General features: G+C 36.0%; 1 protein-coding gene across 3 annotated transcripts; it reads left to right on the top strand.

Annotated features, from left to right (window-relative positions):
* Positions 1 to 44,243: 44,243 nt before the first annotated feature.
* LOC149534829 (uncharacterized) lies at positions 44,244 to 71,844 on the top strand. Of its 3 annotated transcripts, none has more exons than XM_089805036.1 (2): positions 44,244 to 44,527; positions 71,165 to 71,844. In XM_089805036.1, the coding sequence occupies exon 2, from the start codon at positions 71,165 to 71,167 to the stop codon at positions 71,396 to 71,398; it is 234 nt and encodes a 77-aa protein (XP_089661162.1). In that variant the 5' UTR covers positions 44,244 to 44,527; the 3' UTR covers positions 71,399 to 71,844. The 3 variants fall into 3 exon arrangements, with proteins under 3 accessions (XP_089661162.1, XP_089661161.1, XP_089661163.1); XM_089805035.1 differs by having other exon boundaries at positions 44,262 to 44,527; positions 71,162 to 71,844; XM_089805037.1 differs by lacking the exon at positions 44,244 to 44,527 and adding an exon at positions 44,571 to 44,722 and having other exon boundaries at positions 71,162 to 71,844.
* The last annotated feature ends 245 nt before the right edge of the window (positions 71,845 to 72,089 follow it).

Below are 72,089 nucleotides of genomic sequence, written 5' to 3'. Positions count from 1 at the left end.
AAAATTCAACAATAAAAATTATTTGAAAATCAAATTAATAAAAAGTGTGAACTTTAATGAAATCCAACCAAAAGAAATATTAGACACATATAAAACAAAACACTATATAAAATAAATAATTTAAATTTGACTCTTTCTTTACATTTTTCAAAGAAAAATTTTATGGCATAAAGAACTATAATAAAAAATTACATCATGGAAATAAATGATTTTATTCATCAAAATATTGGATACATTATGTTAAAGGTAATGTAGTTTAGGAGATAATCACTCTCAATTTCCAATACAAGAGAGTAAAACCCAAAGATATTTGGATCTCCAAAAATATAGGGGATGATGAAAATTGGAATATATAGATAGAATGGGAAAGAGTGAGAAAAAAATGAGATGGAGATGAGTAACATAAAAATGTAGAGCAGGAAATATAGAGGGAGGTAGAAATATGAAAGAGACATATATGGAGATCTACGAAGATATAAGATATATAGGGATATGGGAAAGAGAGTGGAGAAGGGTAGAGAGATATAGATAATGAGATAAAGTTATAGAAATATATTGATAGAGAGGTATAGGTACAAGGAGGTACATGTATCCATGGGAGACTGAAAAAGAGAGAGAGAGATATAAAGCGAGGCAAAGATAGAGAAGTAGATCAAATATAGGGAAAGAGATAGGTAGGGGTAGATATGTAGATAAAGAGGTACAAGTAGGTAATAATGGAAAATAAATAAGTATAAAGAGAGGAAAGAAGAAGTGAAGACATATATAGAAAAAAAATATAAAGGTATATTAATATGAGAGAAGAACCAGAGAGATATAAAAATTAGACAACAAGATTGAATTAAACACAATATGAGAACTCAAGTTGAATTCTCGTACACGTGTGAAAATTCTAAATTTAGTAAACCAATTAATAGTTTTTTGAAATATCAATCACTCATCCTAATTTTACTCATAAAAGAACTCCCTATAATAAAGCTAGGACTATAAGTCATCACTTTTACATGATGTAAAGAGGAAGTTCAACTTAAATGAACTAACTTCAATTAACTTTTTATTTGAAAACCTATCTACCTATATTTGAGGGAGTATAAAGGGTATAAAATTTCCTACTAGAGAAGAAGCCTATAAAAGGGCTAGTCATGTCTAGTCAAGATCAATACATAATATTAAGAGCAATTGGATAAATATATAAACTCAACAATAAAATTCATGCTCGGGTCTATTTTAAGAGGGCACTAATTAGGCTTTTACAAAAGAAAAATTTCTACCTTCTAATTTTGCCTATGAATGAGTTATTAAAAAAAAATTAACTCTAGGAAATTTAGTATTAAAAACTTTAAAATAAGTTGCCTTTTATATATATACGAGAGAGGGGACCAAGCTGACATATGGGCCCCACCCTCTATCGAACCTTTGTCTCCATGTGCGTGAGCACTTTGGTGGCAGAACCACCTCACTCCTTACGGAATGGGTGGTACCACCACACTTCATTCAAAGTGGGTGGGTACCACCCCACTCCCTACATAGTGTGGTGGTACCAAGGATGTAATATATATATATATAATTTATTTATTTTATTTCAATATTTTTTTATAATATAATATATATTAGATAGTATTAAATAATTATTAATATATAATCAATTCAATAAATATGAGATTTTTATTTATTTAGTTAATAAATAAAATTATAAATTATATATATATAATTGGACAAATAGATTAATTACGAGGTTTATAAAATATATTATTTTCTTATACTATATATATATATATATATATATATAATTTATTATAATTGGACAAATAGATTAATTACGAGGTGTATAAAATATATTATTTTCTTATACTATATATATATATATATATACATATATATATACATATATATATATATATGTATGTATGTATGTATATATATATATATATATATATATATATATGTATGTATATGTATATATATATATGTATGTATATGTATATATATATGTGCAATGATTCATTTGAGATAGGTTCCAACCCTCTAGTAGTTAAGATAAAATTCTAGGAAATTTTAGGGCTTCAAGATTTTAGACGTAGTCAAATTTTAGGGTTTCAGACTTATCCAAATTTTAGACTTAGTCAAATTTTAGGGTTTCAAACTTATCCAGATTTTAGACTTAGTCAAATTTTTAAGGTCCAACATTTGTCTTTTAGTAGGGTGTCTAGTAAATGAATGGTTTCAACCCCAAGATGGTAAACTTTGTTATTAACTGATAACAAATTAGAAACAAGATTTGTATGATTTCTCAACATAGTGTATATCTACTACATAGAAAACTTTGAATTTCTTTGTCAACCTAGTAGTTCCATAGAAAAATTTATATGTGAACATTGAACAATAATGGTAAACACTTCATAAGTAAAATTCCAATCAAGGTTATCATAAACTTAAATGTGACCCCCTAATGTATAACTTGTACTTACATCTTATTGATGCAAGAGCATCCCTGGTTGGCTTGCAATCCTGTAGGATGGTGTGGTTTGGCTTTGGAGTTTGGGGCACTCGACAAATACTGGGAGTTGAATTTGCATTGGGAGCTCATCAATGTTGTTGCCCGAGTCAACTTGGTCATTGAATGGAGCTGGGAAGATACTTGGATCTTTGCATAGTCTATGGTGCTCAACATGCACTTGGAGCTTAACATACTCTATGGTGTCTAGCATGCACTTGGAGCTCTACTTACTCTATGGTGCTTAACATGCACTAGGAGCTCGACAATGCTTGGAAATTTACTGATGCTCGGCTTGGTCTTTCTAACACTCAACTTGGTCTTGGTTCCTATTGGTGCTGAGTTGTCTAAGAGCTTAATTTTGGCATTTAATTTGTGTATGGGTATCTAATTTGTGTTGTAGCTAAATTATGGTGCAACATATACTTAATGTAAGGGAATTAATCTAGTTTTAATGAATTGGGCTAACTTGTGGCTTAGTTGGATATAAGTAGAGGGTTTTGTGGAGTCTTTAGGATGATGTGATCTGTCTTGTAGAAGTGGATGCAAACTTTGAAGATCTAGTAGTTGCAACTTGAAAACTAGGAGATTGCTTGGTAGGCTTGTGAGCACAAGTTAAGATTTCCTTGGTGGTTTTCTTCTTGGGTGTAGATCTAGGTTAGTTGAGAGTAGTGTTTGGGTTGGATCTTGTGGGATCTTGCAGAACTAATGTTGTCTAACCTGGAGGGCCTTACAATCAAGCATATTACATGTAAATAGTTATATTCTACGAGTAAAGAGTGGTGATTTGGTATTAGATCTTGCATTTGTGTAGCATTTTTATTGTGTTTCCATTATGGGATTATTTTTTGGGGGCTAGGACATCTCCATTAGGGATTCTCCTTCCTTATACTGCATCACTTATACATTAATTTTTTTACAACTCCAATCTCAACATAGTATATTTAATTTAATAAGAGTAGTTAATCTTAGCATTGTAAACTATCAATTAACCCTATATATTTCAACTTATGAAAAATATTAACCTTTGTATAGGATGACAGATGTTACTCAAGTTAGTCAAACTATACGGGGTGGTCGAGGTGGTCAATGAGGTAGGGCTCCTAAAGCTTCCCATTTGGCCAATGTTGGGATAAAGTAGGAGGTTGAGGTTTCTGGAAGGGATCATTTAACTCCACATAACCCCATTTAAACCCCAATCAAGATATTCTAAATGCACTTCACAACTTGATTGGAGTTGTTCCACAATGCTTACCAGCAATAAAGCAAAGGATTTCAGGTAGCCATAAAACAATTATCAAGGAAAGGACTATGAGTCCTCCACTTGGTAGTCATGTTGAGAGTCATGATGATCACGAGGTTGAGTTAGTTTGGTCGATATTGCTATGTCCTAACTCAATGACATGCATAATGGAGAGAGCTCCTAGAGATATAGGAGATGATATTAGGGAGTTGATTCGACTCTAGCTACTCATATTCAAGGGAAATATAGATGGTGCTAGTATCGAGGCATGGTTAGAGATTTTATAGTAATGCTTTGGATAGCATCCTAATGGAAAAAAATTCATGGCCCAAATTGTAGTACATCTCCTTCAAGACTTGGCCTCTTCCTAGTGGTAGGAGGAGGAGGCTTTAGGTGAGGTTCATGTTGACACACTCACATGGGACTCTTTTCTAAGAAAATTTAGGGGCAGATGCCTTTTAGAGCATTTTTGGTAGAGATGGCTAGAGGCTTTTCATGATCTTTAGCAAAGAGTTCTTACAGTAGCATAGTATGAACGTAAGTTTCTTGAGCTCCTTCCCTATGTTGGGTACATAAAGGATGAGAACTACATATTCATGATTTTATCAAGGGCCTTAATGTACCACTTTAGGATTCAGTTCGACTAGCCTTTCCTACTACCTTCAAAGAGGCATTTGAGACAACTTTACCAGTTGAGGATATCCATAAGAGAGGACATAATTAGCATCAAAACCAAAATTCTTTAGGATAGTCTTCAAGATGTTAGAGGTCCCCTTGGAAAGGGGATAGGAACCAGTCAAGAGGATCCTTTAAGGTTCCACTGCCATAGTAGGATTATAGATAGGGATCATCATAGGGTTATAAGGGCTCTAAGCCTAAGAAACATTGGCAATATTAGGGTCTTAGATGGGATCAAAATACACAGACCCCTTACACACAGCCACATAGGACTCAACAATCCAATAGGGGTGGTTTCAATGGATCCAGTAGGATTGGAGGTACTCAATAGACTAGGTCGTAGGGTGTTCATATTTAGGCTAGAGGACCATCCTACACTTGTGGTAGCATGGATCACATTGCTAGAGATTGTGCACAGGGTTCAAAATTAGATTATCAGAGAGGGGCTACTTCTGAGCCCACAATAGGTGACATGGGTAGATCTCATAGAGTATTTGCAGCAATTGATAATGACCAGGCAGAGCACCAAGCTACGGTCTTTGAGGCCATAGATATGACACAAGGTAATAGAGTGTCTATTTTGTTTGATTCTAGAGCTATTAACTCTTTTATATCTCCTTTTTTGGTGGATTTTTGAAAGCTAGTGACAGTTAGACATGATATTGGTTGTGGAGGTAGAGTTAGCCTTGGGAGCTAGAGTGTCAGTTAGTTCCTTGGTCCGTGGTTGTGAGATTCAGATTGGAGACATGACTACCATGGTTGATCTTCACATTACCTCTTTAGGTACATATGATGTAGTTCTTGGCATGGATTGGCTATATGTCCAGAGCACCAAGGTGGATTGTCGACATCTCATAGAGTATTTGCAGCAATTGATAATGACCAGGCAGAGCACCAAGCTACGGTCTTTGAGGCCATAGATATGACACAAGGTAATAGAGTGTCTATTTTGTTTGATTCTAGAGCTATTAACTCTTTTATATCTCCTTTTTTGGTGGATTTTTGAAAGCTAGTGACAGTTAGACATGATATTGGTTGTGGAGGTAGAGTTAGCCTTGGGAGCTAGAGTGTCAGTTAGTTCCTTGGTCCGTGGTTGTGAGATTCAGATTGGAGACATGACTACCATGGTTGATCTTCACATTACCTCTTTAGGTACATATGATGTAGTTCTTGGCATGGATTGGCTATATGTCCAGAGCACCAAGGTGGATTGTCGACAGAAGAGGGTAGAATGTGTATATAGTCAAGGCACTTCCATAGTGATATTCAGAGTACATAGATCTGTATTCCTTAATATGATATTTGCTATGCAGCTTAAGTGGTGCATGTGAAAGGGATGTCATCTTTTTGCCATTACTATTAGTGACAGAGATGAGGAGTCCAAGAAGGAGACTTCTCTTGATGATTTTCCTGTCTTACAAGAGTTTTTGGATGTGTTTTTTTCGGAGCTACCTAATATGTCTCCACCTAGAGTAGTTGATTTTTACATTGATCTTATGCCAAGAGCTAAGCCTAATCTAGAGAACCGTACATGATGATTGTACATGAACTCAATAAGCTCAAGATTTAGTTAGAAGAGCTCTTGGAGAAGGCACATATTCATCCTAGTGTGTCACCTTAGGGTACACAAGTCATTTTGTGAAGAAGGATGGATCACTCAGATTATGTATTGATTATTGACAAATAAAAAAAGTAACCATTAGAAACTTATATCCAATTCCTAAGATTGATGATCATTTTGATCAGCTTAAGGGTGCTCGTACTTTCTCAAATATAGATCTTAAGTTAGGTTATCACCGGTTGAGGATTATGAAAAGTGATATCTACAAGACTGCTTTTTGCATAAGGTATGGGTACTGTGAGTTCACTATGGTGCCATTTGGCCGTACAAATTCTCTAGATGTAGTCATGAGTCTTAGGAATGGGGTATTATGTAATTTCCTAGATAAGTTTATGGTGGTGTTCCTTGATGATATTTTGGTTTATTCTTGTGATGAGAAGGATTATGAGGAGAACTTGAGATAGGTATTACAATTATTGAGAGAGAATCAGTTTTATGGTAGTGTGAAGAAGTGTGACTTCTACAAATATGAAATTCATTATTTAGGTCATTTTATCATAGGTGATAGAATCTTAGTATACCCACCCAAGATTAGAGACATTATGAATTTTCCAGCACCTACTAGTGTCATAGAGGTGAGGATTTTTTTGTGATTAGAAGGTTACTACAAATGCTTTATGGTAGGATTTTCTAGATTGACACATCTCTTCAAAGGAAGGGAAAGAAGTTCGAGTGGATAGAGAAGTGTGAGAGAGATTTTTAGGAGCTCAAGAGGTCACTTACTAATGCACCCATTATTTTAGTTATTGATCCATTTGAGGATTTTTTAGTTTGCATAGATGCATCATTGGATGGTATAGGAGCATTTCTTATGTAAAATGGTCTAGTTATAGCACGAGTCTAGGAAGCTAAAGAATCATGAGCTTAACTATCCTACTAAGGATCTAGAACTCATAGCAGTGGTTCATGCTTTGGTGAGATGATAAAATTTCCTCTTAGATCACCATTTTGAGCTTTATTCATACCATCAAAGTTTACAATATATCTTTTCATAGGCAAACCTCAATGCTAGGAAAACGTGTTGGATGGAGTTCTTATGCAAGTATAATTTTGATGTTCAATACATCAAGGAAGGAGAATGTGGTTACAAATGCTTTGAGTAGGAGATGACATGTAATATAATTCATGGTTACTAGCATAGGTCTGAGATCGTGTCTTGTGTCATTTGCCTGAGGATAAGTTATATGCAAAGATTTGTCAATTTGTACATTCTCAAAGACCCCCAGAGGGGAAGTATGCAGATTACTCCTCAGAACCTGATGGGCTTTTACATCATAGAGGACATATTTATGTACCTTCAACTAGTGATCTAAATTAGTTAATTGTATTAGAAGCTCATCAAGAACCATAGGCAGTGCATCCTAGTGTTAAGAAGCTACATTCAAATTTGAGATAGATGTATTTGTGGCTAGGTGTGAGAGTACAAATTGCTAGTATTTTAGCTAGGTGTCTTGAGTGCCAGAGAGTGAAGGTAGAGCACGGTCATCCAGGAGGTCTCTTATAGCCACATGAGATACATGTGTCAAAGTGGGATGTGATATCTATGGACTTTATTATTGGTCTTCCTATTTCTTCTCACCGCCATGATGATATCTTGGTGACACTCGATACACTAACCAAGGTTTTCCACTTTTATCCTATTTGTACTACCTTTACAACACTAGTAGTAGCACAAGTGTTCTTGGGAGATGTTTTCATACTTCATGGCACTCCTTGTAAGATCATTTTAGATAGAGACACCCTATTCACATTGTCATTTTGGAGTGAGCTTCGGATAGCTTTAGTCACTAGTCTTAATTTGAGTGCAACATATCACCCTCAGATATATGGATAGACTGAGAGAGTCGATCCATTTTTGGAGGATATGTTGTGAATGTATGTTATGGATCATTAGGTCAAATGGGAAGAGTGCCTTCATGTTGTGTATTTTTCCTATAATAATGGTCATCACTCATCCATTGGTATGCCACCTTATCATGCACTATATCGAAGACCTTGCAGGACTCCATAGAGTTGGGATAGGATTGAGGACAGAGTGTCTATTGGACCATAGTTGGTTAAGGGTATGGAGCAGCAAGAAAATTTGATTAGACAATGTCTCAAAGAGACTTAAGATAGATAGAAGAAGTATCTGGATGCGAAGAGGGCAGAGAAAGAGTACATGGTCGGAGACAAAGTCTTCTTGAGGGTGCATATGCATAAGATTCTGATATGTTTCGAAAAGGGTTCTTAGTTGGTACCTTGATTTTCTAGACCATTTGAAATATTGGAGAGGATAGGATCAATTTCCTACCATTTAGCCTTGCCACCTAGCCTATCACGCATCCACGATGTGTTTGATGTTTCAGTATTGAGGAAGTCTGTGATGCAAAGTTAGCACAAAAAAAGGTTAATGAGACCACAACCTTCAATACCCTAAGGTAACTCCACCTTATGTTCTTGAGCCCAAAAGACTCCTTCTAACAACCTTTAATACAATCACAAACTTCTCCACAATATTTCAACCTTCCAAACAATGTTCTCTCTAGTGACTCTATAGATCAACAATGGAGAAATGAACACTAACTAGGAAATGGGCTTTGACCTATTCTTTGAACCAAACCAACACTAGGAACATTCCAAGGGACACTTAAGGATTATAATTTTACTAAAATTTGGTGTCCCCAACTCTGGCTATGCAAAGTTGCTCTTAAGAGGCTTTATTCTCCTTGTAGCCTTTTTACTAGTTTTAGGACAGTAACTTGCTATTTCTCCACATAAATTGGAAAACAAATTATAATTTTAGACACCCTTTTGTAAGTTCTATTAATCCCCCAAATACCAAATTTCCAACCTACTCCAACACCCCTGAACCTACACAAGCGTCACAAGCCTAATTGGTCAAATCAAGCATGGAAAACTTGAAAATGCACAAGGATGGGTACCTATGTCTATTTTATTGGTTAAGAAGGTCTTACCTAAAATATTTCATGAATAAATAACCACTCATCAAATTCTATGGCTTCATCTCAAGCACTGTCCACAAAATTAGCACTTTCTTGGTTGAATACATAGCAATATTCAGCCTAGGGCACATTCATTGGGCCCTTAGATCCTCTAAGAAAAATACACTACTTTGGAATATTAAACTACATGCCATAACCTTGCAAATTCCAAAAGGTTGTTGAAAACCAACTATGGAATTGCAGGTTAGGGCCATATCTTCTTGAAAACCCTCAATTTTAAGGTTTGCTAAACTAGTTGTAGCAAAAATACTATAACTTGCTTCAAACTAAACCAATCATGATGAAATAAAATGAAATGGATCCAAGACTTAGAGACCTAATAATTCATGCAACTATATTTGATCTCCCAATCTATACAGTTTTGTACAACTAAGAAATGCTCAGAAAAGATGTGTATTCTTTATATAAAACTACTTGAAAGTACACCACATCACACACCTAACTTCCTTGAGTGTGTTAGGATCAAAACACATCATTTCCAACTAATACTTGTGTGGTTAAAATAGTTAAAATACAAGTCACATCTTGTTGCAAAAGTTGTCAAAAATTGTCAAAAAGTTGTCAGTAATTTTCTTGCGAAAAGCAATTTTTCAACTATTGCCTCCTAGAACTTAACCACTTGGACACTTACAACTCTTAGGGTCCTAATAGGATGTAATGACTCATAAAATACACCTAGAGTCATTTTTTTATCTAAAACAACCAAAAATAAAGATCCTGAAGACTAAGTGAACCTAGGCTTATATACGTACCTTAAGTTCCTTGACCTACCAAAAGGTTCAACTTTATTACAAATAAGCATAAACCAACATATTAATGAGGTGGTTCATCACCCTTTTTCTTCCATCATGAGTCTCCTTCAAGTTGATCAAATAACCTATCAAGTCACCTAGGTTCCCTACACTAGTATGTTTATGATGAGTCTTACATTATAGATTGGAATGCCTTGTAGGTGGAGTTAGATGGGAAGCTAGCACTAGAGTCCATTCACATTTTGGGTTAATGGACCCTAGCACTTCGATGCATAGAACTAGACCAAGTTAGATTCTAGTGGGACTATTATGATGAGGTCATAACTTCATGGGAGGATGCAACACAAATGAGATGATAGTACCCATACCTCTTTGATGAACTCTACAAGGATGTTCATGCCTAGTGGGGGAGGATGTGAGGCCTTACCCCAACCCATCATAGCATAAATTAACCAAGTTAGTTGCATTTGATATACTTTATATTTTTGAGAGCTTGTTATACTTTATACTTATTTGGGATATTTATTCAGACTATTGGATACCATGTGGTTATTACTATATGATGCTTGTTTATGATGATTAGGACTTATTATGATGTTTGATGATTAAATTATATCCATGCTTCTAATTTCTTATCTATTGATGGATATGTAATCATGTATTACTATGAATGTTAGATGAAATATATCATGTTTAGTTGAAGATGCACATTGGCTTAGAAATGGAAAATGTTATTGAAATTGATTGGAAAAGATTATGTGTTAATTCAATTATGGATGTAGAATTGATTTATAATGTATATATTTATGTGATTTATCTATCTTGGACTATTGATATGCATTTTAAGTGTGTAGGAAATAACCATGGCAAAATGGGGAACCAAGACTATAACTTTGTATTAACTAAGAATGCCAATGTTAGATCTAATGAAGAGATCTTAATCTTGTTGATAAGTATTTTACTTTGTGAACATAATGCAAATAAGTGTTTTAGATTAGATGCATTTTGTGAAAAATTATTTACCACTCATAATGTAAAGTATATATTTTATAGTTTCACTTGACACTTGTGATGCTATGTATATAAGTGGCAAGTCAAATTGAGATATTGGCAAAAGAAACCCAACCTTAATTTTAACCAATTAGAAATGTTTAAGTTATATCATGTTGCATAATGTTGTCATATTAAGGCTTTAATTAGGTTAAATTAGGACTTCAAGTTAAGGGTTACTTTAGAGGGATTTATAAGAGTCATGGGGTGTTCTTTTAGTGAAATTAAATTACCTACATCTTAGTACTATAAGTTAGGGCTCTAATTTTGACCTTATTAATGTAAAATTCACTTTTATGATCCTTTTAAAATTACATTTACCAAGTTTTGTGAGAATTGGAGTTATCTCAACCAAATTTCCACCTCCTCTACTCTTAGTTGGAGTTTCATTATAATAAGGAGTCATAGGTGGAGTAAAAGTAGGAGTTTCGATTCCTATTTGAGTGGAATTTGAAATCAAAGTGGTTGTTCACCCTCTCTCTAGTTTTAGAGATTTGGTCGAATTGGGAGTTTTCAAGCAAGGAAAAGGGATAGCTCTTCTCAAGTCGTTCATTTTCCATAGCTTTGGATCAAGTTTGGTGAATCTTTCCAATGGAAGAAATATCATGTGTATGGTTATTTGTATTCTATGATTGGAGTAATAAATCTATGTGAATGCATATGTGTATTGTAAACTCTGTTCTTGTTCTATGGTATTGGGTATGCTTGTTTTTCTTTGCTTCTTTTCTATTTTTATTTTTCATGCATGATATTCATGGGTGTGGAAAGACATCACTCACCCTCGGAAGGGAAGAAGTGGCCTTCGGGTGAAGGGGTTAGTTGGGCCTTTCCCTGAGTATAGAGTCTCTTTCTTAGAAGGAAGAGGGACGAGAATTAAAGTATGGGTTTCATGTTCGAATACATTGTTTTGCATTTTGGGGGAGATAAGGGGAGAATTTCTATGAGATATGGTATTTTTTTGTATGTCTTGTGAAGGTAAATTTGATTTTTGTATTAGGCTTCTCCTCACGTTAGGAACGCCTTCACCCATTCTATTGGTTTCTATGGTAAACTGTTATGTAAGCTCAAAATGGGGGTTAAATGATGTATCTTGTAATTGTTGTATTGTGTGCTTGATTGTTACTTAGTTGGTCTTGCTTCTCCCTTGGTGGGTGGTCTCTTAGAGACCTAGGTTGGGAGGTAAGCTCCTCCATGGTTCCATTCATTGTTTCTACAAGTTTTAGGATAGAAAAAGCTTGGGAGATTCTATGTTATGTTAATGTTTTCTACATGAAATATAATGAGTCCTTGTAAAGCTATTGTATTGTAAAATATTGTATGTTGATCCTCATTGTTGTAAATTGTGATTTGATGAGATGGTTTCAAAAGAAATTGTAATATTAGAAGTAAAATTCAATCTTGCATATACATTTTTTGTCTAAATGGTTTCTTTAAAATTAGCTTAAAAGTTATTAAAATTTTATTTCCTTGTATTCAAATAATAATTTAAAATGCTTCAAAAAAATGGGTTTGAGATTATAGAAAATCTTTGAGAATAAATTGAATGTATACGAATTCTTTAAATGTTTAAGAAAATTTAGTTTATATTGTGTGTGTCTTGTTCAAATATTAGGCATGATATTTCATGAAATTAGGTCATTATCATATATGCTACCTCTCTCATTAACTTTCATTTTCTTATCCAAAATATGCTTTGTATTGATATTTTCGTTTTCCCTGTCTTGGTTGATCTTAAGAAGACATTCTTTTAGAATCACCTTCACATATTGCTCCATGCATCCTTACTTATTCATCTAAATCCACCATCTTGCTAATACATCATGCCTTGCACCTTGCTAGACATTGGGTCAAAAAAATGTGATCTTTCTTAAGAACGCATAATATATATATCATTTTAAAATTTTAAAACATTGATATTTGATCTTGAAAAAATCCAAAAAAATGATATATGATCTGAAAAAATACAAAAAAAAATAATCTTAAAAAGTCTTCAAAAAAAAATCCTTCCAATTGGTGAAAACCTGGAAACAGGTTCTACTTGAGGCATATGCACTTATATCTATCAACTTGTTACTTTGCACTTTGAGCCCTGTCACCTTCTATTTATTGACTTTGTCTCCTTGGTCTGGGTTTGATCTTTGTCTAGGTCTAGGGGGCATGGACTACTTTGATCTCTTGTGTGCATTAGTATTTCTTAGTGACTCACCCCAAACAAGATTTCTCAATAGTCCCCTTGAAATCGAATGTTTCTTAACACTTATTGTATATCTTACCTTGAGTCAATAGTTTTCCTATGGTCTAGGATTGTGTGATGTTTCTCATCTACAAGCATGAGTCCTTGTGAGTCGGTGATTATCTTTATTTTTCTTTTACACATTGCACTTAAACTACAATGATTGAGACATCTCTTAATGATTTTTTTTGTGTGCTACTTATTATTGATTTTTGTTGTTGTTCCCTCCTTAGGTACTCTAGGATGTCACTTGACTAGAGGTTTGGGGGTATGGGGCATATATTCTTTGTTTGCTTATTGTGGCTATAGTTTTGATGACCCTATGCGTCTCTTGCTTTGACCCCTTGGTCACTAAGGTGATTTTGGAGATATGTCCTTGATTGTTTCATAATGTTTTCTTTGCAAAATTGTTCTTATGTCCATCTTGACATCTATTTCTTGGTACAAGCATAATCTTACTACATTAACTTGGAATATAACAATGAGTAATCTTGACCTCTATGTCTTTGATGCTTATATTGGGTTCCTACATCATATCTAACATAGATCATATTCATATCTTCATAGTCTTTCAGTAGTGATGGTTGTATGATCTTGCGATGTCCCTTAATAAGCCTCAATGATTAAAAACAAGGACCTACTTAATTGACCCTTGAAAATTAAACTTTTCATTTCATGATAGTTTTCATATTAATGTTTCATTCTAGCTTGTGTTCTTAGGTTTTGCATTTTGAGTGAGGAGAGAGTCTTCATCAATCAACTGTGTGTATCATTGCATCTCTTCTTCTCTTCTTGATTATTTCTTTATCATCCTTTGATATTTTTTTCTCATCACTTCTCTCTTCTTCTATCCTACAATTAAAAGGGGTTAATCATATAATTTTATCTAATTTTTCATTTTGGACCCCTTGTATAACATTTAGACCTAATTTTTAAAAGTCTTCAATTTTCACAAAAAACACACTAGTTGGTCAGCTTAATACCTTAGAAATAAGGGATTGGACATCCTTGCACAATGACTCCATGATTAGATAGAATCACGTGTTTTCCTAAATAATATACTGACTTCATCTTATCTTGTCAACTCGGGAGCATAAGCTTGAGAGGGTGGTTACAAAGTATATGCTATGATTCCTCCTTAAGTCATTACAACTAAAACAAAAGGAAATGCTAAAGGAGACTTAAGCTAGGAACTGAAATGACATCTTATCTTAAGCTTAAAGCAATGTTTCAAACAATAAATCTACCTATGCACCTATGCTGCAAGATTAGTTCATTGATTCTATTATCAATGGCTACAGGAACAACATAATTCTACCTTATGAAGAAATAAACAAGGAAATGAAATCTATTCTAAGAAAGCAGTACACTCACCAAGTGGGCCCCTTTAGATGAGTGAACAAAAAAGACAATCAAGACAGGAGATGGAAACTTGAACTTTGTATTCTATTCATTCATGGTAAGAGATTACATTTGATTAAAAACAAGATCACACATTACTATTATGAAAATCAATCTATTCTATCTTTTTCTCCCCCAAAAAATATCTTACAAAGCTACAACAAACTTTATTTAAAGGAAAACTATAACAACTTCCTACTTCTATGATCACTCCATCAATAAGGATCAATTACATATTGATAAATTCTACAATAGAAATGTCATTAACCATAATTAACTCCTCCAAGAACATAGGAGGTTGTGGGAGTTATATTCATAAGCTGTCATAACAAAAATCACACAATAATATGCTTGTTGCGATGATTAAACAATCTGGTGGGCTTTGTCATAGTGTTGAAGTGTTGACTTTGAACACGTGTGACAAGTACCTACAAAACATTGAATGCATACAACTTCCACATACATATATTGATTTCATCATCAATGTTAGAAAAGGTATAATGTTCAAACTATCACTCTTCAAAAATATTATGGCTACAGAAAGGAATCTACCCAAAACATAGCATGGATGAGGAAACATTTATCAACATGTAACATTCCTTCTTTATACCATAGAAGTCCATAAGTTCAAGCACATATGGCATACCTAAACTACCTATTCTTCAACGTTATGTCTTAACATACAAATAACATATTCATAAAAACATAAGTTCATTTGCTTAAAACCATAGAGTCATAAAAGTTTCTACAAGGTAATTGTCTAAAAAAAAGATAAAAAGGATCTCAAAATAATGGCCTTTTAGAGGCTTATCAATCCCCCCAACTAATCTATTTTTGGTCCCCAACAATCATGAAGTTTCTAATTCAGGCCCTAACTCACCAATCACTAGGGTCCTTTTCCTTGGCTCATTCTTCACATAGTCGAAGTAACCATAATCTTTCTTGAGCCTTTTCCAACACCTTACTTCAGCTATCATATCATGATCCTCTGCATTATCATTTACTGCTAGGAGTGGCTGCAAGAGAATGGGGGGTTGATACCTTAATGGCAGCCAATGTTTGCACTGATTTCTCCCCAAGTCAATATACCATGGGATTCTAATTGTAGCAAAAGTCAAGTTTTGAGGAGAGTGGGGTTCTCTTGTTTTTAGATTGTGTGGCACCCTAATCCATCACTACCTTGAGGCAATAATTGATGTCTCAACATTTTGAGATGAGTTTTGTTCCCAATTTGTAAAATCTCGTTCCCTAATTGAACACACCTTACCAAATGCTATAGGATTGCCCAAAATAGAAATCCAATCCAGATATGTCTGTCTAGAATGTTGAACTTTTGGTCTCATGAACAATGGTGTTGTCATTTCACTCTCCCTATAAGGTGTAGCTTGACATTCTCTACTTATTTCATTCTATATCCATGGCATCATTGCTCTCAATTGCACATCTCCTATATACAAGACTGGTTTCCTTTGTGTTATTAGGTACTGCCAGATTATGAAGATACAATTCACATAGTAAATTTTTCAAAGCCATGGGAATAGATTGGAATGCATTATAAAACTCATGTGGGGTAGAAATAGAGGGATTAAGACCTTCCACAATTCTAGTCAATTTAAAAAATTTAAATTTCTCTTTAAGAAACAAGTTATACGCTAGTGATGATGGCCTACATTCCATTAATTCAAGAATCAATCCCATGAATCTGCTCAATTCTTCTTTTCAAGACTTCATTTTGATCTAAACTCTACTTCAACGGGTAGCTCTACTCATTAATAACATGTTTTAGTTTTTCTTTCTCTAGCTTCAATTGAACTCTCTCCCATAACAACTATTAAAACAAATTAATTCCTGTAGACAAAAGTGTGGATAGATTAGGTGGTGGCAATGGTTCTTGATTTAAGAGGTCTATCCATTCAGATGCCAAATGGGGAGTTTTGTTGACACTCTGTGGTGTGGAGCATTCTCCTTTGCTTTTGATAATTTTTGTCACCGCATTCTCTTCCTTGTTGGATTTAGTAGTTGTTGTAGCTAATGTGTCTAACCCATCTTGATCCGATTTTTCTATTACTTTCTTAACAATTTCAGGTTTATATTTTGGGTAGTTGTTTGAAGGAAACTTTGCAAAATTTTCACCAATATCTTGCATTTCAAGGCTTTCCTCAAACTCCTCAAATACTTCAAGCTCACTATACTCCTTATCATTATCAATATGCACATAGTCAACACTACAGTTTATTTTCAGTTGTGGATTCTAGGATTGGTACTCATTCTCATGGGCTATGTTTTGTTTCAATTTTTCCTTTGGAGAGGACTCCTTTTCACATTTAGAAAACTCAGGGATAACTATGGGAATAGAGGCTTTAGAAAATCTACCCTCGAAAAGATTTGCACTTCACCTCATAGGTGGTGTTGACAAGCATGGAGGATTCTTTTGTTTCCTCTTGCTTATAGATGTAATCACCTAAAAATGGTCATCTAGACTATTAGCCCCCTTTTCAACATTTTGGCTAAATTAATTTAATCATTTACCTAGACCAAATTGCTAATAATCAATTTATTTGATTATAACCTATAGTTTGACTATGCTATCCTAAGTTCATTATTTGATTAAAAGAACATGTCCCCATTTAATTAAATAAAAGACCCCATTCTTCTAACCCACTTAAAGTGCACACATAAAGTCCTTTTTCTATTTTGCAATTAAAAGAAAAGGCTTTGTGACTTTTTTCTTATATGATAAGTCAACTTATATTCTATTGGTTGACTTGTGTGTGCACATGGATCACTCCTCTTTTCAAATTCCACCGTTGATCATCCACCATCTTCATCTTGATCTCTACCGTCCATATGACTTTAAAAGGGAGAGACCTTTCCCCTTCAAAGGATCCAATCCTCATTTTGAATATTGTTATGCTATAGTTTTTCTAACAAGTTTCTTTGGAGCTTTGTGGAGAACTTCTATTTCTTGTCTACATTCTCTCATACCATAGCATTTTAGCTTAGATTCATGTTGCATGTTAGTTTAGCTTCTATTTTGCAATAATCTATCTCACATAGCTTAATATTTGGATTGTAACACTCTCATCCATGCTTAGAATAGTTTCACTTTTCATATTCATGCTAGCTTAATCTTTAGTTGCATTGCATCCTTGAGGAACTCCTTGGGACATTTGCATTCTTGCATCTTGTCTTTGGAACCTCCCATTGCATGGTTTACTAGAAAGAAGCGTATCTCTAAGGCTTGAATGAGAGCCTTCAAACTTGAAACATAACTTGTTGCACTTCGTGGATAGGGAGCTCTAAGCCGGCATTCAAACATTTCAAACTCATGGAATCGTTTGGATAGAAGGGTTTAAAGTGTGACACTTTTGAGTGTACATTATTGGCGCCCACCGTGGGGCTTGAATCAAGTTTCTAGCTCCATTTGCTTTCATTTCTTATCTGTGGTTTTTTACAGCAGCATATTGGATTTAATCAAGTGCTTTTGTAGAATTATCACTTTGGTTTTAAGGCCAACCCATAAGTAGATTGGTTTGAAGGCCAAAAACTTAGTTGGTTTAAAGATTTGATCATATATTTTAAACCACTTAGATTTTGGTTCTAAAATTTTTTTTACAAGTTGGGTATGTGTTCAAAATGTCTCAGTCCAATTTTTAGAGCATTTTGATGTGATTTTTGGGAGTTATGATTTTTTCTTTATTTTTCATAAAAAGTCATTTCTGATCGCAAATTAGCGCATTTTTTAGAAAAACTTACATTTTAAGAAAAATTTTTGAATTCTAAGAGGGGTACTCTCTTTGTGTTTTGACTTTTGAGGTCGTATTAGGGATCAAAAACCCGATTTGATAAATTTGGCCTATTTTGACAAAATTAGTCTCTAGGGAGTAAATGAAGAGATTTTTTTGAATTTCTTGCATTTTTGGAAAGCTCTCTGATTTTTAGTAGGGGTCTTTTCTTTTCATTTGTATTTTTGGATCTGAAATAATAGCAAAAAAGTCTAATCTTGTTGACTAGATCAAAAGCAAAGAGTAAAAATGAGAGCATTTGTGATTAGTTTGCCCTTTCTTTGCATACATTTGATTGGAAGATAACTTGGATATTTGAGGCAACTAACCACTTTTTAGTTTTTTTTTTATGTTATTTCATACTAACTTGTGGTGCTAACAAGTTGTGATTGCAAGTTGCCATCCTTGTGAAAAAAATTGAAACATTGCATAAAAAGAATGCATGTCAAAGCTTCAAATGCACAAGGGCTACTAACGATTGTTTGCAAGGCTGCCCAACGCATAAAAACCCAATTTTGCTTGTTCTTTACTTTTACATGTGTAGCATATACTAGTTGTTTATTTTTAGGCACATTAAAACTTACAATTGGGATCTTTTGGTGATAGGAGAGTATGCTCTTCACCCTTGTGGTGGATCAGAAATCTTGACTTACCATTTGGTTTCAAAAGTAAGAGGCAACTGAATCTTCTTAGCGTGTTTGGGAGAAAATGATTGGAATAGGAGAGTATTCTCTTCACCCTTGTGGTGAATCAGAAATTTTGACTTCCAAAAGTTGATCCACTCTTTGTGTAGTTTAGAATCCTTTAGAGGGCCTGCTCTCAAACAACCTGAGAGGAACAACCCAAGTGGGGACAAGCAAATTACCCGGCTCTTCCAACCCACTATAAACTCAAGGCTATCAAGGACACAAAACCTTGGTAGACGTAGTGTTTATCTTCGCCTAGTGTGATCGCTTATGGGATTTCGACCATAGGGAGATCACTAGGCAAGAATGCTTAAGGTACTCTTGTGATCGCGAGATCGATTACTCATCGCAAGGTGAGGTGTCACATAATTGGGAGCAAGAGGAACACTATGAATGGAAGCCCTATCTAAACACCCTAAGTTAGTAACTAACCTTTTTTTAGCCGCTCAACTTCTTGGTGCAAGGATCGATCCTAGTGGACTACCCGGATCACCCCAAGATTTTACACTCAACATATGTGTTCCCTTGGTTGTGCTTATGGCACTTCCATGACAAAGCTAATATCTCTTATGGGAAACCACTTGGTGTGAGGTGAAGGAGCATCAAGTGTGGGCCAAGTTGTTGAGTAATGAACCGTGACTTTAAGGTAGATTGCTTGGCTATTGTTTTCGATGTTTTGACCAGTGTTAACGTTCTTGCAACATAAACATTCTGATAAAAGTTGTTAGGAAGGCTATTTTGATATCCCAAATGCATATTGACAAGGTTGTTTTTACCCTTGATCAATTATTTTGACACATGTTAAAACACTTATTGTTTGCAAACCTTGTTGTTTATTGATACGAACTAAAACGAAACACTGTCTGATTGAAACAATGTCTGATTGAAACAATTGTCTAAGAAAATATCGCCTAGAGTTACTTTGCGTCAAAAACAGAGTTTATAGTTGGATTTCTTTGGTCTAAGGAGCGTCACGTTGGTCACCCTTGCTCCTGGCTACGTATCAGTGTGTGAAGAATTTGTCCTAGGTTGAAAAGATGGGTTTAGTCCATCGAATGTAAGTCTTGAAACATCTTGATGAATCACTTGTCAAAATTCAACTATTATTTTATTCTAGCTATCCGCTATTGAGCTTCTCGCTCATCTGCTCGGCTCGAGTCACCCGTGCTATAAGATCTTGAGCACTATTTGACAAGCCATCTATCACATTTTGATAAGTGACTAGTCCTGATCATAAAAGCTTCAAATTTGGCTTGCTTTTCTTGTCCTACTAAACAAAGACAACTCTTTACATGTCGGTCACAACCAGATATCAAGTTGGTAATGGTAGCCACATGCCTTTTATTTTCAAGCAATTGGAGACACCACCTAAGAATCCTCGTAAACAACTTTGTGTGGAAGATCCCGAGTCTACTCAAACACAAACAGCTAACATTAGGCATAATCTGCTCTATAGTTTTGAAAATCCATTTGGTACACCCTCTGAGACACCCAAGGATACAAGTGGTATAGTCACTATGGTGCATCCTGATGAAATTAAGTGTCGTCTAAAAGAACAAGCACGTGAAACCCAAAAGACTTTGGAGGCAATATACACTATGGAAAGAGAAACCAACAAGTTGACATTGACAATCAGGCACGCTATGAAGGATATAAAGGAACTTGTCCTCGAAATCCTTTTGAGAAAAATGATGGTAATCACATGCCTCCAAGGACTCCTAGAGCTACCGCTGGCACATGTCCTTCACCACCTAAACCATCTCATCATGATAGTGATGAAGAAGTAACTAGCGAAGACGTGATCAAATTTCAACAAGATGGCTTCGCCCAAAAACTAATGCTTAGAGCTTTAGAGGAAAATGGAGACCAATACTTCTGATACATGGCGGCTAGGGGATGGAAACTCCCTCAAGGTTTTAATGTTGAGCATATTATTCCAAAACGAGAGCCCACTAAGGCTGAAATCTTAAGGGAAGAAATACAGGAACTAAGGAAATAATTTGCACAACTACAAACTTCAAAAGAGCCACCTAAAACATCATTCGTTGAATCAATTTGCGCTCTTCCATTTGATAGGAGTCTATACATGCTGCCATTTCCTAAAGATATAGAGGTTCCTAAGTATGAAAAATACAATGGAAATGGTGACCCTCATGACCATGAGAGACATTTCTATGCTATTAGCATGGACTTTATGCATGAAGACACCTTTCTTATGCATCTGTTCCCTAGAAGTTTGAGAGGACAAGCCATGGAATGGTTTACCAAATTGAGTCCCCCTCTCAAAACATTTGATGAACTCGCACAACGCTTTATCCAGCAATATTCATACAACATTCAACACCCTATGACTGTGCTAGACTTATGCAACATCAAACAAAAACCAGGAGAATCTTTTGCAATATACCTACAACGATGGAGATCTTTATACTCTCGGTATCCTCGACAAGTGCCTGAGGCTGAAAAAATTGACATTTTTGTCAATACGCTTGTACCCAAATTATACTTTGATCTAAGAAAATAGTTATTCACATCCTTCAACGCCATGGTGGAAAGTGCATATTGCATTGAGGGTGTTGCTACCAAAAGAGGTGACATTGCCATAAACAAGGATAAAGTTAACAATGGAAACGGTAAAGACAAAGGCAAACCTTGGAACAAAAACAAGTATGTTGTCAATGATGGAGTAGTGGACACTCCTAAGACTAAGGAGCCTGCATTTAACCTTTTCAATACCATCTATGCAACAAAACAACAAGAAGGTTCAAAGCCACAACCCTTTGACAAAGGCTCTAAATTTGCGAGGAAGCGATGTGCTTACACACCTATGGTCGAACCTTATGAAGTGGTTTTAAAAACCTTAATTGAAAAAAAATTGGTTACCTTACCAGACAACTCACGTCCTTATGATCCACCTATTAGACCTCCATGGTGGAGAGAAGATCATACTTGCAACTATCACCAAAGTAAAGGACATAACACAAAAAATTGCTTCAAACTCAAAGATGTAATTCAAGACCTCATTGAAGCTGGCAAAGTTGTCACAGATGGCCTTGTTAAAAATGTTGATCATAAGGCTTTCCAAAAACCATTACCCGAATACGAAAAGGGTGAGACCTCAAGGGTAGCTGCCAAAAAGAATCATGACGCCAAAATTTGTTATGCTTACGCTGACACTGATAATGTTATAGGCATGCTTGAGCCCGTTGAATACATATGTATGGCAAGCTCCAACAATGACAACTGGCCAAATTATGACGCTAAAGATGAACGACCAAGAGTGGTCTTAAGGACACGATCCACTCCTCAAGATCATACTAATACTAGACCCAAGGTGGTACTCTGAGTGGCTAAGTCTTCATCTTCTCAGGGTGAACCACTTAACGCTGTCACTAGGGGGAAATCTAAGGTTGTCCTAAAAGTTGCTAATGATCCTAAAAATGCTTCATCATCTAAACAACCAATTACTTCCAAGATCTCCAACTATGATCTTGTTAGCCAACTACAACGCACACAAGCACAAATCTCCATTTTTGAATTGCTAGAGTTATCTCCTTTGCATAGGGATATCCTTGAGAAAGCTTTACGTTCTGCCAACGTTCCCACAGATATTGATGCGGAACAATTCCAAGCTATGGTGAACCACATCTCCTCGCCTCACTATCTCACCTTTTCTAAAGAAGAAGACTGAGCTCTCAGTCATCCCCATAACCCTGCTCTTCACGTAGAAGTTCAAATCTTTCGTACTTGCATTCGCCGAGTCCTGATAGACAATGGTGTAGGGTTAAATATCATTTCATTCAATGTAATCCAACAATTGGGCATGTCTAAATTTTCCATCGATCCTAAGCACAAGATCACTATAAAGGCCTATGATGAGGTTGAAAGGCCTTCTAAAGGTCTAATTGTACTTCCAATCAGAGTTAGTCCAGTTGAGAAGAATGTCATTTTCCAAGTCTTAGACATACCACTTGCATACAACTTGTTGTTGGGACGGCCATGGATTCACGATATGCAAGTAGTACCCTCTACGTACCATCAATGCATTAAGTTCCCTTTTAATGGTACTAAAGTAGTTGTCCCCAATGACAACTCCATGTCTATCAACACATTATCTATTGTTGAAATGCTAGTCCCGCACAATCACTCTTCTCATGAGCTAGCACCATCTTTCATAGAATGTGAACAAAAACTGAAAATGATGAGCCTTGGTATGGGCAAGTACACTTTGGACTCTATTGCTACCTTACCAATTTCCCCTCGGTCCTATGGGAAACCAACTATTGCAAAGAAGTCTTCTGCTTTTGCTATGACACTTTTTGGCACTTTTGTGCAATCTTCCATACCTCTAGAAGCAGAAAAGGAAGAACAGGCCATTAGGTACTGGATCTACAGAGAAGAGGAAGACGAGGAGGTTATAGTGACTACTCCTATTTCTCCCAAAAGATATGGAAAAGGCTATAAATTTCTGACAAAAATGGGCTACCAAGGCCACGGGTCCTTAACTGGTTGTAAGAATGCTCTAGTTGAACCTTTAAGTCACACTCAAGGTTGTGATACTCGAGACACTGTTGGTCTAGGCTTTGGGTTAAACAATGATATACAAACTTGTGATCGAAGATTGCTCATGTCTAGTGAATCAGAGGATGATAACTCTCTCATAATTGCTACCATTGCACAAGGCGAAGACTTTGTTCCTCTTACTTCCCTCCTTTGGGGAGAAGAAATAGTGACTGCTAATAATGAAGAAGCTTCTACCCCCCAGAACATGAACAAGAAGGGTCTACTTCTGAGGACATAAATAGAGGACGAATTAGGCAGAATATTACTCGCCTCATAGCTAGGGATCAGAGTACATATTCTCATGAGTATGAGTGGGAAAGTCTCTCTGATGTATCTTGCGAGCTAGGGGTGGATGTCATTCATGCATATACAACCCAACCCAATGTAGTCGAACGATCTAGTATAGGGTCCGATGAGTTTGACTCATAACATGTCTCAATGGATCACGCTAGTCCCTACAGGACTATTCCTGAGCTAGACTCCTTTGCGACATTTTCTATAGGATTAACTTCACAGGTCACCAAAGGTGACTCCTTCCATGTCAATCACATTGAAACTTCCACCTCACTCTCGCTAATTCACCCAGATCTCATAGATTGGTCTATCCAAAATCAAAGACCTAAAATACGATCTTTCCAAAATGACTATGAGATCGCTTGTTATCTGAACGCAATTGAACCTGTCACTTCTTCCACCAGAAAACTCGTGGTTAACATGATGGAATTAGATATCAACTACCTCAGTCAAAAAATTAAAAGGAAAAATAAGCGATTAGATGGCAAAAACCACAGTGTGACAGTGTCTGATCCTCAAAAAAGTAAAAATAAAGGCGTATCTAATGGTGATAACCTCTCTGAGGCACCTATGGATGAGGTACTTGGTAGTCTGCCAAGCTATTTCTAGGATAGATCTTCGGTTCTCATTGAACCTACATAGCCTATCAACTTGGGTACAAAAGAATGTCCTCAGATTATCCATGTAGCTCAATCTTTGTCAGATGAAGAAAAGACATAGTTTGCTCAATTCTTTCAAGAAAAGAAGGTCAACTTCGCATGGACATACTCTGATATGCCAGGGCTTGATACAGATCTCATCATGCATCACTTATCAATCTTACCAAATGTCAAGCCTGTGTCAAATAGAAGTTGAGAAAAATGCATCCACATGTGGCCCTACTGGTCAAGACAGAGTTAGAAAAACTATTGAATGCAAACTTCATTAGGGCCATTGATTATGCAAAGTGGATTTCCAATATTGTACCTGTCTCCAAGCATGAAAAATCCATACGAGTTTGTACTGATTTTAGAGATCTCAATAAAGTTTTCCCCAAGGATGACTTTCCACTACCAAACATCGATATGATAGTGGACATGACTACAAGTTATGAGATGTACTCACTCATGGATGGATTTTCTGGGTATAACCAAATCAAGATAGCTCCAGCAAACCAAGAAAAGAAAGCTTTTACATGTGCATGGGGTACCTTTTGCTGGAATGTCATGCCTTTTGGGCTTAAAAATGCTGGTGCTACATATCAAAGGGCAATGACAACCATATTTCATGATATGATGCATAAAAACATGGAAGACTACGTTGATGACACATTGGCAAAATCAAGAAAATGACACACACATCTCAAAGACCTTAGTTTGATATTGGGCCGTATGGAACAATTCCAACTTAGGCTGAATCCAAAAAAATGTGCCTTTGGTGTTACTTCTGGAAAATTGCTAGGTTATATCATTTTAGCAAAAAACATTGAGGTTGACCCTGAAAAGGTCCAAGCTATCATGGATATGCCTCCACCAAAGACTATCAGTCAGCTTAGAGGTCTACAAGGACGGCTACAATCCATAAGAAGATTTATCTCTCAATTAGCTGATAAGGCTCAACCTTTCAATAAAAATCTGCATAAAGGATCTACCCATAATTGGAACAGTGACTGTCAACAAAGTTTAGATCAAATCAAAGGCTACTTGGCAAAACCTCCAGTTTTGATGCCACCCATTCTGGGAAAACCTTTGATCCTGTACATTTCAGCTATGGATTCTTCTCTAGGAGCACTCTTAGCCCAAAGTGATGAGACAGGTAAAGAAAGAGACATATACTATATCAGTCAAACTTTGGTGGCCTATGAACTAAATTATACAAGTATAGAGAAGGCATGCCTTGCTGTAGTTTTTGCCTCCCAAAAACTCCGACATTATATGCTGGTTCATATAGTTCACTTGATTGCCAAGATAGACCCTTTGAAATATTTATTAAGTAAAGCTGCACTTACTGGTCATCTTGCTAAATGGATGATGATTCTTTTCGAATTTGACATTCAATATGTTGAACGTAAGGCAATCAAAGGATAGGCCATAGCTGACCAGTTGGGTGACTTCCCACTTGAAGATGTAGCACCTATGCAAATTGAGTTTCCAGATGCCTCAATCATGTACATCACTGAGAGAACATGGAAGATGTTTTTTGATGGATCCCATACACAAAATGGAGCTGGAGCTGGGGTTTTGTTTGTTTCCCCTCATGGTTATACGATCCCAAATTCCTACAAACTATTGTTCCCATGTATAAACAATATTGTAGAGTATGAAGCATTAACAAATGGGATTAAAATGGCCCTTGAATGGCAAATAACTGAGCTACACATCTATGGGGATTCTCAACTGGTTGTGAACCAAATGAATAATGAATATCAAACAAAGGATGACAAGTTGATCCCTTATAAAAAGTTGATAGATGCTCTAAGAAATTATTTTACCTTTGTGACATTCCAACAGATTCCTAGAGTAGACAACAAGGTTGCTGATGCTATGGCCACCTTAGCATCTATTCCCCAACTGCAAGAACATGAATTGCGATTTGTGTTCCTGGTGGAAGAACTGCGTCATCCAGCCTATGATTCCTTGGATAACCAGGTGATCTACACTATTGTGGGTCACGATTCCTCCCGCTATGCGGCTATTTTCTCCTACCTACATGATCAGGTTATTCTCGAAACCCTCACGCGCAACCAAAAATGCCAACTCCTTCATAACGCCTCACGCTACACTTTGGTCTCTAGTGACTTGTATAGGAAGGGTCTAGACAGAACGTTGCTTAGGTGTTTAGAGCTAGAAGAGTCTAAGAAGGCACTTGTCAAAGTCCACGATGGCATTTGTGGGGCACATTCTAATGGCCTTGCACTTGCCCAAAAACTGCTTAGGACGGTTTATTACTGGCCCACCATGCAAGCTGATGCTGTGCGCTATGCAAAGTCCTGTCAAAAATGTCAGCTCCATGGCAACTTGATACATGCTCCCAGGCAAGAGTTAATACCTTCTATGACAAATTGGCCATTTCAACAATGGGCCTTTGACTTGGTAGGAAAGATTCATCCAAGCTCATCCAGTGGTCATAAATTCATCATCACAGCAACAGAGTATTTCACTAAATGGGTTGAAGTTGTACCATTATCTGCTACTACAAGCAAACATGTTGCCTTGTTTATACTCAATCACATCATTTGCTGATATGGTATCCCATCCTCTATTGTTACGGATAATGGAGGGCAATTCAAGAATAAGGACTTAAAACAGTTGTGCAAAAAGTTTCGAATTCAGCAATATTGGTCCTCTATTTACTATCCCCAAGGGAATGGCCAAGCTGAGGCCTCTAATAAAACACTGCTGAAAATACTACACCGCACAATTCACAAGTCTAGGAAAGATTGGCACTTGCAAATAAATCTGGCACTTTGGGCCTATAGAACCTCTATTCGTACTCCTACAGGGGCTACACCCTTTTCTCTAGTCTATGGCTCTGAGGTTGTTCTCTCGTTAGAAGTCGAGATACCTTCCTTGTGCGTCTCCTTACATGGGTTAATAATCGATGAAGACCATAGAGCTATGTGAGTACAAGAATTAGAGACTCTTGATGAACGTTGTAAGGCTGCTTTTGATCACATGAGGGCTTATCAGAAGTGCATGTCTACACAATATAACAAGAAGGTTCACCCCCATGAGTTCCAAGTTGGTGAACTCGTGCTTAGAGAGAATCCAAAAAATCAGCAACATCGAGAGCAGAAAGGGAAATTTGAACCTAACTGGTTGGGTCCTTACATTATCATAGTAGCATTCGGGTCTGGTGCTTATTAGTTGTCTACTTCAGAGGGTAAGAGCTTGCAGAACCTATCAACATCCTACACTTGAAGAAGTTCTATTCTTAGAGGCTTGTTGCTCAGCTATCTTGTATATATTTATGATCTTGAAAAAATCCTAAAAATCAAAAAATGTCCTGAAAAAATGATCACCTTAGTGAAAACCTAGCAATAGGTACTTTGATGTATCACGAAAAAAATCAAAAAATTAAAAAATACAAAAAAATTGAAAAAAGTCCTGAAAAAATCTATGAAGTGGTGAAAACCTGGAAACAGGTGCTACTTGAAACCCTTGCACCTATGTCTATCTGTCTCAATCATCCACTTCGCTAAACATTTCCTAGCTTGGAATTGTTTCTTGTCCTCATCTTAGGGGCATAGCTACTTAGCCTATTGAGGTATTCTTGTGCATTAGGGTTTCTTTAACAACTTACAAAATAGTGTTTCTCAACACTTCCCCCACCTTGACATCTAGTGTTTTTCAACACTTTTTAGATAAGTTACCTACGGTCTCCGATGTCACGATATTTCTCACTATCAGAATCAAGTCTTGAAGAAATGGCCAAGTGACTTACACACACACACTTTAACACTTAAACGACTGAGCTATGCTGATCATTATCTACTTTGTGTGATGTCTATGATGATTTCTTTGCTATATGTTCCATCCCTAATAGTCTTTCAAGGATGTCATTGACTAGAAGATTGGGGGCATGGGGCATGTTTTCTTGATTTTTGCTTGTGGGTATACTTTGTTTGTCTATAGTGTTGTAAGCATTTATGCTTGTCCTATTCAACATTTTGACTTACAAATGTATCATCCTTGACTATTTTGCAAGACCACACTCAAGGTTTATCTTGGCACTTATGCCTTGATATAGGTGTAATCTTGCTAAATTAAACTTAGGGAATCTAATCGCGTAGTTATCTTGACTTACATGTCTCCGATGCTTAGATTGGATTTCCACATACCTATCTGATCTCGATCATATTCATATCCTCATAGTTATACTAATGATGGTTGCATGATCTCATGATGTCCTTAATAAATGCTCGATAATGAAATTAAGAGTCTAAATGCTATACACTTCTTGTTGGTAAACCACTTTTCATATTAGCTTGCATTTTAGGTTCATTTTCTAGCTTAGTCTTGCATTCTTGCATATGGGGAGAGCTCTCTCTTCATCTTTTTGTGGACATATCAGCTAACTCCTTTCATATATTTCTTTACTTTATTCTTGTTCATGTCTTTTCACCTTCTTAATCTTTCACTTCATCTCTTTTCTATCTTATCATCACATTATATAAATTTTTGACCTCTTAAATAATTTCAATGTCCTAGATTCATTTTCAGGATTGAAATCCAAATTCGAGTTCATCTTGATGGTCAAAATTGTCTTTTAAAATTCTACTTTCTTCTGAGCAGTTAGCTGACCTTTTGAGGTCTAATCTCTGAATCATCACTGGGGCATCTTCATTTCTTCATGTCTTCATCATTTCCATACTTCATATCTACTTCAATTCACTGTTTCATGTCTAAAATAACCTTTCTACTCGTTTCGACCTAATTTTTATGCTATATCCTTCAAGGTCAACTCTAGTCAAACTGGGGCATTTTATCATTTTTTTATAGTCATTCTTGGGTTCTAATCATCTATCTATCATCTTGGACATTGCTATATTCTAATTTTCTCATGTCTAGCCTGTTTTTGCATCCCCTTACCTCATTTCAATTTCGATCTTAAGGGGGCAAAAATACTCTATCACTGATTGCTACAACTATCTATTTCTTAGGAGCATTTGTTTGATCTTCTCACTTGTTCTCGATCTATCTACTTTGCTAAGTGTTAGCATTCTTCTTGAATTCTGACATCATCTTTTCCTAGTGTTCAGTACTACCACTATTAGGCTGTACATTTAGGACTTGCTATCTTTTTCTACATTTTGTTCTTCAAAATTAGATATCTATATCTATCACCGCCTACTTGGCTTTCTATTTTCTTTGACATAATGTGTTCCCAGATCGATCACGCATTAGTCAAAGAGGGGCAAATGTAATCACCTAAAAATGGTCATCTAGACTATTAGCCCCCTTTTCAACATTTTGGCTAAATTAATTCAATCATTTACCTAGACCAAATTGCTAAAAATCAATTTATTTGATTATAACCTATAGTTTGACTATGCTATCCTAAGTTCATTATTTGATTAAAAGAGCATGTCCCCTTTTAATTAAATAAAATACCCCATTCTTCTAACCCACTCAAAGTGCACACATAAAGTCCTTTTTCTATTTTGCAATTAAAAGAAAAGGCTTTGTGACTTTTTGTCTTAAATGACAAGTCAACTTATATTCTATTGGTTGACTTGTGTGTGCACATGGATCACTCCTCTTTTTAAATTCCATCGTTGATCATCCACCATCTTAATCTTGATCTCTACCATCTGTACGACTTTAAAAGGGAGAGAGCTTTCCCCCTCAAAGGATCCACCCTCATTTGAATATTGTTATGCTGCAGGTTTTCTAACAGGTTTCTTTGGAGCTTTGTGGAGAACTTCTCTTTCTTGTCTACATTCTCTCATCCATGACATTCTAGCTTAGCTTAGCTTTCATTTTTACATTTAGCTTAAATCATATAGTCTAATAGTTGGATTGTAACACTCTCATACATGTTTTAGCATAATTTCATTTTGCATTCTCATCTTAGCTTAGTTTCCATACTTGCATTGCATTCTTGAGGAACTCCTTGAGACATTTGCATTCTTACATCTTGTCTTTGGAACCTCTCATTGCATGGTTTACTAGCAAGAAGAGTATTCCTAAGGCTCAGTTGAGAGCCCTTGAACTTAAAATACACTCTCTTGCACTCCATGGATAGGGAGCTCTAAGTTGGCATTCAAGCATTTCAAACTTATGGAATCGTTTGGATAGAAGGGTTTAGAGTGTGACACTTTTGAGTGTACATTTTTAACACTCAAAAGTGTCACACTCTAAACCCTTCTATCCAAATGATTCCATGAGTTTGAAATGTTTGAATGTTGGCTTAGAGCTCCCTATCCACGAAGTGCAAGAAGGTATGTTTCAAGTTTGAAGGCTCTCATTCGAGCCTTACAGATATGCTTCTTGCTAGTAAACCATGCAATGGGAGGTTCCAAAGACAAGATGCAAGAATGCAAATGTCCCAAGGAGTTTCTCAAGGATGCAATGCAACTAAAGATTAAGCTAGCATGAATATGAAAAGTGAAACTATTCTAAGCATGGATGAGAGTGTTACAATCCAAATATTAAGCTATGTGAGATAGATTATTGCAAAATAGAAGCTAAACTAACATGCAACATGAATCTAAGCTAAAATGCAAATAGAAGTTCTCCACAAAGCTCCAAAGAAACTTGTTAGAAAACTTGTAGCATAACAATATTCAAAATGAGGATTGGATCCTTTGAGGGAGAAAGCTCTCTCCCTTTTAAAGTCGTAGGGACGGTAGAGATCAAGATGAAGATGGTGGATGATCAACGGTGGAATTTGAAAAGAGAAGTGATCCATGTGCACACACAAGTCAACCAATAGAATATAAATTGACTTGTCATATAAGACAAAAGTTACAAAGCCTTTTCTTTTAATTGCAAAATAGAAAAAGGACTTAATGTGTGCACTTTAAGTGGGTTAGAAGAATGGGGTCTTTTATTTAATTAAAAGGGGACATGTTCTTTTAATCAAATAATGAACTTAGGATAGCATAGTCAAACTATAGGTTATAATCAAATAAATTGAGTTTTAGCAATTTGGTCTAGGTAAATGATTAAATTAATTTAGCCAAAATGTTGAAAAGGGGGCTAATAGTCTAGATGACCATTTTTAGGTGATTATATTTGCCCCTCTTTGACTAATGCGTGATCGATTTGGGAACACATTATGTCAAAGAAAATAGAAAGCCAAGTAGGTGGTGATAGATATAGATATCTAATTTTGAAGAACGAAATATAGAAAAAGATAGCAAGTCCTAAATGTACAGCCTGATAGTGGTAGTACTGAACACTAGGAAAAGATGATGTCAAAATTCAAGAAGAATGCTAACACTTAGCAAAGTAGATAGATCGAGAACAAGTGAGAAGGTCAAACAAATGCTCCTAAGAAATAGATAGTTGTAGCAATCAGTGATAGAGTATTTCTGCCCCTTTGGGATCGAAATTGAAATGAGGTAAGGGGATGCAAAAACTGGCTAGACATGAGAAAATTAGAATATAGCAATGTCCAAGATGATAGATAGATGATTAGAACCCAAGAATGACTATAAAAAAATTGATAAAATGCCCTAGTTTGACTAGAGTTGACCTTGAAGGATATAGCATAAAAATTAGGTCGAAACGAGTAGAAAGGTTATTTTAGACATGAAACAGTGAATTGAAGTAGATATGAAGTATGGAAATGATGAAGACATGAAGAAATGAAGATGCCCCAGTGATGATTTAGAGATTAGACCTCAAAAGGTCAGCTAACTACTCAGAAGAAAGTAGAATTTTAGAAGACAAATTTGACCATCAAGATGAACTCGAATTTGGATTTGGATTCCAAAAATGAATCTAGGACGTTGAAATTATTTAAGAGGTCAAAAATTTATATAATGTGATGATAAGATAGAAAAGAGATGAAGTGAAAGATTAAGAAGGTGAAAAGACATGAACAAGAAGAAAGTAAAGAAATATATGAAAGGAGTTAGCTAATATGTCCACAAAAAGATGAAGAGAGAGCTCTCCCCATATGCAAGAATGTAAGACTAAGCTAGAAAATGAACCTAAAATGCAAGCTAATATGAAAAGTGGTTTACCAACAAGAAGTGTATAGCATTTAGACTCTTAATTTCATCATTGAGCATTTATTAGGGACATCATGAGATCATACAACCATCATTAGTATAACTATGAGGATATGAATATGATCGAGATCAGATAGGTATGTGGAAATCCAATCTAAGCATCAGAGACATGTAAGTCAAGACAACTACATGATTAGATTCCCTAAGTTTAATTTAGCAAGATTACACCTGTATCAAGGCATAAGTGCCAAGATAAACCCTGAGTGCGGTCTTGCAAAACAGTCAAGGATGATACATTTGTAAGTCAAAATGTTGAATAGGACAAGCATAAATGCTTACAACACTATAGACAAACAAAGTATACCCACAAGCAGAAATCAAGAAAATATGTCCCATGCCCCCAGTCTTCTAGTCAATGACATCCTTGAAAGACTATTAGGGAGTGAACACATGGCAAAGAAATCATCATAGACATCACAAAAAGTAGATAAAGGTCAACATAACTTAGTCATTTAAGTGTTTAAAGTGCGTGTGTGTAAGTCACTTGGCCATTTCTTCAAGACTTGATTCTGATAGTGAGAAATATCACGACATTGGAGACCGTAGGTAAACTATCTGAAAAGTGTTGAAAAACACTAGATGTCAAGGTGGGGGAAGTGTTGAGAAACACTATTTTGTGAGTTGTCAAAGAAACCCTAATGCACAAGAATACCTCAATAGGCTAAGTAGCTATGCCCCCGAGATGAGGACAAGAAACAATTCCAAGCTAGGAAATGTGTAGCGAAGTGGATGATTGAGACAGATAGACATAGGTGCAAGGGTTTCAAGTAGCGCCTGTTTCCAGGTTTTCACCACTTGATAGATTTTTTCAGGACTTTTTTCAATTTTTTTTGTATTTTTTAATTTTTTAATTTTTTTCGTGATACATCAAAGTGCCTATTGCGAGGTTTTCACTAAGATGATCTTTTTTTTTTAGGACATTTTCTGATTTTTAGGGTTTTTTCAGGATCATAGATATATACAAGATAGCTGAGCAGCAAGCCTCTAAGCATAGAACTTCTTCAAGTGTAGAACATTTTTAGGTGATTACAATAGGTATTTCCACTGCAGGTGCTTTAGGAAGTTTATCTAAATCTTTCTCCTCTTGCAGGTGCAAGGTTTCATTAATGTTACTCTCCTCATCTAGTTTTTGTTCTAACCTTTCTACCTTAGGTTCGATAATTTTATCTTTACCTTTGTTAATGGTAGACTAATTCTTAGTAGATGATGGGGTCTCATAGGTACTAGCAACTTCTAAATTTTTGCTTCTTTTTTTGCTAGCAATGGAGGGTTCAACTCTGTAAATCCTCTTCTTAGTCGGTTTAGAACTAGAGAGAGAGGCTTAATGAGCATTTTTAGCTCTGGGAACAACTTTAAAGAAACAAGTAGATGTTCTTTTCCTATGTCCAACACCTTGGCCTCTAGGGTCAACCAACCTAGGCTCTAGCTTACATGACTACAAAAACTCTTCCCATGTCCCAATTGTTTGCTTATTTAACTCCCTTTCTACAATTAATTTTATTAAGTAATGGTGAGAGACAGACTAATCCTTTCTTGATTGCACTAAAGAAGCTTGCTTCTTAACAATGTTAAACAAAAAATTTAGAAGGTTTACTTATATGTAATCATGCCATAAGTGAGCCAAAATCTTTAAATGTAGGGCATGTAGGTATTTGTAACGTCCTTCACACGTGAAGTACTAGATAATAAACAATGATGGCTGAATAAATTCCATCGGCAAGGATAATCTAGAGGTACCCTGCATCTTTTCAATGCCCAATGGAGGGTCTTGGTGTACACTGAATTGTGCCCTAGCTATCAGTAGGTCAAATTCTTTTTCCCAATTTCCCCCTTCCTAGGGTAACCCAGTGACCTTGGCTACTACCTCTTTTGTGAACTCAATTCTTAGGCCCTTAACTATTGCAATGTCATCCTTTAAGGTGCTCATGAATTGAAGAGAAAAATCTTCATCAAATCCTTTTAAAATAAGACAATAATCCAACCATCCCCTTCTTCTAAACATCTCACAACTAGTTGGATCGCCTAGAAGAACCGGATGATAGACTAGATCATTCCTCTGGAGACCTCCACCTATTTAAGTAGAATTTGGCAAAATCATAATGTTTTAGAGCTTGGTGAATCAAGTTTGCAATATTACGGCACTAGTTATCTCAAAAGATGGTGTGTACCTAGAGATTTTAATGCACAATATCTCATAATATCCTTCTTGCATCAAGTTTCATAATTTTTGCTTGTGTACAGGTCCATCACCTAAACACATTACAAATTATCATTAAAAGTTAAGTGACTGCTTCTAATGTCCTTAATTTCACAATAACACAATCATAGAAGGACAAGTCATCAACTTGTGACATTAAACATTCAATTACTTCCAGTCATCTCAATTAACTTTAAAAGTTACATGTGCTTTGAAATTAATTTCAAAAGAAATATTTAAATATTTCCCTCCCCCCAACTATGAAAAGGCACAAGTCCCACCAAGCCAAGATATGGAAGAGTGAGTAATTATAAAAAATACCAAATCCTAATAAAACATGAATAAAATAAAATAAAATGTATGCAAAGTTATGTGTTGTGTACCTGGTAACTGTTGCAAGAAAGGTGTTCTAGAAAAAATCATCGAAATGGACAAAGTGATGGGATGGAACGGTAAGATGGGAAAGAGAGAATATTAAGTGGAGTGGATGGTGAAGAAAGTACTTTCAAGAAGAAGGTGTTTATTATGAATTCCTTGAATGAAGTCAAGAAGTATCAAGAGTCAGGGTAGGAGACCCAAACTCTTTGGCTACAGGAACAAGAATATCCTCACTATGCTGGAATTGTTGTAGGAACTCTTAATGGCTAATTGGTTTATTGTAAATCTTGAGGCGATGCCCATTGACAAGTAACTTGAAGTGGATAGGATCAATGGTAGATAACTGAACTGCACCATTTGGAAATATAATAACAATCTCATACGATCCTAACTAGCATGTTTGAAACTTTCTTGGATTATGCTAGTATTTGCAGTCATAAAGGAGTGTCCAATCTCCTACTGCAAACATTTTGTCTTTGATAAACCTATCATGCCATTATTTCCTCTAGAGTTGAATGAGTTTAGTGTTTTTCAATGCATATTTCCTCCATTTATCAAGACTGTTTAAACTCAAGATTCTGTCTTGTTGTGCAATAATGAGTTCCATACTAAGATCCAAGGTAGTTCTCAGTGTTTTATATTCAAATTCCACAAGCATTACTGCAAACTTACCATATATGAGCTCAAAGGGAGTAAAACCAATTGTGGATTTCTAGGTGGTGCAATAAGCCCAGAAAGCTTTAAGAAGGCGTGTGGCCCAATCCTTCCTATGGAGTGTGATTGTCTTAGTGAGGATGGATTCATCTCCCTATTAGTAACTTCTACTTGTCCATTAGCCTATGGATGATAAGGTGATGATTAACCATGCCTGATAGTATACTCCTTCATAAGAGCTGTTATTAAATTTGATGTAAACTGAGCCCCTTGATCAGATGTCGACTCCCTAGGGACTCCAAACTGTGTAAAGATGCATTCATACAAGAACTTGGCCATGTTGATATCCTTTGGTGTTTCATGGGTTAGCCTCTGCCCATTTGGTTACAAAGTCAATGCAAACAAGAATGTAGGATTTGCCTTGTGAAGAAGGTTCGATGGGTTTGACAAAGTCAATCCCCCATTTGTCAAAGGGTGTAACAACTACTTGAGGTTACAGGGGCATTTCATCTGATTTAGTTGGTTTTTCCATATGTTGGCACTGTTCATATTTCTTTGTATATCTAGCTACATCCTTGTGCAAACTTGGCCAATAATACCTAGTTGTCAAGATTTTGAAAGTTGTTCTTTTGGCTGTAAAGTGACCTCCACATGGTTCATCATGAAATGCCTTTAAGACATCATATCATCCTCTCTTAGACACTGCTACATGACTTGATCAAGTCCAATATAGAACATAAATCCAGCAATCCATGTATAGTAAAAGCTCTTCTCTACTAATAGTTTTCTTGCTTTGGCTGAGAAGTGAACTGGGATTTTACTTGTGGTGAGGTAGTTAGCAATATTTTCTTACCATGGATTTTATACTAACAAAAAAAAAAGGTGTTCATCTAGGAAACTATCATCAATGGCTGCAAGATCATTAGGGACATGCAATCAAGAGAAAAAGTCAACTACCACATTAGGTTTGCCAGGTTTATCAACTATGGTGATATCTAATTCTCGCATGAGTAACAACCAACGAGCCAATCTTCCTAATATTGTAGGCTTGTTCACCAATTTTTTTTATAGCAAAACGGTCAGTATGGACAAATATTGCATAGCTAGTAATATAGTACTTGAATTTATTGAGGGCGTCGATAACTACAAGTAATTCCTTTTCAGTGATTGTGTTGTTAAACTCTGCACCTTGCAAATTCTTATTGATGAAACAAATGGCATGTTCAATTGAGTCTACTTTTTGTCCTAGCACGACACCTATAGCATAGTTTGAGGCATCTATATGAATGTGAAAAAGTAGTCCCCAATTTGGTCCTCTAAAAACAAGACTTGTGGTAAGAACTTCCTTAAGCTACAAGAAAGATGTAGCACAATTAGAGTCCAAGAAAATTCAGAATCCTTTTTGAGCAAGTTGTAGAGAGGTGTTGCAAGTTGACTGAAGTTTTTAATGAATCTTCTATAATATCCAACATATCCCAAAAAACTACGCACATCCTTCAACTTCTCTGGTGTAGGCAAGGTACTAATGACTTCAATCTTTGTTGGATCTACTTGGATGCCCTTAGATGAAATGAAATGGCCTAGCGCTACTCCCTCCCCTATCATCATAAAAAAAAATTCACTATTTTTGGAAAGGTTATAATCTTGACATCTTTTGAGTATTGTTTCTAAATTTACTTTTGCTTCCTCAAAAGTAGTGCAATAAATAGTAAAATCATCCATGTAGATCTTCATACACTCACCATATATATCTGAAAAGATATTGATGATAGCTCATTGAAATGTGGGTTGGGGCATGCACAAACCAAAAGGCAAAATTGAATAGGCCAACATTCCCTATGGATAGGTGAAAGTTTCTTTTTCTTGATCCTCTGGAGCTATTTGTATCTAATTATAACCACTAAAACCAACTAGAAAAGCAAAATACTTTTTTCCAGCTAGGTTGTCAAGGACTTGGTCTATAAATGGCAAGGGAAAATGGTCTTTCTTAGTGGCTGAATTGAGCTCCCTATAATCTACACAAACTCACCATTTTCCTCCCTTCTTAGGCATTATAACCAAGGGAGATGGGGTAACCAACACTTTGTAGTTTTTGCAATACATTCTTAACTATATTTTTTAAAACAGGGTTAACTCTCCTCTAAGGTTGTCTAATAGGCTTAAAGTTAGGGCTGATGTAAATCTTGTGAGTGCAGAGCATAGGATCTAATCCTTTCATGTCCATGTAATCCCAGGCAAATGCTCTTTGATTCTCCTGCAATAACTACAACATAATCTTCTGTTGGGAGGTCAATAAGGCATTGTTTACATTTAATTGTTTGTGTAGATCAACTTCCATCTTAATAACCTTATTTGCCATGAATAATTGGGCAATAAGAGAATAATCCATCTCATGAAGTAATAATGAGTGGAGAAATGAAGCTTCAAAATGATGTGGTGAAGTCAAGGATGGTGATATAGTCTTTAAGATACATTCGACTTGAGGACACATTTGAGATTTTATTCCATATTCATTCATAATAATAGATGAAATTATTCCATCTTCTTCTTGAGTAGCTATAAATGATTCTCTACCTATCATCATCAACTGATGGATGTAATTAACTTCTAGATCGTCATCACCCACGTCTGGCTAGATTACTTGGTCAACTAGTAATAATGGTTGAGCAAGGGAGTATAAAGTCAGGTTCTTGGTATGAATATCATTTAATATTGTCATCTTTCCAGATCAGCAAGCTATATAGGCATCTATAGTGGCCAACCATGGTCTTCCTAAAATTAAAGGATATCCTTCCATATTAGCCTTTGGGGAGAGAACAACAAAATCAACTGGTCACTACCAAGAATTTAAGGTGTTTGTGACATATTCTATCATCCCATCTAGCTTAATGGTAGAGCAATCAACAAGCTGAAGTAAGGTGGGGGTCTCCTTGAGGCCAATGATATGTAGTCGAGACAATACCTCCTTTATGACATTTATAGATTCTCCTAAGTCAATTAAAACATTTTGAACTTGGATCCCATGGATAATGACTATAATTACATGACTCTCAGGGTCAGAGTATTTAGGTACAATTAATTTCTCCAACATTAAATCAGACAACTATCCTAGGACATGAATGGTTTTTGGATCCTTCTTCTTCCTTCCTGGTTGTTTAATGCATGCTTCTTTAATAGATTTAGTATAGGTACGGACTTCCTCAATATTATCCAGCGATGGTATTTTTACTGTCATATGCTTAGCTAATTAAGAAAATCAATTACTGCATGGTTCTCTATAGGCTACCTTTGTTCCATCAACCTATGGGGAAATGGAGGTTCTATGGCTATAGGTAAGGTTTTCTTATTTGACTCATATGTTTGCTTAGTCAGAGGATCTTCAACTTTAGTTATTATAGGCTTTTGGGGTGCAGGAAGAGTGGTACCTGACTTAATTGAATACCATTCAAAGAGATAACATAGCTTTTTTGTTGAGCCTATTGTTTAATATTATTAGAATTAGGATTAGGCTAAACTGGTAGTTGGATCTGCTTGGGAGGAGTATTAGTGGCTACAGGAGGAGGCATTAGAGCTTGCTACTGAGGTGGTGGCAATAGGGTTTGTTGACTGGGTTGGGTATTCCAATTCTGAGTTTGTTGCCAACCCTACTGAGGTTGTTGTCAACCCTACTAAGGTTGTTGCCAACCCTGCTGAGGTTGTTGCCAACCTTGTTGGGGTTGTTGCCAATTATTATTTCCACTAAAACCAGTATTTTGAGAATATTGCCATTGATTTCTATTATTATAACTTTGAAGAGGATCTCGTGGCATACATTGTCATTGAGCCCATGGCCTTCGTTGAGCAACATAAAGCACCTCTCCATTTTCATCAATCGCTTTGAACTCAATAAGAATTGGTTGTGTTTCCACACTTGCAACAGTCTTACATCTATAGTGTCTTTTCTTTTCCCTATAGTGTAGACATTATTCAATCAACATGGCTTCAACTTCATCTTTCTTCCTTATGGCTTGCATAGTCTCTAGTTGAGTAGCTACATCATTGATGTTGTCTTGCTTGAAATCTGATAGCAAATTGGATAATTCCATCTTGGATACTCCCAAATTATCATTGGACTTATATGGTAGATCTCTAAGTTCCATACCTTCCTTCATAGTGGCTCTAGAATAATTTAGGCATATATTTTGTATATCAATCCAATTCTTTTTAGTGATATCTCCTCCTGCCATAAGATCTAGAGCTTCGATAATTCAATCATTTACACCTCTCAGAAAAAAAGATGTTTCTTTGATTCTTCATTCAATTGATGTTGTGTATTACATGCAAGTTGAACATGAACCGATAAACATAGTCTTCCAGGGTCTCATCATCCTTTTGGGACATTTTGAAAATGTCATCCCCTTTCAAATATTGACCCTTGCAATATTCTTTATACTTTGTAAGAAAAAAGTTACTCATTGTAGGCCAATTTGCTACAACATTGACACCCAACCCCATTAACCATCTTAGAGTAGTTTCTTTTAGGGTAGAAGGAAACAACTTCAGTTTATGGGCTTCAGTTATATAGTCATAACTCTACAAAGTATATGAAACTCAAAGAGAAAGGTTTCAAGATCTTCAATGATTAGGCCATAAAACTTGGGAAGTACAACAACAAGTATGTTCTTCAAATTTTGGTTACCTTGTTGAGGAGGGATAGGAAAAGGAAATGTAGGTTGAGGCTAAGCCATTCCTAGAGGAGGTACTGATAGTGGTGGCTGATAGATAACAAGGGCAAGTGGATTATCTTGGTATTCAAGTTCAACAAAGAGATCATTCAAATGCAAGGATTCATCAGAGGATGAGGGTATTCATTCTTGAATAGTAATGAATGAATTTTCAAAAGATTCTTCTTTGTTCACACTATGAGGCTCTTCAAGTTCAAGATTAAAAATGTCTTCTTGAATATTACAGGGAAGAAATCTTCCAAGGAGGTCTCTTCTTCTATGCATGCAAAATAATGCAAAATCTAAACTTACATAATGACTTCAGAGTTGAATTAGATTAACACCTTCCCCGAAAAGGGTGCCAAAAATGGCTGATCAACTTAATACCTTATAAACAAGGGATTAGACATCCTTTCACAATGACTCCATGATTAGACAGAATCATGTGTTTTCCTAAAGAAGAACATACTGACTTCATTTTATTTTGTCAACCTGGGAGCGTAAGCTTGAGAAGGTGGTTGCAAAGTATATGCTTTGATTCCTCCTTAAGTCATTACAACTAAAACAAAAGGAAATGCTGAAGGAGACTTAAGCTAGGAATTGAAACAATATATTATCTTAAGCTTAAAGCAATGCTACAAACAATAAATCTATCTATGCACTTTTGCTGTAGGAATAGTTCACTAATTCTATTATTAATGGTTGTAGGAACAACATAATTCTACCTTGTGAGGAAACAAACGAGGAAATGAAATCTATTCTAACAAAGCAATTCACTCACCAAGTGGGCCCTCTTAGATGAGTGAATAGAAAATACAATCAATACAAGAGATGGAAACTTGAACTTTATATTCTATTCATTCATGGTAAGAGATTACATCTGATTAAAAACAAGATCACATGTTGTTATGAAAATCAATCTATTCTATCTTTTTCTCCCCCATAAACTCTCTTACAAAGCTACAATAGGCTTTATTTAAAGGAAAATTACAACAAATTCCTACTTCTACGATCACTCCATCAACAGGGATCAATTACAGATTCATAAAGTTTGCAACAGAAATATCATTAACTGCAATTAACTCCTCCAAGAATATAGTAGGTTGAGGGAGCTATATTTATGCGCTATCACAACAAAAATAACACAATAATTTTCTCGTTGTTGTGATTCAACAATCTGGTCGAATTTGACTTAGTGCTCAAGTGCTAACTTTGAACATGCGTGACAAGTACCTACAAAACATTGAATGCATACAACTTCCACATACATATATTTCATCATCAATGTTAGAAAAGGTATAATGTTCAAACTATCACTCTTTGTAAATCCCATGGCTACAGGAAAGAATCTACCCAAAACATAGCATGGATGAGGAAACATTTATCAGCATGTAACATTCCTTCTTTATATCATAGAAGTCCATAGATTCAAGCAAATAGCATATTTGAACTATCTATTCTTCAACTTCATATCTTAACATACAGATAACATATTCATAAAAACATAAGTTTATTTGCTTAAAACCATAGAGTCATAAAAGATTCTACAAGATAATTATCTAAAAACAAGATAAAAAGGATCTCAAACTAATGGCCTTTTAGAGGATCATCACACACCCTTGCCTAATTTCAATGTCCTAGATCCATTTTTTTGGGATCAAAATAAAAGTTTGACTTCATCTTGATTTTTAAAATCATGTTTTAAAATTATTTTCTTCTATGTGTAGTTGATTGACCCTTTTTAGGCCAATCTTTCAAATCTTTTAAGGAAAACATCATTTGATAATTTCTTCATAATTTCTAGCTCTTCATCTTTTCCTCTTCATCATTTTCATCATCTTTCTTCTTTGTTTGACGTGATTCTAATTTTTCATCATTTTGGTCAAACTGGGGCACATTCTCATCACTTAGTGGTTAAACTCATTTCTATACTCTCTAAATCTTTTATTTGTTAACATGGACCTTATATTATCTCGATTTGATCAAATCTATTTCATTTTTGTATCTCCTTTCCATCATTTCAATTTTGATCTCAAGGAGGCAAGAATAATCTATCTGCAAATTGAGTGTTATTCATCTACTATATACTTTGCTAGGGGTAGATTCTTGATCTATCTATTTGCTCTTGGGAATATTAATTCTTAGTGCATCATATCAATTCTGATATTGTCTTATTTATCAGTCTTTGTTTCAATATTCAGTTTTCACGTCAAATTGAGCATTAGGATCTTGTTATCTTTTCTGGTCCTCATTCGATTGGGTTTGAGGTTAGTTATCTCCCTTTGCTCCTTTCGATCAAACTCTAAGTCAAATCTTTATCTATTAGCTGGACATCATCATTCTTGGACTCAATGTGTTATGAAATCAATCACACATTAGTCAAAGAGGGGCAAATGTAATCACCCAAAAATAGTCTAGTAAACTATAAGTCCCCTTTTCAACCTCTCATAATGCAAACCTATCATAGATCCTCCTCCTATGTTTGTAGAACTTAATTCCATCTCGTTGAAAATATATCTCTCTCTCTTTGTGAGACATGTTCATTTCCTGGCATGTCAAGTAATGTGTGGTTATTTGCTTCTGCAAGGTTTTTATGACTTTAGGATTTTCCACAACCTTGAGAATATCTTCTTGGATCACATATGGACATATCTTTGTTCTTGTAGATGTTATTTTGGTTAATTGTTTGGTCTTTGAATCTCCTTTGGGGTAGGATCTATATTTTGTAATAAATGCACCTTTCGTACCAACTTGTGCTCTTGGTGGCTATACATTCGAGATCTAGGATAAGGTTAGTAGAATGGAGGTTAATAGAAAGAATATAGAAGGATTGTGGCTCTATAAGCTTGAGCTTCTAAGCTTGCTGATTGTATTTCAATTGTAAATGGTTGCAACTAGGTAGGCCTCATGTCTAGCACATTGTAATAAGAATATTTGAATTGGAAACTATACAATCTATTATTCTTCCATATTTTGTGTTGGCTTCCATGTGTATACTCTACTAGGGTGGTTGGTGAGTGTCCCTTGGAATCATTTACCCATCCTACCTTGTGTCACTACATTAAAAGTCCAAGGGTCAAAAAGTGGTCATTTCATAGTGTTGTTTGATGCCTGTTTACATATGCCCAACTAAACTCTCTCATCCTGATGATGGATCATTAAGTATGATCCAAAATGTTGATGCTAAAAACTCACACACAATCTTATCCAAAAGTATAATAATATTTTGCCCAACTAACTATGCACTCAAAATTGCCAACACTTATCAATTAAAATTCCGGTAGTTGTGCACAAATGTCTTAATAGTGAAGCACAAATGGACCAATTAAGAACAAACAAAGTTTAAAAAATGATCAACCATTAGTACATGTGAAATTTATTCATAAACTTTTAGTTATCATTTTTTTTATTTTTAAAAAATGAATCATTGAGAAATTAGGTGCACAAAAAAATACAATTACTAGATTAAAGAGATCAAATTTCCACAATCCATTGTACCGTATTGATATGTTTCTAGATTCGATTGTGTTAAATTTTTTACCATCAACGTTTCGAATCACACTACGTGATCATTTCTTACTCTTCCTCCTAATGATGGATCACATAGTGTGATTCGAAACGTTGATGGTAAAAATCTTAACACAATCGAATCCATAAACATATCAATACAACTATTAGATTGTGCTCATTAGCTACCATTACTCTTCCCCTGCTATTTTTAACCTCATATCATCAACTCTATATATGTACATCCCAACATCATCCTAGCCTCCTAAAAAGATGTTCCACTCAACAAAAACTTGATTTCTGCCCCTTTCTTAAAAAAGTAAAACTGAATTGCTGAATTTCCTCGGAAGAGAGCTTCCCAGTTCCACGAACAAAACTTGATTCCTAGAAGAGCCTTTATACGTATCAGAAAAAAGTCCAAATTAAATTTAAAATTAAGAAAATAAAAATAAAAAGTGTTTCCACATTCCGTTCCCTGTCCAGAGAAGGAACGTTCACAAACGACGCTAAAGTGGAGGAAGGTTGTGCAGCGCAGGGTTAGAGGAGATTTGTAAATCACTGGTAAGCATTCACACCGCAGTATAGTTGTGCTTTAATTATTATCATTTGCCACTGTGAGACTCAGATTTTTATAGCACCAATTTGAGGTTTTTTTTCCCACGTTTTTGTTTCGGCCCTCAATTAATTAGTAGTTATGCAACACACAGAGAAAAGTAGAGCAGCGATGAAAAAGATGAACGAATCACTTCTTTAGAGGTAAACAACACCATATTAGTTTTCGAGCCTCCAACAATTTCAATTGGAAATTAGCGCCATAAATTTTTGCCTGCAAGTTACTAGGGAAAATGATTGTTTAAATCTGGCATCTTGAAACTGTTACGCAGTAGCATAATGCCTTTTCATATCTTTCCGCGGCGCTAACAAATTCCTGCTAATTTATTCGTTTGAAAGTCTGATGTATGACGGGGGTGAATCGTTTAACATTTAGGGCATATATATTTACAATTTCTACCTCATAGGGCTTTACGTTATTCTTTTTACCTTTATCACTTATTATCCTGACTATGGGCGGAGACTTCACATTAGCGATGATTTCTCGTTTTCCTTGAAATGTAAGCGTATCTTTTTGAATCGCTTCATTGAGGCTTGGTTGTTTGAGTTCCTGCAACCGATTCTTGGCTTGCTACTGTTTAAGAAATTCTGGGTGTTCGTTTTTTGAATAAAACCCAGTGTTAAATGATGCTTAGTTGTTTGAGTCCTTGCAACTCATACTTGGCTTAGTATTGCTAAATTCAGCAAATTCTTCTCTGACAAAATCAGCAAAATGGTTATATTATCCCTGGCGCATATTCTGGTTGATCGTACCTATATTTTCTCTGCCGGTACACTTCTTCATTGGCCAAACCTTAAATTTTTCTGCCAAGATATCAATAATGGCATAAATTGCCCTAGTGCGCGCCTTGAGTGATTTTGCCGCTAGGATTCTGCATCCAAATTTGCAACATGGATTCAGCATTGCATTTCTTGCCCAAGTCAATAATGAGGGCAAGTTGACTAGTGATCTGTCTGTCAAGAGGGAAAAAGGTTCTAAGTAAGCATGGAATGCACTTAGGAGATGGCTATGCCATAAGCGAATTCTGCCCAACATTGGAAATAGGGGCTAAAAAAGTTTAAATTCCACCAGCATAAATGAAAAATCAAAATGTGGCACACTTTCTTTCTGATATATCATAAGCGAGTTCTGCCAAGCACATTCAAAAGAGGGCAATAAGTGGCTGATTTTTGTGACAGGGCTTATATGGCTACTCTTTAGTCAAGCAAATGTTTATTAAGGCATTATTAAATTCTTCCGAAAGCAGGACTGTAATTAATCTGATGTACATCCAGTGCACTTTCTCATCTCATTGGCTTAGCCAATCGAGCTCCATTGGCACTTTTTGCTGCTGGTTCAACCATTCAATTTCTCCTCCAACGGCACTTTTGGGAAGGGAATCCATAAGTCAATTGCACTGAGCATGAAATAACAGTTCCACGAGGGTTAGGTACTCTTGTTAAGGGCATTGCCACTAGTTTCTTGCACCTAAGGTCTTAAGACTGAAATAGATAACAGAATTCATTAGACACATTTTAGAGTTGGCATTGCTACATAATTCCTTTTCTGTGAAACAAAAGGTTGGCATAACATTAAGTGAATTCCACCATGAATTTTCAGTCAGACCTGAAAGCAAAAAAGTGAAAAACACAATAAAACTATGCAAGGAGTGAAGCTAAATGCATATATATATGCTGTCTGTTCATCATTTTAAACTTAACATGACACTTTCTTTATGATTCACAGAGAGCAAAGCTTTTTGTTTATGTTTACAGGTTTGTGATGTAATATCAGCACCATAGATGAAGGGCTAGCAATAGTTTGTGAGGAGTTTTCAGCAGTGTCATTTTTCTGGCCTTCATATTCTTCTTGTTTTTCTTTGCTGTAGCACACTGTCATTGTCATCACATTCAACAGGTGGTTGAAGACAGGACAATTCACTTGTAGTATGTTCCAATAGCAGATTAAACTACATACAGTGTTACCAAGCCTCTTGGTCCAGATAAGTTTGTTAAAGTCAAGGGATAACTTGGTGTTTTGGACAAATTGACCATTAAGAGAGGGTATTAGTATTGATGGGGACACAACCCAAGAACAGAATGGACACAACAGAAAAAGGGAAATTGTATTAACTAAAAAAAATAAGCTTGTACATTTAGTACAAAGAAAATAAACTTCAAAACATGCCCTAAGGGCTTACAATAGCATAGATGTGGAGATAATTTCTCCTTTCAGTACCTCCTCTCAAACTCCACTCCGAACTGCCTTTTACAATGCCAGAAATCTCCTTAAATAGACCCCGGAGGGTTAAAGACTAGGAGTACATTCAAGAAAGTGCTAGTAGGCATCCAACGGCCAAATAGAAGGTTCCAGAAGCTACGTTAGAAGTCGACGCAAATTTAGAAGAATCCAGAAACGGTAACCGAACTTCCGGGAGGCATAACTTTTGAACCGTAGCTCCGATTGACGAACCGTTTACATTTCCGGAAAGCTCCCGAAGCGCTCTATAGCCCTATGGACCAGCTTCGCTTGTCCCCCATTTTTCTGCCCTTTTCGAGGTCATTTAATGCCCCTAACTTGACTTTGAAGCATTCTTAGGAGGTCTCCAAAATCCGAAAAACTGCAATAACTTTCAAACCGTGGGGCCTTTTGACCTGTTTTTTTCTGGAATGCTCTAAATCACAATTACATTCATCTGGCCAATTCACACCTTCTAGTTTACCAAAATGATGGCCCAATTACATGCTCCTATTTTTTCGGAATTTTCTAGCGCACTGATAGTGGAACTGTGAGAGTTGGAACCTTTATTTGACCCAAATGGGTATCCAAAAATGAAAACACATGAAACAGAAACTAAGTCTAAGTATATTTTTTTTTGGTGACACAGGATTGCCCTTATACCTCAGGATGCTCCTGCATCAGACACCCAGGGTAGATTGAAAAGTGACCCTGTCACTTTATGAATGGTAGAGGAAATCCCAAATGGGAAACCTCAGCTGCTGAAATCCAAGTTGAGTCCTCGATCGGTCGTCCTTTCCATTTGACCAAATACTCTTCATACTGCCTGTTTCTGGTACTCCTACCCACACGATGATTTAGAATGTCTTCTATCTCCTCCTTCTTAGAAGCAAGAATTGGACATGGCTCTAACACCAGCTCCTCATCTGCACCATCATCATGATACTCTGTTAAATCTGCAATGTTGAAAATGAGAGAAATGTGAATACCTTCTGGCAGCTCCACTTCATATTCATTTCTTGAGTCATGTTTCTTCAAAATTTTGCAGGGGCCAAATTTCTTCATTTTCAGCTTGTAAGTACCGGCTGGAAATCTTTCTTTTCGTAAGTGCACCATGACTAGATCCCCTACTTGGAATTTCTTATGTCTTCTCCTTTGATCAGCCCTAGCTTTATACTCTTGATTCATCTTGGTAATGTGTGCCTGAACCTCCTCATGTAGACGCTTGATATGTTCAGCAAATTCTTCCGTTTCAGCACTTGTCCTCTCCCCTTGCTCTATCTTCCTCAATTCTGGTGCAGTCCTTGGGCTATTCCCATACACAATTTGGAATGGTGATTTTCCAGTACTCCTATTTATAGAGTTATTGTAAGCAAACTCTACTTGTGGTAGAATCAAATCCCATCCCTTGGGCTTATCCCCAACAAAACATCTTAGCAAATTGCCCAGACTTCTGTTTACCACTTCTATTTGACTGTCAGTTTGTGGGTGATGCGTGGAACTGAATTTCAAGTCTGTTCTCAACTTTTTCCACAATGTCCTCCAGAAATACCCCACAAATTTAGTATCTCTGTCAGAAACTATACTCCTTGGAAGTCCATGTAGTCTTACCACCTCTTTGAAAAACAAGTCTGCAATATGGACAGCATCATGAGTTTTGTGGCATGGAATGAAATGTGACATTTTGGAGAACCTATCAACCACCACAAATATTGAGTCATTACCCCTTTGTGTCCTTGGCAATCCAAGAACAAAATCCATACTTATGTCCTCCCATGGCCTTGATGGAACAGGCAATGGCTGATATAGGCCAATATTGTGACTAAACCCCTTGGCAACTTGACAAACCTGGCAACTCTGTACAAACTTCTTCACATCCTGTGAAATTTGAGGCCAAAAATAATGTTCTCTAAGAATGGCAATGGTCTTATCTCGACCAAAATGTCCTGCCATCCCTCTACTGTGTTTCTCCTTAATCAGATTTTCCCTCATGGAACTCCTTGGAATGCACAATTGACTACCCTTGAACAACATACCATCCTGAATCAAATAGTCTAACCACTTGGTTCTATTTACAGCAATAGGTTCTTTACAAGCTTTCCATGCTTCAGCAAAATCAGGATCCTCGGGGTACAAATTCTTGAGTTCATCAAACCCAACTACTTCAACCTGCATTACTGTAAGCAACAACTGTCTCCTACTTAGTGCATCTGCAACTCTGTTAGATTTTCCACTTCTATGCTTCAACACAAATGTATAACTCTGCAAGAACTCTACCCACTTCATATGCCTCTGATTCAATTTACCTTGGCTATTTAGGTACTGTAATGCCTGATGATCAGTATACAAAACAAATTCCTTTGGCAATAAATAATGCCTCCATTTCTTTAAGGCCTAAACTATAGCATAGAACTCTTGATCATAAACAGAATACTTCTTCTTTGCATCATTCAATTTTTCACTAAAATATGCAATAGGCTTACCTTCTTGGCTTAATACAGCCCCAATAGCGCTGCCACTAGCATCACAATCCACCTGGAAAACCTTTCTAAAATCTGGAAGTGCCAACACAGGTTGTTCTGTTACCTTCTTCTTTAGCAATTCAAAACTTTTCGTAGCTGCTGCAGTCCATTTGAACTCTTTTCTATCCCCTCTTATTGTATCAGTTAGGGGTGCACATATGCCACTAAAATTCTTAATAAACTTCCTGTAAAAACTAACCAGACCATGAAATGATCTTACCTCAGTAGCAAACCTTGGAGTAGGCCATTCCAAGATGGCTTTTACCTTCTCTGGATCCATTTTGAGACCTTCAGGTGATATAACAAACCCCAAATAGACTAACTCCCTTTTTGCAAAGATACACTTCTTCAGATTAATTAACAGTTTCTCTTCCCTTAGCCTTTCAAGGACACTACCAATATGCAGTAAATGTTCTTCCAAAGTCTTGCTGAAAATTAAAATATCATCCAAATAGACAATAACAAATTTTCCCAAGAACTTCTTAAGTACCTCATTCATGAGCCGCATGAAGGTGCTTGGGGCGTTCGTCAATCCAAAGGGCATGACTAACCACTCATAAAGACCCTCCTTGGTCTTGAAGGTTGTTTTCCATTCATCTCCTTCTCGAATCCGTATCTGGTGATAACCACTCTTCAGATCTATCTTTGTGAAGTACTGAGCTCCACTCAAGTAGTCCATAAGATCATCCATCCTTGGCAAAGGAAACCGGTACTTGATGGTTATCCTATTTATAGCTCGAGAATCTGTACACATCCTCCACTCTCCATCCTTCTTTGGTGCGAGTATTGCAGGTACTGCACATGGACTCAGGTTCTCTTGAATCAAGCCCTTCCTCAACAGCTCCTGAACCTGTCTATTTAGCTCCTTTGTTTCAGTAGGAGTCATCCTGTGAGCAGCCTTGTTAGGCAAACTAGCTCCTGGAATCAGATCTATCTGATGATTGATTTTCCTTACTGGTGGCAATCCATCTGGAACATTATCAGAGATACTATCTCCAAACTCCCCTAGTAAATCTGAAACTTCAAGTGGTATTTCACTACTACCTTCTTTATCTTTCCTAGGAATCAAAGCATAGCACATATGCTGATGTTTCATGCCATCTAAAAACTTCCTTTCATCAACAAGACAAATCCTAGCACTGCTACATACCTTTTCACCTTCCTTTTTCATGGGCTTCAATTTGTGGCGAACTCCATCCTTTGTCAGAGACTATGTGTTTGCATGTCCATCATGTACTGCATGTCTATCAAACTGCCATGGTCTACCCAACAATAGATGGCAAACATCCATCGAAATAACATCACAGAGAACTTCATCATGGTAACTCCCAATTTTGAATTTCGCTAAACATTGTTCACTTACCAGGACCTTATGATCATCTTTTACCCAAGCAATCCGATAGGGCGGGGGATGTTTCTCCCTCTTGAGCTTCCGCTTAGAGACCATCTCTTCTGATACTAAGTTATCAGTGCTACCACCATCAATGATCACATCACAACATTTATCCTCACACTTGCATCTGGTACGGAACAAACTCCTCCGTTGTCTTGGTTCAATCTCACCACTTAGTAGGACTCTTTCATTTACCAAGGTCTCTCCTCTTTCTGCATCCTTTGAATGTGATGATTGTGCATCCTCATCCACATGAGCAACCCTAGCTTGGCCCTCAGCTCTCCTATCTGTCCTTCCTTGTCGTTGAGGGCATTCAAAGGCACGATGACCTTCTTCATTGCAATGGAAACAGGTACCACGGAAGCCTCCTCTTCCTTGTCCACGTCCTCTACCTCTTCCTCTCTGATTTCCAAAGTCTTGATCATGAGAGCGGTTGAAACCCTCATTCCTCTGGTTCCTGCTAGTACCCACATCTTCATTTTTCTTTTGAGTTTCATTGCGGCCTCCAAATGATCTACCGCTTCCCCTTCCTCCTTGACCGCGCCCTCTTTGTCTTCCTTCAAACCTTTTATTCAGCTTCTCTTCAACTCGTAGGGCAAACTGGTATGTCTCTTCAACGCTGGTCATTCTTACTAGACTTAATTCCTCCTGGATGCTAGGTCGCAACCCACTGATATAACGAGCAACCTTCTCCTTATTTGCTTCTGCATGCCCCGCTCTAATCAAGAGTCGGTAAAATTCCTCTGTATATTCTTGGACTGATCTTCCTGCTTGCTTTAACCCATGCATCTTCTTAAACAAATCAAGCTCGTAGTCCACAGGAATGAATTGCTTCTTCAATTTGTCCACCATGCGATCCCATCTTGTGATCTTCTCCTTTCCTCTTCTGTTTCTTTCCAATTGAACCTCTTGCCACCAGATTTTGGCATGGCCTTTCAGTTTGGCCTTTGCAAACTTAACCCTATCTGGGTCCCTGATATCCTCATACTCAAAGTATTCTTCCAGTTCATTGATCCAATCGATCAACTCATCTGGTTTCAGATTTCTTGAAAATACACCCACTTCAATTGTGGGTCTTTTTCCAAACTTGGTAATGGTCCTAAAAAGCCTTTCCTCTGCATGATTCAGAACTTCCCCGTCAAATTCCCCTTTTGGTCCAATTTCATCTTCTTCGTTGTCATCTTCGCTTTCATCACCTACAGCCACAATTGTTCCTCTACGGAGCTCCTCCTGCAATGCTTGTACCTGCCTTTGGAGGGCTCTAACTTCCTTAGGATTAATAGCTCTAGCCCTTTCGCCACGCTCTCTTCGTGGAGGCATCTTCTTAACTCAAACCCACAACCACACAGTCCTGGTGCAAACTGCTTCACAGTCAGCGCTCTGTCTACACACTCAGGAAAATTGGCTCTGATACCACTTGATGGGGACACAACCCAATAACAGAATGGACACAACAGAAAAAGGGAAATTGTATTAACTAAAAAAAATAAGCTAGTACATTCAGTACAGAGAAAATAAACTTCAAAACATGCCCTAAGGGCTTACAATAGCATAAATGTGGAGATAATTTCTCCTTTCAGTACCTCCTTTCAAACTCCACTCCGAACTGCCTTTTACAATGCCAGAAATCTCCTTAAATAGACCCCGGAGGGTTAAGGACTAGGAGTACATTCTAGAAAGTGCTAGTAGGCATCCACCGACCAAATAGAAGGTTCCAAAAGCTACGTTAGAAGTCGACGCAAATCTAGAAGAATCCAGAAACGGTAACCGAACTTCCGGGAGGCATAACTTTTGAACCGTAGCTCCAATTGACGAACCGTTTACATTTCCGAAAAGCTCCCAAAGCGCTCTATAGCCCTATAGACCAGCTTCGCTCGTCCCCCATTTTTCAGCCCTTTTCGAGGTCATTTAATGCTCTTAACCTGACTTTGAAGCATTCTTAGGTCTCCAAAACTCGAAAAACTGCAATAACTTTCAAACCGTGGGGCCTTTTGACCTGATTCTTGTTCTGGAATGCTCTAAATCACAATTACATTCATCTGGCCAATTCACACCTTCTAGTCTATCAAAATGATGGCCCAATTACATGCTCCTATTTTTTCGGGATTTTCTAGCACACTGATAGTGGAACTGTGAGAGTTGGAACCTTTATTTGACCCAAATGGGTATCCAAAAATGAAAACACATGAAACAGAAACTAAGTCTAAGTATATTGTTTTTGGTGACACAGGATTGCCCTTATACCTCTGGATGCTCCTGCATCAAGTATATAATTATTTTATTGCTTTCATGGTCATCTTTTCTATATAATGCAATTTAGATAGATAAGATCAATTACTCAATCCTCTTTAAGTTTCTTATTAGAAACTTTCCTATTTGTACATTTTTAATATTTTTTTGTCATGATCTATTTGATCATTTGTTAATACAACAAAGTCTTTACCAATTACTTAGTGTAATGCACACCTTAATTAGAGTCTAATTTGGATAAGACATGTTCACCTCTGCCTTTTAGGATCACTGGTTGTCTAAGTTGCCAGTTTGGGTATGTGTATAGGTACAAGGACTTGGTGTTAAAGTTTGTAGCTGCGATAGAGATCTTTATCACTCAAAATCTGGACTTTATTACTGTTATTGTCATCTTCAGCGGAAAAGGACACTAAAGTTTAATTTGTAATAGTAAATGTAAATGACATGTGTCATTCACATGCATTGAGGCATGAATATTCAAAGAGTCATAATTAAGTATAGGAGTTATGAGAATCTCAAAAGACCTTCGGTTATAATGTGAGAGTCTTTCCTATTGTTATATATTCACATCAAGCCAAGGATATATTTATACACTTGAACACTTCATTATCAATAAAGATATATTTGTGTTGTGTGGTTGGGTTTTTCCCTTCATTTTCAAAGGGTTTTCCCAAGAGAATTATGATGTTCTTTGTTTCAGTTTTCTCTCTTTCTTATTGTTGGTTATCTTCATGGATTTCTGGGCTCTAGTTTTAACATGGTATTAGAGCCACGTTAGATAACAGTAAGAAAGGTTCTCCTATTTATGCAATGCAGTTCATTGGAGCATAGTGGATGTTTGTTGTTGGGCATCTGTTTTATTTTTTGTGTTTCATGATCCTTCTTGCTCTTTTTATAAATCTTACTCTTGTGGGAGGAAGATAACTGTTGTCAATGGCTGAGGAACTGAGTGTCAATTTGACACATTTGGAGAAGATTTCAGATTGCGATGATATGAAAATATATATGGAGACTTTGCGTCTAACACTTTGCACCATGTGTTTTCGCACATGATCTTTTCCTCGATGGGCTTCCGAATCATTAACGACATTGTGTATGGATTTGCCTGTCTATTATTCAACGATAAGTCATGATTGCACAAATTTTTTTTTTTTCAGACGTTTGCATATTTAGATGACATAAGTTCTATTTTACAAGTTATTTATGAGAATTGCATGTTTTGGTTATAGTATTATATGCTATCGGAGATTTTAATTATTTCTTTCTTTTGATTTGAAAAGGAATTAAAGGCAATTTTCAAAGATTCGATTCCCTTCATTTGATATTTCTCAGAGTCTTGTATCAACTCATTCTCTTGCCGAAAGTTCTTGAATCATTCTTAGTGAATATGTTTATTCATGTTTTTTTTTGAATGAATATGAGCTTCAATAGTCATTATTTGCCTGAGCTTCAGTATGTCTCTCATCAGTCGATGGTTACCTTTCGAAAGAGTATCAACCAAGAAGGAGAGAAAAAGTCAAGTGTTGTTTTGATCGGGAGTCTTTAGGCATTCAAATTTTTGATGAACTCTATAGCGATAGTCATCTGTCGATGGTGCTTGTTGAGATTGATTCCTAGTTTTAAGCTCTATGGCATAGTTAGTTCTTGATTATTGCCAGGTTACAAATGACATCGACACCCCTGGGCAGTCTTTGTATGCTGTTGGAGTTATGTGCAATTTTGACACTCATTAAGGCTTGGTTGTGTTGGTTATTGTTTTCTTTATGTTTGCATGTTCGAAGAAAAGGCACTACTATTGTTGTCGTTTCATTCATTGGCAGATGAGTAAATGTATAGATGGGTTGTTCTTTTGGAATCATTAAATGGTGATCTTACATGTTACCTTTCCTCTCTCTTTGGCATTTGAAAGATTATGTTAAATGAGTGCATGTATTTCTCATGGTTGGGCATTCAATAATACTTATTCAAAAGTATTTGTTCTTGGCAACAACTCTTTGCATTATTGGGTGAAGGTGTCTGTGTCTCTTACGTAGGTTCGACTTGAACGCTCTTATTTCCTGCTTCATATATTTTAGGGAAAATATATATTCCTTGTTCTATTGCTGGGATATTCATTGATGCTAATGATTCATTATGGAAAGCGAAAGGTCTTGGATTCATTCATTTCCGGAGGTATGATCGTGACTTTCATTTTTGCATGATTGGGTTGCATTTACGCAATTAGTGCATGTTCGAATTATTCACTCTCAGACCGTAAATGTTCAAATAATGGCAAGAGTGGTTCGTGATCAACGTGTATCTTGACCATAATGCTTATAGTGGATATTTATTCAAAACCAGCAGAATATGTTCTCTCCCTCTGTTTCACTTGACTATTACTGTTGATGAGATGGTATCGTCTCAACTGACTAACTTCAAGATAAAAGTTGTTGTTGGTTTCCTCAGGAGCCATATTAGTTATCATGTGAGGGGGTGTGGTGCATCAGGCCTGTTTAGTAATAACAACTTTGCTAATAATATAGAATTGTGTTGCTGTAGCAGAGAAAGTGTTTATGGTTCTTGAAGCCTCGAGGATGGTTTATGGAAGATTTAAGTGTTGTTCAACACGTGTTGCAGAAGACGTATCAACATCCAGATGATGGAGAGATTTGTTTATATGTGTGTGCTTTACTTTGAGGAAAAAGACACAAAGATCAACTTTGAAATATCAAGAGATGAGTTTTGATCTCAAGTTAAAATTGATTTTTAATTTATGTGCTAGTTGTCATTGAGAATGGTTTATGCTGGTTTGATTTTTTAGGTTGAAGCAATAAAATGAAATTTTTCTTTGCATCCAGAGGGTTTTTAGCTTGAGAGAGATTTTTTAATTATCAAAATAATTTTGGATTAAGTTGATCTAATCTCTCTTAGCAATAGGATCTTTTTGCTTCAGAGGGAGGCCTCATAATTAAGAGGGAGCGTTTATGGAACCCCAATCATTCTCATATATGCTTGTAATGCTTGTGGTATTTATAAATTTTAAGAGTTAAATGGAATCAAGTCTTAGTTTTTTATTGCCTATTTTTGTGTGAATAAATGAGATTGTAAGAGCAGCTATGATAACTCTTTCACTATGCAGTAGTTAACATCATTTTGAGAGAGTCGATGATGTCATCACATTGAGAGATTTCGTGATGGGAGTTGGATGTCATGTTGAGAGATTCCATGACAGTTCACAATGAGAGAGTTCGTGAATAAAGGCTTAGCTGTGAGTTTTACAAATCTTTTCATGTTGAGTGATTCCATGAATATAACTCATTGTTACAGGTTTTCATGGAGTGATTCCATGAATATGACTCATTGTTACAGGTTTTCATGTTGAGCGATTCCATGAATATGACTCGTTGGTACAAGTTTTCATGTTGAGTAACTCCATGAATTATGTTTTGAATTCATATGATCAGAATTTATCATTGACATTTTTGGTTGTAGCTTTGTGTGATTGTTCAGCCAAAGATCTCTATCTTGCTAAGAGGAGTGTTAAAGTTTGTAGCTGCGATAGAGATCTTTATCTTTCGAAATCTGGACGTTATTACCGTTATTGTCATCTTCAGCTGAAAAGGACACTTAAGTTTAATCTGTAATATTAAATGTAAATGACACGTGTCATTCATGTGCATTGAGGCATGAATATTCAAAGAGTCATAATTAATTATATGAGTTATGAGAATCTCAAGAGACCTTCAGTTATAATGTGAAGAGTCTCTCCTATTGCTATATATTCGCATCAAGCCAAGGTTATTGTACACTTGAACATTTCATTATCAATAAAGATATATTTGTGTTGTGTGGCTGAGTTTTTCCCTTCATTCTCGAAGGATTTTCCTAGGATAATTCTGATGTTCTTTGTTTCAGTTTTCTCTCTTTCTTATTGTTGGTTATCTTAATGGATCTTTGGGCTCTAGTTTTAACACTTGGTACATGGGTACCTGTAAATCACGACTCTAATAAAAATCATTACAATTACAAAATTCACATTAAAAAAAAGTAATTGTCTTCTATCTTCCAATTAGTTCATCAATCATCAAAAGGATTATAAAAAATACCATCTATTGCATTTTTAGTTACTACAACTCCAAAATCTTTCAACCCAAAGTAGTGCTAGTCGCACTAGATGCACCATGTGTAGGTATCTCATCATCATCACCCATAGACTTTAGCAAGATGCTCAATGGTTGCATCCAATTTGGTACACTTGGGGGTTACATCTCAAGCTTCATTGCCCCATCTTTGTATGTGGGATCCTTACGTGACAGAAGATGCAAATTGGAATGAATGTAAACCAAGTTTTCATCCCTTTTGCAGCCAACTGGGTACACTTCACGAATTAAAGAAAGGAGAATGTACTCCAATTCTGTTCAGTGACATAAGAACTTGCAGGCAAGAGAGAACGAACAAAAGAAATGCAAAATACATTAAATAAAACAGAAGTACTTGTGAGAGGATCTTGATTGCAAGAGGTGGAGGATCATTTAATCTTGACCATAGAGGTACCTCCATGCAGTAGCATCCATTATGGATTGGTCATCAACAACACAAGGAATATGACTTGTTGAGACAAACATGCCAAATTCTCTCCTAACATTTTACCCCACCCTTGGATCGTGGAAGAGTCTACAAAATGCCCACTTGTAACTAGTAGCAACTTCAAATCTCTATATGATGTTGATTTCCTTGGCAAAGGAATTACATTGTTGCAATATTACCTTGAAGATAGGTCATGTGCAAGGAGGTGCAATGACGTGGCCATCTTTTTTCGACAATGATGAACGATGCCACCCTTTTGAATAGGGTTTCTTCAGGGTCTTTTTTCTATTACCTTTTTTAGTTTCCTTACCATCATGTCGATGCCATTACAGACATTCCCCAAACATGGTGCATTTGTATTAGCAAACCAAAAATAGTTAGGATATGCTTGGTGAAACCCAATACATATTCCACATGAGGCCACAAGTCGTCATCCAAGATCAATGATGACCTTTTAGACCCTCTTTGAATTTGATTGCTTCTATACAAACCCGTTGGTTGCTAATAACCTAATAACCATTTGACCCAATGCCTCATCTCATAACAATTGTATGAGATGCAAATTTGGTCTCAACAACTTAGGGTCATGTTAATAACATTTAATAAAAAATATTACAAATTTATGTACATATTGAACATAACATAAAATTAAAGAAATGAATTAAATTTACATCCAACAACCCAATCTTGAGAGAGTTTTGAAAATTGCTTTCACATTTGTGGTTCGTCACAAATATTTGGATCGCCTCACCCTCTTGGAATATTTCTTTCACCCACTCCAGTTGAGTGCCAATTGCTTGCATTACCAAGTTGAGGGAATGTACGGTACACGGTGTCCAAAAAATGTGCTCATATGTTTGTTTAACCAAAGCAACTGCAACCCTGCTATATTTTTGTATTTTTCGTAATTACTTGGACCACAATTTCATAATACACCATCTCTATGGACTCAATGAGGATTCTAGAAAATGAACTCTGCATCCTTTGACTTAGTCTTCACAATCAACAACCCTCAAAAACTTCTTCCTCTTTGGAGGATATCGCATTAACATGTATCAATGGGTGAGTGCAATATCTCCATCCATTAGGAACTATAGAAACACTTGATTCAACCCTAAAATTTCTGATTGGTTTAAATGAAGTCTAGACATAACTCTTCTCTTTGTGATAAGGTGGTAGGCATCTTTTCATAATGAGGACTTGTGAAACTACAAGGTGCATTATTGATTGCCGACACTATTTTCTGTCAATATAGCGATCTCGTCAAGTTGAATGGAAGACTAATGGTATAGGTGCAACGTGCACTTTTTGTTCAACAATATCTTTCGCTTCCATTTTATATGCCTTGTCCAGTGGACCTCTTTTGCGGGTGGGAATTTCTACTTCGACTTCCTTTGAGGGTATATGCAAGAAGGGATGTTGGGAGGTTGCTATTGTATTAGTGGGTGAATTTATTGTTCTTTTTCATTTCTAGATGGATAAGCTCTTTGTTTTCCTCTTGTAATCATTTTATCAACATCTTTCTCTCTTACACGACTATTTCTATGGTAGAAAACCCTTTCTTTGTTGGGTCCTCATACATTCCAATTCCTTTATCTAAGGGACCCATAAAGTGAAGTTTAACTTGAAAATACAAGCTATTAAATTGTATATTATACAATTTACTCTTCCAAATATATCTCTCTCCTCCTAGAATTCTTGAAAGCCTTGTGGTATGTCTCCATAAAGGAGTTCCTTTTATCAATTTTGTGTCTTTGGTTTCCTTTCACATCCACTCAACTTTGAGTATTGGCCATTTGTGATGTCCCCAATTTTAATGTAATAACTTATTTAATTGATTGGTCCTAAAATAAAATAAAATAATAAAGGACCTTTAATTAATTAATAAACATGTGACCTAAATTAATAAAATAATGAAATAATTGGTATTGTAGGCCTGAATTTGTAAATCTCTAGATGCTTTTTCGAGGCCTTTATAAGGTGATGGCTGGGCATTGCATTTTATCATGGATTTGATATGATTTCTCTTTATATTTTCGAAGGTTGAAGGCCGAGGAAGTTGTTTGTAGTTTCGGAGGTGGAAGACCCTCCCTACTCTGTTGGTTGTAGTTTAGTGGTTCAACACCACCCTATTTTGTTGTGGGGAAATATCATATGGATAGTTCACTTGTGCACCAAATCTGTATGTTGGTCTTTGTCATTTGACAATTGATTGATGTTTTCTCGGAGCTTCTCTGAAGGCTTGTAATCTGAACTGTTACCATTGTTAAATCTAAATTACTTTGAGTCTTGGCTTTTGGCAACGACAATTTGGTGTTCATTATTGACATCCGAAGTTTCTGTTATTGTATGTGCGCAATACATCTATTTGATTAATGTGACATTCAAAGGCGACAGTGCTACATTTACTGATCATCCACCGAAGGTGATTATTAATGATAATACATGTGGCATAAGTATCAAGGTGACTTCGACAAAATCACAACTGGGCATACAACAATGACATATGTATTTGTTCACTTGTATTTGTTTGGCGCAACATGTTGTAACACACCGTATGACCTACCAGTCAATTATACTGTATTGTTGAATTTTCGGGATCTCAACAAATGTATTAAGCACTGCCATGAATTTGGTTTGTGTTTTTCAAATGGCAGCAACCTCTTATTTATAATTAGAAAAGGCTAAGAAGAGACATATCTATTCGTTAATTTGGCAATTAATATATTAATAAATTTAATCATAGTTATATATAGATTTTTCTCATACGATAAACTTATATCTCACATGTAATTATATCTCATATATAATTATAAATATAGTCATAGGTTTATCCAATTGAAGCTACCAAACATCAATAGTCATAGGTTTATCTGACTGAAGTGACCTAACATCAATAGTCCCTCTTAGCTAGGGAGGATAAACACATGTATTAGCTCAAAGTAATATCAAGTTAGCAAGATTAAGAATATCTTTATTTAGAAGATATCCATCATTTTGATATCACATTTGACATCAGGAGTATTGGTCTCCCTTAATATCAACATATGATATTCACCAAATACTCAATAAGGTTTGATATCATATCTGATATCATGAGTATTGGCCTCATAGAATATCAATGATATTCACCAAATACTCTTTTGAGTAATAACCTTCCAGAATGTTGAGATGTAAGATGTTCATCAAATACTGTGAGTAATGGCCTTCTAGAACATCAAGTCTCGTGATATTCACCAATTACTTTGAGTAATGGCCTTCCAGAATATCAAGACACATGATATCCACCAAGTACTCTGTGTAATGGCCTTCTAGAATATCAATATGCATAACATTCACCATGTACTAAAAAAATGTTTATAAGGTCTGTGCATAAGCAATCTCATAATGCTTACCATATAAACATCCACCATGCAAAATATAATTTACTATGATTTGCATAGACATCATAAGATATCTATCATAATAGAAAATTAAGTTATTGTAAGATCATCACCTTTCAATAACTTCTGCAAATACAAGTGACAACATTTGGAAGTCGTCACTTCCTCATGACGTACACAAGGGGTAGGCTCGTTAAACTCACATAGGCATGAGGTATATTCATGAATCACAATCCTCTTCACTGCTACAATTTATTGATCAATGGAGAATCCATCTTAGCATGGTTTACTCCCTTTGAATCAATATGATCGAGATCACCGAAGATTGATTGAATCATATCCTCTATTTGCTCCTTCAAACAGATGTGTTAGACTCCCTCTGAAAATCAATCTTCTGAGCCCCTTTACTTTTGAGGAAGTGTCAGAGTCCCTTTGAATATCAGCCTACCTTTTCCTGCAATATCATTCTCAAAGGAAAAGATCAAGGCACATAACTCTTATAGTAGGTAATGAAAAAAAATAATAGAGACTAACATAATACTCAAGGATAATTCTACATAATGATATAAGATCATTCCAATGTAATATAGAAAATATCTAATTTAAATATATACTTTGAACATATATATATATATATATATATATATATATATTCAATCTTCTAAGCATATATCTTAAATATATGTTTTCAACATATTATTACCTTATTAATATTTCATATAATAATCTAAGATGACAAATGTCTATATTCACTTATATTTATAATAGAATAGACAATTAATACTTACCTCCAATACTTTAATTTCTTCAATCCCTATGCACACAACCATGGAAGGTTTGTAACATATGTTTTGTAATATCTTCAAATATACATACTCACACCTCTGACACCTAATCCATGTCGGCATCCCCTTTTCATGCATAAATGGGTTGATATTTTTCCAATAGTAAGGATGGAACTTGTTGATTGATATATTTATCTGCTTCGTCCAACCCTTATCTTATTATCCACAATTTCCCTTCTTTTTCTTTTCTTAAACCCAACCTTATTACCTTTCCCATGCTTGAGGTGTTGTGGCATGTGGACCCTTATGTGACATATAAATCTCTAGCAGTTTCCTTTGTTTATTGCTTCTCCCATTCCTTTGTGATGCTCTTGATTTATATTATACCCAGTTTCCAAAGTGATGATTAGCAGTGAGACCAGTAATGGTTTGCGCTTTCACCCTTCCAATATAATTTCCTTTTCGTTCTGGTCTGACCCATTTCGAATGCTTATTATCTTAGAACACTAAACCTCCACACTTGAAACAAGTGGCCTGCAGAATAACTGTGTGATGTACTAACATCATCGAATGATCATTTTACACATGCAGTTGGATAAGCAGTCCATATTTAAATTTATAGATATCTCTGCTTTGTTTGCTATCATTGACTTTGATAACAAATGCCATTTCATTGCCAATTTTCTGTGACTTTTTAGATCATCGTCTGTGGCAATTTTCCCTGTGTTAAGAATTTTGTAATAATCCAAATTTACCTTCGGATATTTGAGCACAATATTTTGTCTGTCATTGGGTTGCTTTTGATAGGTTATACATTAATTATAAATATGAGAATCAATGCTCATTGGTGTTGTCTTCACGTAGTGTTAGCCATATACAATTCTAGCATCACGTTATTTTATTTCATAGATTTGGAATATTCGTTAAATATATTGGTGATTTGCAATCCAACACATTTCACCGCTTTTGGTGAATTTTGTATCAACATTCGTAAATTACAATGACGATATAATCAAGCAGCTTTACCATGTTATTTTTCTCTGACTTGTGTAATAAACTCGCTTCTAAATCCATCAAAATAATACCTCATCAGTCGAACTAGATGAACACAATGGATTCTTCCAAGTTCCAACCGAGTCTCATTGTGTCTTGACTGATCAAGAATTTTAACATTCACCAAAATAACTTGAGGAAGGCTACCTTTAGAAACCACGCCATTGACATTGTATTTCTTGTTCTCTTACATTTGTAATGTACTCTGGTACCATGTTGATTTTCCGGGATTTTGCAAATGTACTAAGCAAAGCCATGAATTTGGTACGTGTTTTCCAAATGGCAGCGAACTCTTATTTATAATGAGAAAAGTGCCAAGAAGAGACATGTCCCTTTACGAGACATGTCTATTCGTTAGTTTGACAATTAATATAATAATAAATATAATCATAGTTATAAATATATCATTATTATATTAATTTCTCTCATATCTACCAAACATCAACATGTACGATCCCATACACTTCCAACTATATGACCATTTTGCATGCCAGTGTATGGCCTTTTTGTTTCACCATACCTTGTCTTACTGCCATACGGTCTTCATTTCCTCTGTATAGTACTGTCCTACATGTATGACCAATTCCTTCTTTGTCATATGGTCAAACATAGGCCCTTTCCTATGTCGTACGACCTGATTGCCTGCAACTGTACAAACCCTTCATCTCCCCTTTGTAGGACATTCACCTATTCCAACTGTATGGATATCATTTGATTGTTGTTTCGTGTATTGTGATTGACCTGTAGCCTATGAATTAGAGGTGATAGAAGTTGTCTCTTAGGCACGCTAATTTGGAACATTATACCATTTTTGCAGTTTGATTTTTTTCTATTATAAGAAATTACATATTTAAAACTAGAAAAATATAAATTAAATGAAAGCATACAATTGCAAAATCAAGATATAAAAAGTAAAAAACACTATAACAAGGAGTTAATCTTATTTCTTTTTTCTTGATTTTTTAAAGAAAAAAGCTTGGAAAAACTCATAAAAAGCTTGAAAGAATTCTTTTAAAGACTGAAGAATGGGGTTAAATGCTTATCTTAGATGCTAAAATCTCCTTTGTGGAAGTAGTCATTCAAGGAGTTGTCATTTGTTGGTGACAACTGACAAGTAATATTTGGGATGGGAGGATTATCATGTCCCTTCTATGAAGGAAAATGATATATTCAGTGAAAGCCAGGGATGCACACCTAACCCAAAACCTAGGGGTACCTAGTGTGGGGAGGTCCACGGGATAGGTACTTGGAGTACACAAGTACCCCCCACCACCACCCAAGCATTGTGCATCTAGGGTAGTTGGGTGCTTGGATGCTTCATCCACTCTGTTAAGAGGAGCAAACTTACCTCTAAGAGAAGGGAGAGGCTAGTTGTCGTACACAATGTCTTGCATATTGAAGATCGCAAGACACACATGTACAAAGAGAGCCTAACAACACAACGGGATGTAGAGCCAGAGGATCCATCTCAGATTGATGAGGATGAGATTGCAGCAGAAACAAATGTAGGATTGGTTGGTGTTCCTTTGAAGGAACTTGAGTGTGAGGAATTCACTAGTTCTAGTGATGAGGACTTTGGCTTGGGGGATGATTAGAGGCTTCCCATCACTACATTTTGTCATTTTGATATGATTTTGTATTCATTTTGATATTGATCATGATTCGTATCATGCATGATGATACTCATTGTCATCGTCTTTATGATATAGTTGATATTTTATAGAACTATTATAAATTCTATTTGCTGATAATTTGAATTTCTATTTGAATTTTGATTTTTGAATGTTACTATTAAGTATGTACTATGTTACTATCTTGAATGTTCAATGGTTCTGGTTCGTTTTGCAATTTTTCTATGTGCAAGTATTTCAGTTTGGTATGTTACATTGAAACATCATTTCATAACTAGCATTTCATGTTTTATATGTTTAGTATGCAACACCCATCCCCTTTGCATTCCTGCTGTCTCCCCATCTTTTGCCCGCCGTCCTGAAATTGAGGCCCTTTCTTCTGTCCTGGAAAATTGTCGGAACATTCCCCAGCGCTGTAATGAGCCTTGCTGGTTCATTCCAAATCTATGCTGTAGAAGTTACTAATTTTTTTTTTATAGATAATCGGCCGAAGCCTAGCTTATTTGTTATTATTGTTTATTGAGATTAATTATTATTGTGTTAAGATTGAGTAGATTCGAACCCAAGGCCTCCCTGATAAGAGGCTCATAATTTTACTGTTGTGTTGTAGGCTGTTGCCTATTGTAGAAGTCACTGTTTTGTTTTTGAAGTTTTATATTTCTTTTGTGTTTTTGAGAATATATATATATATTGGTTTTTTTTCAAATATATAAAATGACAAACTTGACATGCAAAATAAATGATAACAACTTAACTGTAACTTTAGTTACTATACTTCTACTTGCAAATATTTACAATGATAAATGCAGTATGCAATTAACCAATTAAATAGAGAACCTGGCAAAGATAGATGCTCAATGCTGGTGCTGATAATTGCCTTTATTCACTAATGAAACCCCTACTGTTCCGATGCTGTCTCCAGTATAGTAACTGCAGCCCTCTGATGTGAAATGCTGCTCTAGGTGATTTGATTGCAGCTAAAGAATTGAAACACTGCTATAATGATTCAGATCGCAACCTTCAATAAGCTTCTCAAACGACATAAATTTCTGTATTTACTTGCAGATATTTAACACCTATGGTAGCCACTCTCACTTCCAACAACTTGCAGCAGTAGTAATTAATTCCCAGCAAATGAAGAAACCCTCAAGCATCCAGATCGAACAACAGACCAGTAGTCAGAAATGAAACACAATTCATTGGCAATAAAGGCCAATTCAAATTGCAGACTGAATGGGAGAAATTCCCAATTTCTCCAATCTTCAACACAAAAATCCTTGAGCTCACAATTCATAAAAAATATAAGCAATAAAGAGATATGTTTTTAACTTGTCATGGAGCTGCATTTATAACATTTAATTTAATGGCTTCTCAATTACACCCAACGCCTGGAAGCTTATTGCTCACATCTTTCACTTAAAAGGCTTCACAATTACACTTTTCACTTAAATTGTTCGGATGCATATTCCAACTTTAATATATAATAACTCCTTTACAACTCAATGGCTAGAGTATCCTTGTGCACACTTTTCACTAACGATCCTTCTTCAACACACCATCCAATTAGAACAATAATCTCATTAAGTAATTTGATTAAGCCAAACTTAATTAATAACCTTCATTATGCTCTGATTGTCGAAGTTCTATGAACAAACTGAGATAGCTTGACCCAATGCATCATCAGTATGCACTGCTATAAATAGTAACCAACTCTCCTGACTTACTATAAATACTAAGATGCACGAACAGAGACCCTGAAATCCAAGTGTTAGCTCATGAGGGTTGCAGTGATGAGCTAACATACCTGTACGGCTGGTACCTACTAAATTGGGGACATCACATGCGTCGGTGTTGCATTGGATACATTTCAATATAATAGTGTTTTGTTAAAACACTTAATATAATATTTAAATAATATTCAAATAGTATTTAGTAAATCTAATCAACAAAATAATAATTATGATAACCACCTTCCAGGTCGGCCCCAAAGGAGTTTCAAAAATAAGGTCAGCTTGTTTCAACATTAACCCAATTCAGCATAAAAGGGGCACTCAAGGTCATTGAGGATATAAAAACATGGCTTATGATATCTGAGTTTTCGTCTTAACATCTTCTGCTGTCGGGACAAAAACCCCTGCATCAGCACACTCAGATATTTGGATGAAACCCCAAATATTTCTCCTGCTGGACTTAACTTCTGGAGGAGCAGATAGGGCTGATAAAGCGCTGTTGTGTTTTGAAGAGAATGTCAAAAGAAATCATAATTGTACAGCACAGAGATGACAGTCATAGGGATCTAGCAGCAGCATGCAGGCTACAGAAAAGTGGCTAGATTACACGAATATCATTTCAGCAACATTATATTCTTACTGTGGAGTAATCAGACCATCTTTACTCATTCTTGTGTCAGGTAATATTGGGGAGGGTATATTTGAAGAAAATGACAACTGTTATAAGCCACTCCTACACCTAATCGCACCTCTACAATCAGCTGTGAGCACACTAATGTCTGCAATATCCTAGGCTTCTGATGGGGATATCAGATTTGCTAGCTTCATGTTAAAATTCTGTATTTATCTCAGTTTTGCACATATTTGATTACAAGTTGGGTTTATTGCTGTTATAATTCTATGTATTTTTGTTAATGGGAATGCACATACTATTTTTTGGAGATGCGAGTTCAGTATATTTATTATATTATCTGTAGTCAATCTGTATATTTATTATATCATCTATAGTCAATCTACTCTGCAGTCATTTGAAACTATTGTTATCAAATTAAGTTGCTGGCTTGGATTCAGATTTGAGATTTGGGTTTGAAATTGATTCAATTTTTTTTGGGGTGGGTTGAATTTGTCCATACAAACACACACACACACACACACACACACACACGTATATATATGTGTGTGTGTGTGTATGCAGCAAATAAGTTCATACACTGCTATGCTAATAGTGAAGCAACATAGCAAAATACTCAACCATGTATGTTAACAATTGGAAATGTATAAGCACAAATCTTATTTTAGATCTATAGGGTTCATCTCTTAGAAAAATCAACATAGAACATAGATCTTTTCATGAAGGGAAATGTGCCTTGGGCTTAATGACTCCAGTCCAAGTTATGGCTGCCCCAACATAATGCAAATGGAAGCATATCAAAGTAGTCTAAATTCTTTAAGGGTCAATTGAAGCACTAGATACTTTTCAAGTACAATTAATCCTAACAGAACCAAGACTGCACACATGCAGATGGCTGCATTATCAAGTAACTGCAGACTGATCTTTTGGGAATACAGAATACAGCAGCCAAAATAAAATATCTGCCAATGAGACTGTAATACATTGATTACAACCAGATGTTTATTCCTGATATCATATTGGTCATTGGCAAATAGAATGAAGTATGCACAATCAAACTGTAAAGAGAGTGAGAGAATAATAGACAGGAATAAGACCTTGGCAGTTGGCACCTAATTCATATACCAGACTAATCATGTTTTTTCATATGCATATTTAGACCCAAAAAAAGCGTAAAAAGTCATGACCAAAGTTGGCCGTGGTTCTGGTTGTGACTCGAAATCGCTCTGTCTGAATTTGGGATGAGTTCGGTTCACAGCAGCCAAATTTCCAGTTTCATCCTGCCAGAAGCGAATCTGGTAACATAGTTCGTAACTGTTAATATTGAATCGATTAATACTTCAGAATCAACCGGGTTTGAACTTAATACAGCACTTGCAATTATAAAACATAAAGTGCAATATATGATAGGGAAAGAAAAGTATGCTAGAAAATAAAAAAAATTGAAACTTGAGATCAAACTTTCTATGTGAGGAGGTATAGGTAAATACATTCATGAGGTTTTTGTAATACACATCTTGAAGAGTGTAAAATCACGATTCTTTGAAGATATGAAGTTGCCAAATTCACTCAAAACACACATTGTAAATCTACAAGATTATCCTTCTAATGTGGAATTATACCTAATAACAACCTGTTTATCTTTATATTGTGCCATCCTCTTTGGTAAGGAAGGAAGTTTTGTATTAGAATTTTTCGGGGACAAAGCAAATGCTAGGAGATGCAAACACTATGGTCATTTTCTTCTAACATTCATGAATGCTTTTTTTGTTCTCTCCTGAAACATGTCTCTATGGATGGGGTCATTCTCCTTAGGTTCTGTTGTGGTCCTTTTTTTTTCAACAATGGAGTCCATGACATTTTAAATTTTGTCTAAACATGGGTGCTCAACAATGGAGTCCATGACATTTTAAATTTTGTCTAAACATGGGTGCTCTATATTAAGGAACTTAATCACTCTGCTGATGGGCTCACTGAAGCTGAAAATACAATCCACACAAGCCCATCACCTATTAAGGATAAATTTTTGATCCTTTGTTCTCTTTTTGATTTTATTCCCTCCATGCACTTGAAATAGTGTTGATGTCTTGGCACCAAATGATTTTATGCCTTCACATTTGTTTCAAGATGATTGTGTGTGATGATGCAAATTGAGCCCCGCCAACCTAAGATGGTGCCAAAAAATTGAAACAAATCAGAATATTAAAGAGTTAATGATGTATCAAACATAATAAAAATAAAATTACCTTCAACTATTCAGGTTGGAGAAGTTCTTCAGATTTATGATAATTTGTCATAAATGTTTGGATATTCTCAACCTCGATTTATATTTCTTTGACCTACATCTTTGTACCAATCTTTCACATCATCAAGTTGGGGGTGTGTGGCACATCCAAAAGTCCGCACATATATGTTGGCCATTAATGACTTGGGTAACATTTTTGGTGCCCACCATCCCAATCGATTCTGAGGATCTTACAAACGAAGTCTTCATATGTCCACTCGCCTCTCACAATGAATTTTCTTCTAAAACATCGCTCTTCTAGGACACATTGTAATGACATTAAATAGTGATGTATTTTTGCAATCCTTCTATTAGAAAAGATGGGCACATATCTTGAGCCATGTATCCTTGATTGCTTTTGACGATGCCTCCACAAAAGATTTTTTATTGGACAGTAAGGTGGTGTGCATTTTTTTCTTATTCACGACTAGTATAATCAATATGATTAATAATTGCTGTCACCATTTCTCATCAATATGGTGATCTGAAGAGGATGAAAGGAAGCCAATTGCCATCCACAACCTCTCTTGGTTCATTCGTGAATGCTTCTTCAAATGGGCCTTTTTATGGAATAGAAGAGGTTATCAATTTTCTTGGGAAGATAGTTTAGAATAAAAAAGATGATGGCCAGTTAATATTGTTAGGCTAGGAGTGTTGGATGATTATTTTTGGATAGAGAATGTGATCTTGCGTGTTCTCTATTACTTGCACATATTGGCATTTTCCTGTTTTTTTTTGATATATGCTATAACTGTTTCTTTGGCAATGTTTTTTTATTGGGACAATCCTTTTTGGATAGAGGATCTGATCTTTCTTTTGATCTATCACTCACAATGTTGGCATCCTCTTGTTTGTTGATATATGCCACATTTTTTTCCTTTGCCAATCCTTTTTTATTCAGCCTTCAGTCAATTTCTTATTTTCAAGCCCATCATAACTAACAGATAATCTTTTGTGCAACTATCACATTGGCTATGATGCCACTGAAGTGCTCACCTCAAAAAAAATTTCATCATGCATGTACGTTTCCAGAAATAACAAGATAGACTTACACTCGATTAATAAATCTTACAGATGCAGCTCTCTCTTCAATAGAACTAAACATCGTAGAATCCTTTCATCAAGCCTCCACCTTCAAAAAAATATCCAGCGTACTTCAAGGATTAAAAATGGTAGCTTGGAGGCAAGATAGGGTTTTGGTTCTGTCTATTTGTGAAATGAGGGCAGATATGAGTGACTTAAGGGGACAGGAGTGAAAAGGCCTGCATGTCGGGGTGAAATTAGGTATATGATTTATAAAGTGGCTGGAAACCCTGGATACCTTGCTGCTTGCTAGGCTGAACCTAGGTGCACCTTGGGCTGTCCCGGCCTAGAATTAGAGGCTTAACTGATGCTGTTCAACAGAACGCCAACTTGTTTAGCAGAACCTGGTAAGAGCTAGTGATATATATCACAGCGAATCAATTAAATTGACAAAATGCATGTATTGAATATCAGGACCTTGAAATGATAACTGAATAATGATAATCAAATGGACAAGCCTAATGCAAACATTAAAATAATGCTGTTTGTTGATTTAGTTTATTGGTGAGCACTGTGTATTAAACTTATGAACACATCCATTTATCATATCAGTGGTTTTTTGAGTTCTCATAAATTGGCAAAATAAAAAAGCAGTGTAGACTTATCTTCAGTGATATAATCCATCTTTTCCATAGTTTTATTCCTCCTCTCCTTGTTGCCCTTGTTAGGTTTGACATATGTTTATTAAATTTTGTGCTTGTCTTTTATTTTTGCTCATGTTTAGTAGAATAATTTCTAAAGGTGTTTGTGTCCTTACCCCTATTAAAGAGCAGTCGGTTCTTTTTTTGGAGGAGATCCTGCTGTCATCTTAACATGATACGGGCAGGGTACACGTGTTTAGGGGACGAAGAGCTGTCTGTTCATCATATAGTTATATGGACAAAATATTACCATCTTTCCGTAGTACCTTCCCATCTAGAGAATCTCCTATTTAAGGCATCAACGTTTTGGTTTCCATATATGCTTATTTTTCGTACATAATACAGCTGAAAAATATCGTTAATGTGTTTTCTTTTCCATTTGGTTTAACTTCTTGGCTTTTATTTTGATGTAGAAGATGGGCCTTTGGACATTACTTGAAGGATGTTTACTGATAGCAAATGCTCTAGCCATACTAAATGAAGATCGATTTTTGGCTCCTCGTGGGTGGAGCTTATCTGAATTTCCGGGAGACCGAGGGAGATCTCTGAAATCACGAGCCATTGGGCTAATTTATGCTACACAATACTTAAGGATGCCGTTGATGGCTTTAAACATGCTCACAATAGTGATAATGCTTGTTTCAGGCTAGCGATGATGTCAATTCCATAGCCAACAGGTAACTTGTTTAGTGCAATGTGATCATAGGCCAACCTTGATTAACCCTTTGGATTTAAGGGCTCAAATTGGGATCCATGATACATTAATTGGATATGGATGTTTTGATTAAAAAATATATTGGCGATTTGCCATCCATGTACCTGGTTTCTGGTTGAGGGTGTTCAAATTGTATCATGTTCTTCTATATAATTCTCATTGTTAGCTGTGCATTTTCATGCTTCAATCGAGGGCAATCCTGCTAGTTGTGGATGTGATTGCCTTTGATTTCAAGTATCCATGCCTCTTTTATATCATGTCAAGATATGTTGGAACACGAATGACTTCTGAAAATGTTTTTTTATCTGGTCTTTTTGAACATGTATGTCATTCAACAATATTTAGCAATAAGAGTTTCAGTTCTAAGGAGTGTTTGCTTAATGTTTGTATCAAAATAATTGACAAACCAATATCCTTAGCATTCCATTTATGCAGACCAATATTATGTGGTGGTTAGTTATATTGCATGTGTTTCTACTTAAATTTGAGCTTATTAGATAAATTAGTTTTCTAATAGAGGAGTAAATTTTCTTTTTGTTAGGTAAGTTTGGATTTTGAAAGTGCCTTGATTTCTTTGTACAAAGAGAAAGGTTAAACATTAAACACAATAGAACATCAAACAGCAG

This window comes from Cupressus sempervirens, chromosome 10, assembly GCF_028749045.1.
Source record: "Cupressus sempervirens isolate cs-2001-9-10 chromosome 10, ASM2874904v1, whole genome shotgun sequence".
Lineage (NCBI taxonomy): Eukaryota > Viridiplantae > Streptophyta > Pinopsida > Cupressales > Cupressaceae > Cupressus > Cupressus sempervirens.
This window is presented reverse-complemented; position numbering and strand designations above follow the sequence as displayed.

What these genes read in the sequence shown, in the direction of transcription:
- LOC149534829 (XM_089805036.1), top strand. Translation starts at nt 71,165, where the DNA reads ATGGGCCTTTGGACATTACTTGAAGGATGTTTACTGATAGCAAATGCT.